This window comes from Numenius arquata, chromosome 2 (assembly GCF_964106895.1).
Source record: "Numenius arquata chromosome 2, bNumArq3.hap1.1, whole genome shotgun sequence".
NCBI classification, from domain to species: domain Eukaryota; kingdom Metazoa; phylum Chordata; class Aves; order Charadriiformes; family Scolopacidae; genus Numenius; species Numenius arquata.
In genome coordinates this window covers 113288932-113361020 of record NC_133577.1, presented here as the reverse complement: position 1 = coordinate 113361020, position 72089 = coordinate 113288932, and positions in this window count along the sequence as shown.

The window sequence follows — 72089 nt, the reverse complement described above, 5'->3', positions numbered from 1 at the left end:
GATATGATGTACATGGAAATACCTACACACTCTCCCATGTTTCTATTACTTCCCCAGTATTCTTTTTAGGAATCAGTGGCAAAATAATACAGCCAGCATTTCAGAATCAGGTAAACCTGCCGAGAACAAGTTGGGAGACAGGTGTGTTAACAATCATTGATCTTCTTGGGAAAGAACTGGAATGATTCAGTACATCCTCTGCTACAAACCATCCCTTGCTGAGCAGAAAAGGAGGGCTTGCTGTGGAGAAATAGGATTTAGATTGTAGGCTTAGACACACTAAGAAAGAAATCTTAGAGGCAGACAAAACTGAGAGCAGATTTTAACCAAAATTTGTTGATTTTTTGTGGATTTTTTGCTGGTCATATTTGAGCCCAGGAAGAGAATAAGCATAGATTCTGCCTACCTCAGGAACTGTGTTTTCAAAGTGTGTTAGGAAACTCATCTTTCATGACAGATATTTTATGGGAGTATTATATATTCTTATATATTTGTTTATCAGTGTGAAATAAGGGTGGATTTTGATGAGAGAAAAGCAAGCAGCAGACTTCCTGCGCTAAGTTAAGATCTTCTGTGCTTTCCTTTGAATAACACCGACAAGTTGAGACATCACTAAAACATATACTCTTCTATACTGTGACAAAGTCAATCCTGGCCAAGAGGGCAGTCCCATGTCTTGTAACCAAAAGATGATAGTGTGGTTGCTGGAATGATGATAGCCTATTATCATGCTTTTTTTCTCCACTGTATAAAGTTGTGAAGCTAAAATACACACCTGCACCACCTTCCTGCCTAAATCAGGATCCACTAAGATATTGCTTAAACCATTCTCAAAAGTCTTGAATGACGGAGCCTCTACAGTCTCCTTAAGCAACCTAATGTTTCAGTGAAAAATATTATCTAATCTCTCTCCTGAATCTTCCTCACTGCCGGCAGCTCGCATGAGGGCTGCTGGTGAGATGGGGACGGGCCCAGCAGTAATGGCGCCCGATTTAAATGGGGTGTAACCACCACCACCAGTCGCTTGCCGAGGGACAGCTGTGGTGCAGGTACGTCCACAAAGGAGCGGGAGTTCAGGGCAAAAAGGGAGCTTTTTATGAGCTTTCTGGAGCTGAAGAAAGGCTGGGAGAGCACAGGCAGCCCACGAGTGCCAGTAGCTCGCACGAGGGTTGCTGATGAGATGGGAGCGGGGCCAGCAGTAACAGCACCCCTCCCACTCCCACAAAAGGTGCCCCCAGGGAGGGCAGTGACCAGGGCGGGCAAACACAGTGCAGCACAGCATTTTGCATGGAAGGGCTGTACCAGCTTGACCAGGGAGCCATGGTAACCACCCAGCAGAAAGCCTTGGCCTCCCCAACCTCCGCACCCAGCAGGACTGAGGCATCTTCCCAGACAGAGCTCTCATCTGGGCTCGTCTCACGAGCTGCCACTCAGGTGTCAGGCTGCAGCGTTATGCCCTACCCTTATGCTAGTATCAGATGGCGGCAGTGAGCACGTCTGTGGAAGGTGCGCACAGATACAGGAGCTCCTCTGCCTAGTGATGGAGCTCTGGGAGGAGTAAGTAGATTGAGAATCATCAAGAAGTGCGAGAGGGAGATAGACTGCTGAAGTCACAGCCTACCTCCCCTGAACCAGGCCCAACAGGCAGAAAGTCTGCATGATACAGAGGATTCCCTGCCCTCTCTCTGCTTACCTGAACAAGGTTGTTTAGAAGGTAGGGGCCTATGGGAATGTGTTGCTGGCTGGTGAAGCAGGCCTGTCTCCCCAGTAACTCCCCCACCTTCCCAGGTACCCTTAAAAAATTGGTATGAGGCTCTGCAAGGGAACTCAATCATGACGAGGAAGATGATTTAATGTCCACAGAGGTGTTGCCAAAGTTATGTCAAACTACACCCCACATCAAAAGGTTCTCAGTTAAGAAAAAAAGATGAGTCATTGTCGTAGGTGACTCTATCCTGAAGGGAGCGGAAAGCCCAATATGCAGACCAGATCCACTTCTCACAGAAGTCTGCTGCCTCCCCTGGGCCCCAGTTAAAGATGTAAAAAAAAAACTTTCCTCCCTGGTAAGCCCTTCAGATTACTACCCACTACTAATTTTTCAGACAGGCAGAGACGAAGTGTTAACAAGAAACCCAAGGGCAATCAAGAGAGACTTCTGGGCCTTGGGATGACTGGTTAAGGGGTCAAGAGTGCAAGTAACGTTCTCTGTCATTCCAGTCACAGGGAAGGATGAAAGAAGCAACAAGAAGAGCCAGCAGATCAATACCTGGCACTGAGCCTGGTGTCAGCTGCAGGACTGTTTTTTTTGATCAAGGGATGGTTTACATGACACCAGATCTGCTAGAGACAAATGGGGTACACCTGTCACAAAGGGGGAAAAGGATCTTTGCACAGGAGTTGGTAGAGCTCATCAAAAGGGCTTTAAACTAGATTTGAAGAGAGAAGAGGACCTAACCAGCAGCAGAGACGTGAGGGTCACTGATGGGTTAGAAACTATGGCTGCGCCTGGGAATGGTCACGTAGAAGTTAAGGCTTCTTCCAGCAAAAAGGCGGCAGGACCAGTAGCCCAGCTGAAGTGCTTCTACACTAATGCATGCAGCAACAAGACAACAATGCAGGGCAACAAATAGGAGGAGCTGGAAGCCATTGTGCAGCAGGAAAGCTATGATGAAGTTGCTGTCATGAAAATGTGGTGGGATGACTTACATGACTGGAGTACTGCATTAGATGGCTACAAACTCTTCAGAAGGAATAGGCAAGGAAGAAGAGGAGGTGGGGTGGCTCTGTGTGTTAGGGAGTGTTATGAAGGTCAAGAACTTAATGATGGGGACAATAAGGTTGAGTCCTTATGGGTAAGAATCAGGGGGAGGGCCAACAAGGCTGATATCATGGTGGGAGCCTGTTATAGACCACCCAACCAGGATGTAGAGGTAGAGGAAATATTCTACAAGCAGCTTGGAGAAATCTCTAGATCACTAGCCTTTGTCCTTGTGGGAGACTTCAAGCTACCAGATATCAGCTGGGAACGTAATATAGCTGAGAAGGAACAGTTCCTGGACTGTGTTGGGGATAACTTCCTAACACAGCTGGTGAGGGAGCCAAATAGGGAAGAAGCCCTGCTGGACCTGCTGTTTGTAAACAGAGAAGGGCTTATGGGGATGTGACGGTTGGAGGCCATCTTGGGCGTAGTGATCATGAAATGATAGAGTATTCGATTCTTAGAGAAGCAAGGACAGGAGTCAGCAGAATTGTCACCATGGACTTGGCTGAAAGGCTGAGGCACTTGGGTCTTTTTAGTCCGGAGAAGAGAAGGCTGAGTGGGATCTGATCGATGCCTAGAAATACTTAAAAGGAGGGTGTCAAGAGGAAGGGGCCAGTCTTTTTTCAGTGGTGCCCAGTGACAGGACAAGAGGAAGTGGGCCCAAACTTGAACATAAGAAGTTCCATTTAAACATGAGGAGGAACTTCTTTACTTTGAGGGTGGCAGAGCACTGCAACAGGCTTCCCAGAGAGGTGGTGGAGTCTCTGTCTCCAGAGACATTCAAAACCCACCTGGACAAGTTCCTGTGCAACCTGCTCTAAGTGGACCTGCTTTGACAGGGGGGTTCGACTAGATGATCTCCAGAGGTCCCTTCCAACACCATATCATTCTGTGATTCTGTGACTTCTGTAGGGCAGACTTCGGTCTTTTCGGGAGCCTAGTTGACAGAGTTCCTTGGGAGGCAGTCCTGAAGGGCAAAAGAATCCAGGAAGTCTGGATGTTTTTCAAGAAGGAAGCCTTCAATGCACAGGAGCAGGCTGTCCCCATATACTGAAAAACAAGCTGTCAGGGAAAAAGAGCGGCCTGGCTGAACAGAGATATATGGTTACAACTCAGGGGAAAGAAGGAGAGTTTATAGCTTTTGGAAGAAGGGGCAGCCACTTGGGAAGGCTAAAAAGATGTTGTGAGGCTATGTAGGGAGAAAATTAGAAGGACTAAAGCCCAACTGGAACTTTACTTGGCTTTGGATGTTAAGAACAATAAAAAGAATTTCTATAAATATATTAGTAACAAAAGGAGGATAAGGAGAATCTCCATCCTTTATCAGATGAAGGCGGTAACATAGTAACAAGGGATGAGAAAGCTGAGGTACTTAATGCGTTCTTTGCCTCAGTCTTTAGTAGTAGAGTAGGTTGTTCCCTGAGTACCCAGACCCCTGAGCTAGCAGTTAGGGGCAGGGAGCAGAATGAAGCCCCCGTAATCCAAAGGGAGATGGTGAGGGACCTGCTCCAACACCTGGATACAAGTCTATGGGGCCAGATGGGATCCACCCAAGGATACTGAGGGAGCTGGTGGAAGTGCTCACTGAGCCACTATCCATCATTTACCAGCAGTCCTGGCAAACTGGGGAGGTCCCAGCTGACTGGCGTCTAGCAAATGTGATGCCCATCCACAATAAGGGCCAGCAGGATGATCTGGGGAACTACAGGCCTGTCAGTCTGACCTCAGTTCCTGGGAAGGTCATGGAACAGATCATCCTGAGTTCCATTATGCAGCGCATGAAGGACACCCAGGCGATCAGGCCCAGCCAGCATGGGTTCATGAAAGGCAGGTCCTGCTTGACAAACCTGATCTTTTATGACAAAGTGACCCACTTGGTGGATGAGGGAAAGGCTGTGGATGTTGTTTACCTGGACATCAGTAAGGCCTTTGATATGGTTTCCCACAGCATTCTATTGGAGAAACTGTCTGTCCATGGCTTGGACAGGAGTCCCCTTTGCTGGAAGGCCGGGCCCAGAGAGTGATGGTGAATGGAGTTCAATCCAGTTGGTGACCAGTCACGAATGGCATCCCCCAGGGCCTGGTTTTGGGGCCAGTTATCCTTACTATCTTTATCAATGATCTGGACGAGGGGATTGAGTGCACCCTCAGTAAGTTCACAGACGACACCAAGTTAGGTGGGAGTGTCGGCCTGCTTCAGGGTAGAAAGGCTTTGCAGAGGGATCTGGACAGGCAGGATCGATGGGCAGAGGCCAATGGGATGAGGTTCAATAAGGCCAAGTCCCGAGTCCTGCACTTGGGTCACAACAACCCCATGCAGCACTACAGGCTTGGGGAAGAGTGTCTATAAAGCTGCCTGGTGGAAAAGGACCTGGGGGCGTTGATCAGCAGCCGGCTGAATATGAGCCAGCAGTGTGCCCAGGTGGCCAAGACCACCAACAGCACCATACAGATAGGCCTGTATCAGGAACAGCGTGGTGAGTAGGACTCGGGAGGTGATCGTCCCCTGTACGCGGAACTGGTGAGGCCCCACCTTGAGTACTGTGTCCAGTTTTCATAGAATCATAGAATCATCCAGGTTGGAAGAGACCCTTGGGATAATCGAGTCCAACCATCTACCCTACACTACAAAGTTCTTCCCTATATCATATCCCCCAACACCACATCGAAACGTCTCTTAAACACATCCAGGGATGGTGACTCAACCACCTCCCTGGGCAGCCTATTCCAATGCCCGACCACTCTTTCTGTGAAAAATTCTTTCCTAATGTTCAGTCTAAACCTACCCTGCTGGAGCTTGAAGCCATTCCCTCTTGTTCTGTCATTAATTACCTGTGCAAAGAGACCAGCACCAACCTCTCTACAATGTCCTTTCAAGTAGTTGTAGAGAGTGATGAGGTCTCCCCTCAGCCTCCTCTTCCTCATACTAAACAGTCCCAGCTCCTTCAACCGCTCTTCATATGATTTGTTTTCCAGGCCCTTCACCAGCTTCGTTGCCCTCCTCACTTTTGAACCCCTCACTACAAAAAAAGACATTGAGGTGCTGGAGCATGCCCAGAGAAGGGCAGCAAAGCTGGTGAGGGGTCTGGAGAACAAGTCTTATGACAAGTGGATGAGGGAGCTGGGATTGTTTAGACTAGAGAAAAGGAGGCTGAGGGGAGACTTTATGGCTCTCTACAATTACCTGAAAGGAGGTTGTAGAGAGGTGGGGGTTGGTCTCTTCTCCCAAGTCACAGGTGATAGGACAAGAGGAAATGTCCTCAAGTTGTGCCAGGGGAGGTTTAGACTGGATATTAAGAAAATTTTTTACGCTGAAAGGGTTATTAAGCATTGGAACAGGCTGCCCAGGGAAGTGGTTGAGTCACCAGCTGTGGTGGTATTTAAAAGATGGGTAGACATAGTGCCTAGCGATATGGTTTAGTGATGGGTTTTGTCAGTATTAGGTTGATGGCTGGATTAAGTGATCTGAAAGGTCCCTTCCAACCTAGGAAATTCTATGATTCTATAATTTCAGGCCTTTATTTCTTGCCTTGTTCTCCAATATACCCTACTACGTTTTCTCTTCACAGTGGCCTTTTACACAGCTTGAGTTCTATCATGGAGCCTCTGAATTCTCTCTTCCTTAGACTAAACAAAACCCTGTTTTTTTGGTTTGGTTTGGTGGTGATTTTTTTTTATTTGCTTGGTCAGGTTTTTTGTTTGATTGGTTGCTTGGTTTGGTTTGGTTTTGTTGGGTTTTTGTGGTTTGGTTTTGGTGTTTTGTTGGGGGTTTTTTGGCTTTTTTTTTTTTTTTTTTAAGCCAATTGTGTTCTCTACTTCACTTACATTAGCAGTGCTTTCTATTGAGACTTACCCAGTTGGTCCTGACTGAATACACTACTCCAGTAGAGGTCTTGTTTGAAGTATCTTTATCAAAGATGTACCTCATGTTCTGTGTCTCCTATATGCTTATTTATATACCCATAATGATGTTTTCTTTTTTCACAAGATTGTTGATTCAGCTTGTGGTCCGCTACATACCTGACTGTTTTCTGCAAAATTATTTTGTAGGCAATTCTTCCGAATCATGTATCTGTATAGTCAATTATTGCTGCCTACTTTTTTCAGTTTCTACATGTTAGTGCTAAGTATCTTTTTCTTCTGCTCCAATAAGAGTATCTTTGTATCAAAATTCTAAGATTGTTGCCAATTTTTTGATGAATACCAACTACATTAGCTCGGAAGTAAATGTAATGAACATAATGTCTAGATTATACTTGTTATCATCCAGACCATTAACAAAAATTATAATTCCTATGGGTTCCGAATGAATCCCCATGGGATTGAGCAATGGATATAAGTAAAGCTTTTGTTCAAAATGCATTCAGAATTGTCTTACAGACAAGGCTATGTGATACAAACTTGTGCCGATAGGTCTGATGTAAAGATTGGAGATATCTTTTCCAGTAGGATTTTACTGAATTGTATATATATTTATTTTTTAATAGAGTCGCTTAACTGATGTTAGCTTAATCTGTGAATTACTTTATCATTTAATGCATGTATCTTCTGTCTGAGGAAGTATGGAAGGATGCATTGGTAAATGCATGGCATAAATATAAAAAATGAAACTCATGAACAATGTGTAAAAATGGGGAAAAAACCCCCAAACCCACCAGTAAGACATGGACTTCAGTTTCATATATAGAAAGGCTGAAAATTATGTGTAGTATAACTGACATCTTCCTGTTTCATTTTTCTCTGTTCAGTTTCAAACATATTAAAACTATTTACAAAATTATTTTAATTTAATGTTATGAGTAATTTCCTGCTATATACCAGGGTCTTCTCTGATTCCTTTTTTTTTTTAAAGGCTGTACTGTAGCGCCTTTAAAACTGACTGGCACCATGGTCACAGTTAGGAAGACTATCTTTTGTCACAGAACAGAATAATCTCAGTGGACGTATCTAGATCTTAGATTCACAAAGGGGTAATTCACCCACTTTGTTTATTAAAATAGGCTGGGTGAAGTGCATGTGGTAAGGAGCAATCTGCCCAAAATACCGGTAATACTTATATCTACTTTTCAATAAACAATGTTGGGCAGGAATTGTCTGTAAGGTTAGCAGAATATGTGGAAGATAGTATCTTTACATTGCAGCACTTCACTCTGGCATTTTCCAGTAGTGTAGACACTATTAGTTACATTATTAAATTCACAAAGTCATGGAATTATTTTGGTTGGAAAGGGTCTCTTGAGATCAACTAGACCAACCCTTCTACTCAAGCAGGGTCAGCTAGAGCAGACTGGCTGATGGGAGTTTCTACAGCCTCTCTAGACAACCAGCACTAAGGTTTGAACACCCTCACAGTAAAAAAGTGGTTTATTTTGTTCGGATGGAAATTCACACTTTTCTGATTGTGTCCATTGCCTCTTGTCCTGTCACTGGGCATTACTGAGAAGAGCCTGCCTCATCTTCATTCTCTCCCATTAAGTATTTATACACATTGATAAGATACTCTTGACCTGTCTCTTCTTCAGTCTGAACAGGTCCCTCTGGATGACAGCACAACCTTCTAGCCTATCAGCCTCTCCTTCCAGCTTTTTACCATCTATCAACTTGCAGAGGGTGCCCTCTGCCCCATGATCCAGGTCATTAATGAAGATGTTAAGGAGTATTGGTCTGGTATTCATCCTTAGAGCACACATTAGTGGCTTGCCTCCAACTGGACTTAGAGGCACTGATCACAACCCTCTGGGGACCATCCATTCATCCAGTTTTCAATACATCTACCTCAATGTCCACTTATCTAACCCATAAATAGCTACTAAACGAAACTTCAGAAATTGTACGTGACAAGGACCAATCAACATACCACCATATACACACAGACAAAACAGATAATCAGCTATATTGTGTTAGTATTGGAGGGACTAGGACAACTGGAAATGCAAGAGTTAGCAGCAGAAATTAACTTTTTAAAAATCTGATTCAAGAAGTGTTTCCATGAACAACTGACAAATACTGAAATATACCACCTTTATTAGGGAACGTTTTTCCATTTTAAAGGAGGAGCAGAAGCAAAATAGTAATAATAAAAAGTCCTATTATTCAATAGATCAATAAAGGACAGGAAAGAGAATTGCATTTCCCATCTTGCAGTCCTATACTCTATTCCCAAGGTCACTGAATCACAGAATGATATGGTGTTGGAAGGGACCTCTGGAGATCATCTAGTCAAACCCCCCTGTCAAAGCAGGTCCACTTAGAGCAGGTTGCACAGGAACTTGTCCAGGTAGGTTTTGAATGTCTCCGGAGATGGAGACTCCACCACCTCTCTGGGCAGCCTCTAAGGTCAAACAGTTGTTTTTGAGAATGTGGGTCATGTTTAATGTCCCCTTGTAACTCCAGCAAATTATTACAGTAAAGTTGATATGTTGTTCTGATACTCCAAAAAAAAAAAAAAAAAAAAAAAAAGGCATTACAACATTACAACCAATGATTACACCTGCTTATATTTTTGTGATTTTATTAGCCCTATTTCACAAATTCAGAAATTGACACTCAGGTGCATAAGTTTTTGACTGAATTCAACTTGCAAATCACTCACAGGCTTCAAAATTTCATTCTTATCTCTTCTCAGTCTTCTGTTCAAATCATGAACCCTAACAATAAACTGCTTATCTCCACTTAGTTCTAGAAATAAATTTACTAATACTTTGATTTATATTATTTTAAATGGGAGATTTAATGGTGATACTTCTGATTACAACATCCTGTCTTTAAGAGTTAAACAAGGCTTTCCTTTAAAACATATTTCACAAGTTGAAAAGTGATTTGGATTTATCAAGTCAAATTCTGCTTTCTCTGATATTTGGGCAAAGCAGAGTAACTGCATTCATATTGATTTTATTCAGATTTCTGTAGATAACATAAAAGAATCAAGCTCATTATATCTCATTTTATAGGAGATTTTGGTATCTCTATGTTCATAATGTACATTTGGGTAGACATTTAATTCTGCTCAGAGTGGGAGTAAAATATTTACCGTAATGATAATAGAAAGTTTGTAGGACATTTTACTATGAGATGATGATCACTCTATGACCTTAAATCAAAACTAGGACTAATTTTATTAGGCAAGAATCTACTTTTACTCATCTTTAATAAATAAATAAGTAAATAGAAATCACTACATGTTGACAATTGCAGTGCTTAATTTCTTTTTCAGTGTGGAGTGACAAGCCTCATTTTTATCATGGAATCAAAGGTGACTTGTTTCTTGTATTCTTTTGACAGGAAAAGAATTGTTTGGATTATGAATATCAGCTGGATGCTGACAAGTGAAAGAAAGTGCCAGCTTTCAGTAACTGACTAAACCAAAACCAGAATTGACCTTGCAAGGTGAAGGTACAAAAATAGAAACTTCAATATATCCTTTTACTTGACTGTTAAAAACACATTGTCTTCTTCCCAACAGACACCTGTATGTAATCTGACTAAATAAAGACTATAAAAGTATTTAAGAACATAGACACATCTTAGGAACCTGTTTATGTGTTAACATTACCAAATGCTGATCTAAACACTTTTCTTTAGAAATTTTAAAAAAGTATTTTAATGTGGGTAGAAATGAAGCCATTCTAAGGCTGCTAAACCCTACAAAAATAATTATGATAACTGCTCCTCACTAGACAGAATAAGTTATGCAAGATTTAGTGAATATTTGTTGTGAAGCATGACATGGTTAGATTTCTATATGGCAGCAATTCTTAACAGAGAATTTGAGATATAAAGGATTACAAAATCTAGTTCAGTCAAAGAAATAGATGGATTATCACTTATCTACGTGATGGACTTTCAAGTTGAAGAAATGATCCTGGTGAAAGGCAATTGATAAATAAATGTAGTCAGGAGCAGCAACATTTTTTATTTTTCTAGTCACAGACCTAGTAAAAAGGATGGTCCTTTTTCAGATGTTAGGTTTCATAGAGAAATAAGCCAAAACACTGGTCTCACAGCTGTCAGACTTTTCCCTGACTACCAATAGGCCTGGATTCTTCATTGTTGTCCATCTCAATGAAAAGACAAGTAAGATGTTTTCACAGCAAAATAAATACTTAACCTGATAGGTGATTAAATTGTCTTGACTACATCCATGGACAAGTTACAGTCGGCAACTCAGTAACTAAATAAAATGCTAAGCCATAGACCCCTTGAGACTTTTTCTAATTGTTGCAATATGTACATGAGGGAGAGAACATGTTATTTTGTGTACCTAGTTTTAAACCTGGGAATGAAGCTATAAATTACCAGTGTTGTCTGATTTTACTTTGGCATAACCACAAGTAATATGCCATATGATCCTTAATGAAATAAGGTGATGTAAATGGATTTACAGTCAATAGACAGCATTTAACTTTCCTTTTCAAAACATGATACGTGGTTTTTTTGAGTATGTTCCATTCTTGTACTTCTTTTTTCAACACTGAAATACCACTTTTCATTAATTTATTAATATTTTCAGGTTTCTACCTGAGCAAGCTTTGGATGAATCTCATGTAAGTTCATTTACCTTTGATATTGTGGTTTGATACTTTAGAATTGTTTTTAGAATACAAATTGAAGAAAATGTTATTTGGAAAAACTCAGAAAGTTTAAGAGAACTCCAAGATGCAGCTGTCTGTTAGGTTCATACAGACTTAGCTTTTTTGTCTAAGACCAAGGTTCCTGGTATATTGCCAGCTTCCCGCCCTTTCCTCTTCCTTTCTGCATCTTTGTCTCCCACAAAAGCTGGCTGGTCATGCTACTTCCCATGACCACCAACCCCTTCTCGCTCTGCCAAAGCTGTCTTGCCAAGGTAATGCTGGATACAATGGCCTTTATCTTCATTAGATACAATTTGTCCAAGGAATTTCCTTCTCTGAGGGCAGCTGGGATAATGACCATGAGATTGATGTCTACAAAAGAGATCTTGATTCTTAGTGGGCTAAGGCATGCTAATACTGCTTTATCGATGTAAGACTGGATTTATAAGACTGGATTTTATCCAGACAGTCCAAAGCATGAGGAGGGACAGCCAATTTCTCTGCAGGAATCTCTACACGGTCACAGAATGCAGAAGTGAAAACACCACCATTATCGCTGAGCCCTATGGCACTCTTCAGTCACCATGGACAGACAAAACCCATGAATACAAGGATAACAAAGCATCCTCAAATACATTTCCATGCAATAGTTGAAGCTAGTGGAAAAAGATAAAAAAAGAAAAAAAAAAAGAGGAAAAAGTTTTGTACCTCTTCTTGATTTAAATCACTGCGGGAAGGTTTTGCCTTCCTGTAGGTAGAAAACATATTTGTTACTTTTACATTGCTTTCTGAGGCTCTGTTGGGTTGATTTCAACTCAAAGTAAAATATTTTATCAAGTAATTTGGTGGGAAAACAATATACCATTTTAGAATATTTACTAAAATTTAATTGTACATTCAAAATTATATTACTATCATTTGTAGGCTATTCTATTTTTTGGAGATGTGTGAAACAACAATATTTAGCATATGGGAATATGCTGGAAGCACAGAAAGCTTACTAAAGGGGAAGGAAGGAGCAAAGGGATACAAAACAGCAATTGACCCAGTTAGTACGTTAGATCAGGTCCAATGCTACTAACTACATCTTGTAACAGTTTCATCTGTGCACTCTTTAGTACAATTGAGACAGAAATAAAGCAAGGGAGAGAAATTATTTTCTCAAGTATAATCTTTATTTATAGGAGGTTGTGATAAGAGTCAGTTCTGTAAGAAACAAAGAATCATCTCCAAATATATATGTATTTCACATCTTAGTAAGAAAAAGCAACACATTCCTTAAAACATGATGTGAAAGGAGCTAATTGACATGTTTCTTGCAAATTGTGTTCCCATAAAATTTGATGGAGTTACACTGAATTTTTCTTGCTGTACAAAACAGGCTTTATTTTCCTTCTCTTCATAGCGTTTATGTACTCTAGAAGGCAGAGGACTGGATCTTAAGCTTGTAGAAATTGTGCCAGAAAATGTCTATGTTACCCTGGGACATTGCTTACAGCCCTAGGAGTATGGCACCATATACACCAGATTACAAACACCAACGTATCTCTCATTTTCTACAGAAATCTTTCACACAGATGATTTCTTTGTTATAATTATTCTCTAGGCAGTATGAAAGCAAGCAATTTCTGACTTTTGTTATTTATATTGTATGGGGTGTCCATATCCTGGTCTTGGTAGATGGAGTGCTAAAGGGGTGGCCTCTGTAAGAGACAGACAGGGGCTGCTCTGTTCTGGACAAATAAAGTTCCAAAGGACCCACTGCAAGACAGAGCAAGTCCATCAGCCAAGCTAGTGATGTCTCTGTAATAACATATTTAAGAAAGGTCAAAATACTGCACAATCAGTGATGAATGAGGAAAATATATGTGAGAGAGATACGCCCACAAACAGGAAGGTCAGAGAAGAAGGAGGGTGAGGATGTGCTCCAGGTGCCAGAGCAAAGATTCCCCTGCAGTCTGTGGAGGCCACCACATTGGAGCTGAGAGCTACACTGTAGACTGTGGAAGACCCCATAATGAAGCAGGTGGATGTGCCTTGAACTAACCGCAGCTCACGGAAGACCCATGTTGGAGCACAGGAAAAATGCGAGAAGGAAGGAGCAGCAGAGAGGAATGGTTACAGACTAACCGCATCCTCTATTCCCCATACCCTTTGTGGCACTTGATGACGGAGGTAGAAGAGTCAGAAAAGAAGGAGGGAAGCTGACCCTGGGAAAAATGGGGATAGGGAGGTGTTTTAGTTTTGTCTTTGTTTCTCGCTATCCTAATCTATTTTAACTGGCAATAAATTGAATAAATTTTCCCCAAATTCAGTCTGTTTTGCCAATGACAGTAAGTGGTGATTTCCCTGTCTTTATCGTGACCCATCTCATTATTTCCTTCCGTCCTGTTGAGGAGTAGGAGTGAGACAGCAGCTGGGTGGCTACTCAACAGCCAACCAAGGCCAACCTGACACACCTAGAGAAGATTCTATTGTATTTTAATAGGTCCTTGTTACTTCTTTCCTTCTAAGACTTTCATCCAAATTTGTTCCTTCTAGTGGTTTCCAGTATTCTGCTGAAACCCTGTGCAAAATTTCATCAGTGTTCACCTTATTAGCTACCAATTTGAAAGATTACTTATGTCTCCCAACACCACTTACATAGGCTTTTGAACGCTACTCATAAACCTGTTTAAAGAAGCTAAGTTATAAACCAATTTTTGAAAGGTGAGACACATGAGAATGATAATTTACTGACATAAGAATTGAGAAAATTATTTTATTTTTAAACTGTTTAAAACATTTTGATGTTTCACAGATCAACTTTAAGTGATAATAATGATAGCAAAAGTGTAACATTTATTTACAGTGGAGGTATCGCTTTCTAATAATTTGATAGTCAATCCCTAAATCAGCACTGCATGATAATTTTGAATTGCTCTTGCTTACAGTGAAATCATGATGCTTTAGTGAGTTATAAAAACAGAAAAGTTGTTTAAATAGGCTTGATCTTTTTACAACAAAAATTTCCAAAAGAGGTACTTACACTATGTGAATCTGTAACCACATCTGCACCTAATGGCAAGCACTTGAGGTTGTGCATGGAAAAGAAACACAAAGCACTGATCTCTAATTCTCTGGCATGCAATCTTAATGGCAAAGAATCAGCTTAGATTCTTTATAAAAGCACTCTTTTATATGGCAAGTCTCACATTTTTATTATTATTAGTAATAATACTGACAAAACAAGACCTACTCTTGATTGCAAGCTCTTGTGAAAAATTATATTACTACAGTACCTCCTTCTGGAAAACCCTATTTGATGGAGAAAATTAATTCCTGAATTATATTGTGTGCTGCCACAGTAAAAAGAGGAAGCCCTTTAGTAGTAAGATGAAAATGCTTAGCAAGTATTCCTAGAGACAGAAGAGCTCTGCAACTGGAAAAAAGCTAAATGCTTGTCTAAAAGAAAGTATTTTCTAGGGATCAAAACAATTCTATTAGGAAGGAATTTTCATAGTTTTTCCTGTGTCCATTTCTTACTGTCTGTTTCTCATCAATCTAAAATCAGGTCACCTACTCCTCTCCTGAAGTCTGGTTATATATGAAGAAACTACAGTGACTTCCTTCGTGTGGTCAGTTATTAAAAGATCAGTTAATTAACTGATACAAATTAAACCGGAAAGACATGCAATGTAGAAACAGTGGCATTGGACTTAATGAACGATTGTAACTTCATAGTTATTTATAAAATTATTAGAACAGACATTTTTTCTCAATTGCTAATATTGTTTTGAGTCTTCAGAACTCCAGCCCTACTATAAATTAAAGTTTCTACACAGATATGAATATAGATCTCAGATTTATCCTTAGACTGAATCTCAATGTTCAACCAGAAGTGGATTACTTTTATAAGCTTCCAGATCTGGTGAAATGCTGTTCTCAAACCATCTGCTCAATTTAAATTTAATATACTAATACTTAAATTACTCAAAACCGATTAAGTTGTAACAGGAAGAATTCAGGATCATGCAGACACAGAACTTACTCCAGTGTTCATCAGATCATGAGCTTCACTCATGAAGAGTAAGAGCTTCACTCTTACTCCAGAGTTCATTGGATCATCAGATCATCCATCAATTTAATGCAAAATGTGGGTAGTACGTGAACCAGTAGTTATTGGAAATCATCCTATGTTGTCTGACAAAATCAGATGTGGATGATACTGGCAAATATGACAATCCAAGACATCTTATTGAATTGAACTCAGGCTAATGTGATAATTTTAAATCACAAAGTGAACAATTTTAGCCTACAATAAATGGCTTTACAGTAAGGTGGGTGTGAGATAAAAATGAATTCTATCTCTGATTTTTCCCAAATATTTGTTGAATAGGTATGGGAATATTAAAAAAAGTAAAAGATAACATTTTCCCCATGTATACACCACTTGAATGACCATAGGCTCGTTCTCTGCTTCAACAGTTGCAGTGCAATTAATGTTGAATTTGAAAAATTATTTATTAAAGAATTTAATCAAGTATTTGATTAAAATGATGCATATGTCATTGATTAACCAAAATCAGAATGAAAATAAAGTGCATGATTAATGGTGAAGCTGAGAGCTAGTTAATTAATTCAGTTCTCTGGATCATTTATATTCTTTCAAGTAGACTATTCTAAAAAGATATGAAAAGAAACAAATAGCATTCCATCACACTTGGCCACTCTTAAAGTTGAAACAAAAATAGGTATCAGAAAATGTAGGAAAGTTTGTTAGTCATTTTTTTTTGTTCACTTTCTCCAGTGCCATATGTGAAGATAGGGTGGTGAGACTCTGGAACATGTTGCCCAGAGAGGTGGTGGAGGCCCCCTCCCTGGACACATTCAAGGTCAGGCTTGATGAGGCTCTGAGCAACCTGATCTAGTTAAAGATGTCCCTGTGTACTGCAGGGGGGTTGGAATAGGTGATCTTTAAAGGTCCCTTCCAACCTAACACATTCTATGGTTATATAATTCAAAGATGAATAATGAGAAAACAATGCTGCAAGGAAGCAAAATTGAAAGGCTTCAAATTATTGTGTTAATGCAGGTTTTTATATATTTTCCCATGATGATAAAAATATTATAAATAAAAAGATGATTTGTTTTGTAGTACAAAACACAAAGTGCAAAGTCAAGAAAGATATACAGTGCTAGATTTTTGAAGGCTTGGTATATGTGATGGATCAAGAAAGCTGCAGAAAAAAAGAATTGTTGTTGTTCAAATGGTTGAACAGCTTTCAGGGGTGTCATGATGTACAGTTTAAACGAGGGATGACAGTAAGCGCATTGAAAACATGGGCATGAGTTGAAAGAAGAACCTCAAACCCATGAAAATTCACTGATGAACAGTTAATGATCATTGAAAAAACACAACCTTGTGAGCAGGGAAAAGTCTGCTTTTCCTTTAAGAAAAGAAGTGAAGAGACACACCACCACCCCCCAACAGAAAACCAACAAAAACTCAACAAAACAAACAGCTGAGCAACAGGATAAGGCAGCTGCCTGGGGAAGTAACATCTCTGAGGCATGCAGCCTGGGGATGGGTGCCAGGGACTGGGAATTGCCTAGAAACTCAGTCATCTTATAAAAGGATTAGATATGAAAATTAGAGAGGGTAGAATAAAGATGTCTGTTTCTGTACTGCTGCTCCATACTGACAAATTTTCAATTCTGGTGACAGAGATCATCAAGGACTACATCCATCAGGCTAACTGTGCAGCAGCAGCTCCATGGTATTGCATACTCACAGCCAATGCTTGATGTGATACTTAAGGACTAACTGCTTTGAATAGGCACTGATAATGGTGTGTAAGAGCTAATATGTGGTGCTGACACATAATAGTGGGTAAAAACTATGTATAATCCCCAAATGTATTGTAAATGAATGTCAGTCTAGCAAGTTTGCTTTTTTTTTTTAAGTTTTAAACTGGCTTGATTTATCAGTCTTCTAAACACTCCCATTAGAGTGAGCTCTAATTCCATGACTATATATGTTTTATATACTTAAATGTTTCTCTGTGCGTGTGTATGTATATATGTATGTCTGTGTACAGTCACAACATATCTGCTGTGAAAACAGAATGACAGACATCATCAGATGGTGAGTCAGAACTTAGATTGGCCAAAATACCCTTGGGGGCGTTATGTCGTATTGCTAAATAAAATCAAGCGGAGACCACTGTCTGACCCTGAGGCCAGCTGGCACAGCCTCACTAAATTCACACTGTACAGTATTTGGCACAAGGCTTCTTCAGGACCCATATGGTGTCTCTACAGCCAAACAAATAATTCTAATTCTGTATGTGTGTGTGTGTGAAGGAGGAGGTTCAGTTCAAAGTAAGTCAAGGAACTGAAGAGATGTGTTACAGTCCATTACAAGAATGTTTTCACAGTAATAAACTGATAGCTTGTGTGGCCAGCCCTAGTGTGGGGGCTGAAATCATGTAATGGGTATTTGAAGATACAAGGCCAACTGGGCTAATGTTGGAGGACCTTGTAGGGCAGAGAAAGACAGATGGTGCATTATTCTCCCTACCGTCTATGGCAAATGATCCCTAGCATATGTTAACACCTAAATCATGCCCAGGCAATGTCTTGGAAAGCGCTAATTGGAATGGCTCAAATATGCCAGGGAGCATGCAAACAGTTAAGCAGTATCGATGATCAACAGTCCAATGCTGACTGTGCCTCCTGCTGCTGTTTTATTTAACAGTACAGATGTAAGCTATCTGTATCCATTGGCAGTAGAGGGAGGTTTCAGTGAATAGGTAAGATTTCTAAAGAATGTCTTTATTTTTAATTATACATTTCAGACCCTAATGAAATTAAAGATGTAAGAGTTGAGAAATTAGGTAGACCGAATCCAGAAAAAGTAATCTCATGTGTTGATTTCTTTGGCACTTGTCTTTTGGTTGTTTGGTTGCTGGTTTGGTTTTTTTCATTTTCTTGATATGTTGAGTCATATGTTGCTCATGGTATACCAGATAGCCTGGTAGCATAAGTAGCAAAAGGAAAAGGAAGATTATTTCGATATTGCAAAATACTTAGTTGCATCCTGGCTTTGAATTTCTACCTTTTTTTTTTTTTTTTTTAATTTCTGTGCTGCATGTATGAGCTGTCTAAATCTCATTAAGATATCGCTATATATAATTTATGATTATTTCATTTTACAGGAAGTCTAACAGCATTCATTTGTGTGTCAAAGACTGTTAAGAGTTTTGCTATCAGCGCAGCAGTTCGTAAGTCTTACAGTCTGAAGTTTATCTAAGCTAACATCAGGAGAAATTGCATCAGGTAGGAATTGTATAAATGTTTAATAAAAAGTAAAGAGAAAATCGCATCAGCAACAGCTCTTGCCTTATAATCGTCAGGTAAGTGCCTAAGGTGAGGTGAATCAAGTGCTCTGTGCCTGGAACTAATGATAAATGTCATTGGGATCCTATACGTGGACTAAACGCTATATGCCACTGCGTCAGACCAGTGGCTTGATCCAGGTACATAGGCTTGAACCAGATACTCTGCTGGACAAATATGATGAATAAGATGAAGGAGTTTCTTTCGAACTGCACCATAGCTGTGTAAATACAGGGGGTTTTGCTGGTATTAATCAAAAGGCAACTACAGACTTCAAGCTCACGACTCGGGACTCACCTGGGCTGGAGCTGGGCTGACCTGGTTTCAGCGCCTGCCTTGGGACCAAGTGCTTCTTGCCTCCCCTGCCGGAGCCTGAGCTCATGGAGGCATGAGCCTCCATGGGAAGGGTCTGGCAAACCCAGGGATCTGCTGCCCAACAAACAAGAGCCCCTGGTGGGGCTGAGCCTGGGGAGGCTGTAAGGTCACGCTCACATTCAGCTGAGAGCAGCCAGAAGGCAGCAGCCCAGGGCAAGGAAACATAAAAATAAGCCCAAGTAGATCTCTGTACTGAGGAGATGACCCTCTCCATGAACATCATCCCCCTCCCAGTGAAGGCCTTGGGATACTAAGAGCTCGCTGTGTTACCCCTTACTTCTCTGCTGGACAATGTCTCCATCAACATTAGAGGGACATTGCGAGGGTGAGAACAGCATCAAAGGGGTAGACACTAGTAAGTTTTTTGTATAACAATTTAAAGGGTGTTAATACATTATACTGATAAAGTATTTTTTTTTTAATAGGGAAGATGTTTTCTTTTCTTGTTACAGCTGAGGACATCACTCTACAAAAGGTCTTTCAGTATCCATGTGTTTTTTTTTTTCTGGCTTGTAGTCACCTTCCTTTTTATTTACACCTGGTTTCAGTTGCCATCACATTGCCTATTCAAATACCTTTACTGATCGCTATAAGACTGCGCATAATCCATGATTTCACATAATGTCATGTAATGTCATTTTTTAAAGTTTAGAACACAGGGATCAATTTAATTAGTTTTGGAAAACCATACCTACCAAGTATCCCATGCTATATTAAGAGTTTTTTTATTTTTTTGCACCATTTAAACAAATTAGTTAAATATATGTGTTTGTAGGCGGGAACTGCTGACACTTTTTCTTTGTCCTAGCAGAGATTTAATATAGATAGGACACATCATTTACAAAATACTGATATATTTCCAATTAAAGTAAGTTGATGCTACCTTCCAAGAGGATTCAGCACAAAACAGCAACTAATCTTTGTCTATAAAATAGGTTAATAAACCTAGTCTTACTTTTAAGTCAAAGGTATATGGCCTTGATCGTTTTAGAGCAGAGGTTAATAAACATATGATTAGTGTGACTTCCTGAAATGTTTAATGCTTTGGAAAGTCTGGCACCCTGAGTTATCAAGTCTATTTGCTTTTAAGGGCTTTGAAGGAACAACAAGAACCCCTTAGGATTTTAGACCATGCTGAATCCCTCGATAACTATTTGCACAAAAAAAGAGTTAGGATTTGCAAGCAGATTTTTCATAAAGTGCTCTTGGGGCTTGCTAACTCTAATCAAACAGGTTTCATTTCTAGAGGGTACTTGATGTAATATTCTTTATAATGAAAATACATTTGGGTCCACGTACAAACTTGGTTCTTGACCTTCAGAACCCAAAAAGACATTACGATAGTGTTAATAAGGCTAATTAGTTAAGGCATTGGTTAAGATTTAAAAGGGTATTTCCAGAAAGAAATAACTGGATATGTCATTCTGTATTACTTCTGGGTTTTAGGTGGTTGTGTTTTTTTTCAGGCCTCCTCCTTTCAAAATTTGCTGTCTTGGAAACAAAATATTTTTGATTAATAAACCTAGTGGTTTTGGTTTTTCGATTTGAAAGAATCATAGAAATGTCTAGGTTGGAAGGGACCTTTCAGATCATCTAGTCCAACCATCAACCTAACTCTGATAAAAAACATCACTAAAACATGTCACTAAGCACTATGTCAACCTGTATTTTAAATACCTCCAGGGATGATGCCTCAACCACTTCCCTGGGCAGCCCATTCGAATGCTTAATAACCCTTTCAGTGCAAAAATTTTTTCCTAATATTCAATCTGAACCTCCCCTGGCACAACTTGAGGACATTTCCTCTTATCCTATCCCCTGTGACTTGGGAGAAAAGACAAACACCCACCTCTCTACAACCTCCTTTCAGGTAATTGTAGAGAGCCATAAAGTCTCCCCTCAGCCTCCTTTTCTCTAGTCTAAACAATCCCAGCTCCCTCATCCGCTTGTCATAAGACTTATTGTCCAGACCCCTCACCAGCTTTGCTGCCCTTCTCTGGGCACGCTCCAGCACCTCAATGTCTTTTTTTGTAGTGAGGGATTCAAAACTGGACACAGTACTCAAGGTGGGGCCTCACCAGTTCCGCGTACAGGGGACGATCACCTCCCGAGTCCTACTCACCACGCCGTTCCTGATGCAGGCCTATCTGTATGGTGCTGTTGGTGGTCTTGGCCACCTGGGCACACTGCTGGCTCATATTCAGCCGGCTGCTGATCAACGCCCCCAGGTCCTTTTCCACCAGGCAGCTTTATAGACACTCTTCCCCAAGCCTGTAGTGCTGCATGGACTTGGCCTTATTGAACCTCATCCCATTGGCCTCTGCCCATCGATCCTGCCTGTCCAGATCCCTCTGCAGAGCCTTTCTACTCTCAAGCAGGCCGACACTCCCACCTAACTTGGTGTCGTCTGTGAACTTACTGAGGGTGCACTCAATCCCCTCGTCCAGATCATTGATAAAGATATTAAAGAGAACCAGCCCCAATACCGAGCCCTGGGGGACACCGCCCATGAAGATTAGGTATAAATAGAAAATTGAGATGTCTCTTTTAACACAATCTCCTAGTCTTTATCATGTTATTACAGAAGTCAGAATGCTGTTGTCACTTAATTTATTGACTCATTTACTCACTGGTATTTGGCCAAGAGCAGATTTTAACCTATTGTAAACACCCACTGCTACAATATGTAGTACATTCCTTAAAACCTTTTACTTTTCTCTACTTTTAGTTTCCTGTTGGCTAAGTCTTTTTGTACTACATACCTTCTGGATGAAACAACCTCTCACCAGTCATAGACTCAGATGATTCAAATGGTCCAGGCTGTAATTATGGATTCTGGAATATCTATTTTTTTCTCTGACTGTTTCATGAATTAAAATGCACAATATGAACAGAAATTCAGGGTTGCTTGTAAATATAAAAACCTGAAGACACATCCATAATAGGCTTCAAACATGGAGAAAGCATCAGTATTGTTATTTGTGTTCTATGTGATAACTGGCAAATCCATAACTGTAGAATTAAAAATAAATACATAAACAGACCAGGCACTCTGAATATTGCAGCTTCAGAGATATAGTAAGTAGGAAAGGAAAAAAAACCAAACATATCAGTCTTTGCAGATGCTTACTTTTTATGTACTCTTTCAGTGGAAAAAAAAATACACATTTACCACCAGCTGAAGTACTCCTGCCACTCTTTAGTTTTTTCATAGTTTCACTGTATGTGTTTGGATAGTTTTCAAAAGACTAAAAGGAGGTACATACATAAAGGAGGTTGTATATATAGCTATGCTCTCATGGAGGTGAGCTTGCTGAGAATAAACAGCCTCTGAAGAGAAATTATCTAGATATAGTTCAGAATACACTCTACCCCAACAAATATGCCTGTCCTAGGGGAGGAAAAATAACCCACTCAAAAGCCCACAATAACAACCTCCTCCCAGAAAACTACCTTAGAGGTTTGAAATTTTGTGTTCTGGATTTAATAACAAAGTGCAGACATAACCTCAGTGGCAAAGAAAGTGATTTTTGATGTTTAATTATGGGATTGCCCCTGAGTGGAATTCAGAGCCATGTTGTTAGTTAGTTACTCTTCGTACACAGTTAATTGCCTTAAAGTTGGACAGAACTTCCCAAGGGAACAGGATTTTCCTTAGAGTAACCAAGACATGTTGACAATATAACTTAAAAAATCCCACTTAGCTACCATAGCTGGGGGGCAGAAGGATGCTGCTATTCACTCATGATCCTTTCTAAAACGTTTGTATCCAGACTTATTCCTTTTAAGTACCAAGAAGGCGCTGTTCTTTTCTTAATGTAGTGAAGCTAGCACTGGAACAAGCTGACAAGGGTGGTTGTGCAGTCTCCATCCTTGGATGTTTTCAAGACCTAACTGGTAAAAGCTCCAAGCAAACCGATCTGACCTGGAGCTGATGGAGTTTTGAGCAGTGGTTGAACTGGAAACTACTTGAAGATCTTATGAATTATTGTAAGATCCTATGATCGGGTCTAGATATCTATGTTTGAGCTGGCCATCTACATAATGTTTACACTAATGGAGTAAGATAGTTACTTTTAGCACTTAACACACATCATCCTATTGTCTAAAATAAGTTCAGATATGTGTTCTTAGTGATTAAGGCCATTAGAAGAGGATGCCTAGAATTCCAGGGTCTACTTTCAGGTCTTTGAAGCATTTTATGTTAAAGTTATTTAGTAAAATACATCAACAATCTTAGAATAGGAATAAGAAGCACAATTTGAGAAACCTTGGGATCTTGAGTGTATGGAGTTGAAACACAGAGCAGAATTAGGCTGTAGTTGAACAGAGTTCCTCAAGATAATGATTAGATTAGGCATGCTGTATTAAAGTCAATCATTTGCATCTGGATTTATAAGGCAAATGTTAAAGGCTCTGTAAAAATTACAGATTTCAAATATTAAGTGGACACTCATTAAATATATAGAAATGATACTACTATAATAATAGCTGGACTATAGAAGCAGAATACTCTGTTGTGATAGTAACATTACCCTTTTGTATGGAATCCTCAATCCTCAAAATTTTTGCATGAAGTTCAATTAATTTGAAGTGCATTTTCGATCTACATTTTTTGAAAGTATGTCAAACTGGGGAAGAAGGAAACTAACTGCAAAATATCTAATCTTGCATATGATTTGTTTGACCAGTGTTGATTCTACAATGTCTGCTGTCTTTTAGCCGTAAGTATTCCTTTCAAAATTTTTCCCACTTCCCTGCCCCCTTATAAAAAAATATGAGGAAACAAGATGTAAATAGAGATTGTTATGCTAAAACTCAAAACTTATCCTTCAAGAACACAGGCTGACTCACACATTGTAGGACACATATTCTCTGCAATGCTTATGCCAGTTCATGAATAGAGGAGTAATAGTCTGGTTTAATTTATATAATCAGATAATGAGCATATTCCAAACAAGCAATGCAACTCAGTTAAAGGAAGTATGAGTGATCATCATGCAAATCAAACTGGCCTTCACACTTCCATGTCTCTAGGTTGCCTCTCTGGGGCTTACAATTATGAATGTGTTAAAATAATTCTGCTGGAAAGCTTGTTTGTGTTTAGATCAGCTCGCTAGAAAAAGGGTAAACAATGTTTTACATAGCATACGAGTATTCATGAAGGTCCTTCGGCAGATGTAAGAATTATGCTGTTGATCCTGCAAAGCCTTATGCATAATTTATACATGAGTTTCAGTGAGAGTATACATATCTGTATGATTATGCATGTGTAAGTCTTTTCAGGATTGGAAAGATACAGGTCAGATCCAAGTCCTCAAGGGCACGTTAGAGGGGAGAACTGGAAACTCCACTAGTTTTATAAATAAAAGTACAGATCCAAGAAATGAACAAAACTACATAACCTTTCAGGGTATGAACTGGCACAAGGATTTGCAGAAAGATTTTAGGAGACACTGACGGCTATAGTGTAAGAGGAGCGTCATTTTAGCTATGGAAATCCAAAAAAGGTACTCGTAATATAAAGAAATGGGAATTTCAAGAGTTATACTTCATTCCATTAAGGAACTAAAGGCAGAACGGATACATGGACTGAATGATGGGGGAGAATTATATGAAATGTGTCATAGAAAGAACAGATATACTTATGAATGACAAATGGAGGTGAGTTATGAATTGAATGCTATAAAATATAAAGAAGACTATGATATCTTCAGATAAGTACTGATGGTTTATAGAGATAATACAGTTTAGGTTATGACTGATTTTAGGAGCACAGACATTTATTGGAATAGACATAGTATAAAATGAAAACATGAAAGATAGATGTATTAAAATTGGGAGTTTTAGAAGGGAGAGGAAAGGATGAAGCAATGTGCCCTGGAAACCAGAAAAAGTAACCCAAGTAAAGTTTGCCATTTTCATAGTAAATGCAGTATATAAAACAAAAATAGTTGAAATGCTAAATTGTACTGTGGTCACTGGATGTATGTTTGTCCAAATATTTTTCAGTCAGGCATGAGTAAGCACCAGAATGAATGTTTAATTTCAAGCAAGCAATATCTGAAAGGATGATTTACAAATAAATGTAACGGTATTTAGGAAAGAATCAATTAACAAGAAATGTTTAGTGTTTTAAAAAGTTTACAGTAAACGGTTATGCTGAACAACCTAATGTCATATAATTATCAAGTTAACAGAAATAAACATTCTCTAAAATTACTAGATAAATCTTCCTTTAAGAGCTATCAAACGAGAAGGAAACTTATGCATTGCAGACCTTGAGAAGAATGCTAAAAAAGACAAAAAGGATATTAAAAATGCAGAGAGAGATGAAATAGAAATCTGAGAAGAATGATGAAAAACAGTAAAACAGATAAAGGGGATATTAGAAACGAAAGAGAAAATTGAAATAGATATGTGTATTAAGAGATGCTAACCACATTTCTAAAAAGATTTTGAACACTGCAAAATAAGAGATCAGTGAAGGATGAAGTTGAAAATTTCAAGATGGAATAAGATACAGAGCAAAAGAGAATAGGAAAAGAGATAAACCATTAAATTGACTTTTCTTCCATGGACTGCACAGTATTTATGAGAGAATAAGAAATCATGTCGTATGATATTAGCTGGGTGTCCAGAATCTTGAAGGCTTTCAAAGAGGGTGAAGAAGTATCATGTTTGGGCAACATGCAACAAATCTTGAGGGGCAAAAAAACCCCGCTTATCTGACACTTACAAAAATGACACAAGACTTAAATATATACCTACATATATATATATAATGTAGTTGTCGTTGAAAAGTAGAATTTTTAAGATGATACTTGACCTCAGAGAACATGAACTTGGGCTGACATTTGTACAGTACTTTGGTGGAGCAACAGAATTTTTGTTAATAAAACCATATATTGCTCTAAAATCATGAAACCTTTGTGCTACAGTCTACTTAAAAATACTCATGGAAATACATCAAATACTCATGGAAAACTGGATTATGAACAGTTGTAAGTATAAAGTACTGCCTCAGGAACACAAATTGGTATCTTTCAGAAAAAGAAACAAGCAACAGACCATCATATATTGGTGACCAATTCTAAAATTTAAGATAAAGTAGTTACTTTTCTCTCAATTTAAATAAAAAAAAAAAACAAAAACAAAACCAAAAACATTAAGGGAAGGGGAAACCATTAAGAAAAAAGAAAGAAAATTATAATATTTTAATATGGCCCAGATCCTGAAAAGTATTCATTTTAATTCTAAGTTCCTCTTAAAATTCTTCTTGGAATCAGGCAGTTTATAACGTTATGGGAATTCAGTCAAAGTTTTCTATGTAATATAATTTAAGATATGGACCATAAGCATCCATGTAAAATTCCAGGAAGAGCTTTGAACTCCTCATTCTCAGGAGAGACTTTCTGTACAGTACACAAGGGAAGTCAAGAGTTGCAGAATACATTCTCCTTGCCTTGTACATTGAGTAAGGATTCATCTAAAGCCACGTGAAACAAAAAGCTGCCTAAACTGGCTAATGGGGGAAGAAACAAAGAAACAAACAACACATACAATAGATGCATCATAAATCCTGTTTCCCTATTTCATGAAGATTCTCAACCTGAAGGCTTTTGACAAAAGTTATGTGTCCATACATATTTTTTTTCACCCCAGAAAACTAAAGTCAGTGCTTTCTTTCAGAAAACAGATGCTAAAAGAGATTCCGCCCACCCTACCCCCATATCTTTTATTTAGTGATTTGATAGGTGATGTTAGTTCACACTTCCCTTTTACCTTCCAACAGAATGTCTTAATAACCGGAATATACTCTCTAAATTGGATTATTTTTGGTGTTTTCTGCTGAAGATGGTGTGCTAACAATAAAATAAAAAGGCTTATAATTCTTTAGCTTCATAAACCTGCATTTTCCATTTACCTGAGAGAAGGCAGTTAGATGCAAGTTCTGATCCCATGTCTTGGTACTATATATTATTTTTTGAAATAAAAATCTCCACCCAACATAAAACCATACACACCTATAGTCTTTAAAGCAGGGACTAGAAATTTTGTTGCCCAGCCTGCCACATATACTCAAACCATAAATCTTAGAGTTTCATATAGGTTCTTTCTGACTCACAGATTTTAAACTTCATCTCGCTTCAACAGGAAGTGTTTAAAGTCTCATCTCCTTTGAGACGTTAATGTATAATAGTTAGAATGTTCTTTTTAGAAGGTTTGGAGAAGTCTTTTCTCAGAGAAGGAAGTGAACACCTGTGTTGAATGCATTAACTTAGAGTGCTCTCATTATGTCTTCCTGTAACTGGCAGAAGTAGTAGCTGGTGTAGTTTGTCTGGGACCTGATCTGTTAGGCTGAAAAAAAATTTGACTCTGTTTATCTATTTTAAGAAATCAGAATCAGCTAAATTTTAGGCAGAAACAGCCACTTATTTGCTAAAAAGTAGTATGAACATAAAAAAAATGAGTTGTCATGTACCTAGGAAATTTTAGCATTGAAAATTGAACTACACACAAAACTTTAGACTTTCCATGGTAAGATAGTAAGAAAGAAAAGACATCTGAGCATAACCTGTAAAAGCTAAACTTCGGCAACTTCACTTTCTCTGAACTTAGCTTTTAGCATAAAGTCATATTTGGCAATGGGGAAGAATGACAACAGGTTTTTTTGTAATAGCTGCAGTATTTCATTCAGCTAGAATCTACCCTGTTTCTGCAGACAGTTATGTAGTTCTTTCTGGGCATGCCTGAACGCTTAACAACAAATTTTGTGTTGCCATCTTGTTTGTTTGTACTTACAATATATTCCTTGATTTACATGAATTTCCGATATATGTATCTTGAAATCTGTCTCAGAAAGTGCATTTACCATGTAAAGCAAAATGTGAAGCATTTTAGTGTCAAATGCAATCACATGGATAAACTATCAGATTAAATAACTCACTAAAGTACATTGCAAAATGTGAAGTACCTTTATTTACCTAAATATCACTCTTTAAATTAAAATCTCTTCTTGAAAATCCATGTATTGGGAATATATTTCCATACCATTAGCTATAGCCCCAAATCACACATAACCACCACCCCCCCAAATTTAATTTATAATATTAATAACAAAAGCATAATACAGACTTTGAATACCTAGATGGTATAGAGTTTGCCTTTCCTTTCTTCCTGAACTTTATAACATTCACACTGTTTGCAGAAAACATGGTATTTAATTTTTTTTTGTTGTTGCTGTTTTTCTCTCACATATATAAGATTGCCTAAATGCCATTGCTTCTTTTCCATGTCTTAGCAGACAGCCATCCATCTGGAATTTGATGTTATGAAAGTAAAATAAGCTTATTCAGAATTTCTTCTCATCTCTTGCAGTGAATATTTTTTACGCACGCAGAAGACACACAAAAAATTAGAATCACCTGCAGCTCTCTCTAACATAACACTGGCTGCCTGTACCAGTCTGATATGCACTCTCAGCTGTATGCAAAAACACTCTCCAAAGAGAGAGAGATACATACATACATACATATACACACACATATATATTAACTAGTTACTTAGAAATACACAGTAAAGATCAGTAAAGATAACTAGTATTTAAAGAACTAGTAGGTTAAAGATTAGTATGCTTACTACCTTCTGTAAGATGCCTGAAGAGACCTTGCTTGCTGGCCAGGCATCAGTCAGGAGGGGAAGGGTAAGCCTCAGCTGCCCTCAAGAAAGATACTGAGTATTGATTAGTTGCCGTCTTTAATTTTTTTTCTTCTTTTTCCTTTCTTTTTTTCTTCTTTTTCCTTTCTTTTCTTTTCTTCTTTTCTTTTCTTTTCTTTTCTTTTCTTTTCTTTTCTTTTCTTTTCTTTTCTTTTCTTTTCTTTTCTTTTCTTTTCTTTTCTTTTCTTTTCTTTTCTTTTTTTCTTTTCTTTTCATGATTTTATGGTCTTCTGTATTGGTATTTCTCCTTTTTAAACCTTGAGATACTACTGATCAGTGCCTCCACAGTCACAGTTTTGTGTTTAACCTTATCGTTCTTTTCTTGCATCACTTAAAACTTCCTCACAGGTTATGTAGCTGGGTCATATCAGAACTTGGCCCCTGGACCATGTACAACTGAACTAGGAGTGGGATGGGGCAGGCAAGTGGGAAGAGGAGTGAAATCAGTGTTATAGAGTCCCAAACAAACAGAGTTTTTGACCTGAAGTTGGGATCATGTCTGATATTCAGTGGAATTAGAGGATAGACATTTTAGAGCAAAACTGGTGTGCAACACACAAGGTCTAACTCCAGGCAAAAGAGGCACTTGTTCAAATCGTCGGGTGGACAGCACCTAGAAGATGCATATCATGTAATTCATGAAGGACTGAGAGTGTGTTATGAGTGACAGGGCAGAAGGCATAAGAGTATGGTCATGCATCAACAGTTGTTGGCCTGGGAGTGTCATCCTCAGCCAGCATCTGATGGGAGCTGCCTCTCTCCCGTAAAGAGGGGGATTCAACATTACCAGGAAAATCAGCAAGGGGTTATTACCTCCACTACTGAACTCCTGTACCTCTGGTTAACCTGAGAAAGGCTCACAAACATGTGAAACATGACTTTATCAGTAGTTATGTCTTCACTTTGACCAGACAGACAGCTTGGATCCTGAGAACATTAATAAAAATCCTTATTCCACTCCTCTTTGCATTATCTTCCATTCTGAACTATCTTCCATCCTTTGACTAGTAAATATTTTACAAAATATTTGTTTGAAATGAATTCTTTATTTTTTTGATCAAATTTGTTTTGAGAAGCTGTTTAGTTTCTTTTCCAAAGAAAAATATTTTTTTCTACTTTTATTATACTAGTATTATTATAATTTTTGAAGTATACTGTGTCCTGTTTTGACTTGCTTTCATGTGTTAGTCACTTGTTTCTAAAATGCAGCACAACTTTCTTTCCAAGTTTGGAATGGTCGCCACACAAACTGAACTCTCTGAAATAACAATGTCATTAACCATTTAATTTTTTTTTTTTGGAAGAGCTCCCTTGATTCTCTGGGTCCATTTATTCCATTAATAATTTCTGAGTTACTCTTCTGTCCTGTCCCCCAGCCCTCAAAAAGGAATATGTAAGTCATATTGTTTTAAGGTGTTCACAGTAGATTCTCACATTTTTCCTCAGCAAGACCTTTTTTCCATATCATATACAACATTTAACTAATTCATTTATTAAGGTAGCGACTCCAGTGTTGGAACATGATTTACGTCATTGAAGTTGTGTGATAAATCTGACACCACTGTTTCCCAAATGCTTTTCAGAATATCCTTTTAAATAGATGAATTTTAAGAAATATCTTGATCATTGAAGTTCTTGGCAAAGCTCCCATAGGCCTTAGGGTTACTACTCAATAGCTTTAAAGTAGTAGGATAAGGGAATAGACTCATACTCTCCTTGAACACTCCTTACCACTCCTTACCATATTTCCCCAATGGAAAAGCTGCCTGCAGACTGAACGTATCCACCAGTCTGGTAGATGTGGTCGATTTTTCTTAAAAAAATCTTCCTGTCTTTATGCCAGATTTAAGCCATGATAGGAAGAGTGTAGATCACTAAATGTAATTTTATCATTACTTGTGAAAGACCTCAGATCTTAACCTGGCCTTGACCATGGCCTGAGGACTCATCTGGGCTCACCTTGGCTACAGCTATAAACTCAATTTAGCACTTGCTATTGCCTCACCTGCCCAAGCTACACAATGTTGTATACAGGAATGATCTGGCATACTGAGGGAGTCACTGTGTAAAAAAAAACCCCAAAACACAACATTTTTTGGATTGACCCTGGGAAAGGACTATAACGAAAGAAATAATAATTGAAGTATAGATATTTAGGTATAAGTAGAATAATTGGAATACTTCGCTCTTCTGTGTTTACATAAAAGGCTTGTTTCCTAAAGAAACAATCATCATCGTGCAGTTCAAAAGGTTATAATTTGCTTTCAAATGAGAAAGACTTTGCTTCATAAAATAACTACAAATTTAATTTTCATATTACAATTCCCAATTTGGAAGAGCTCAATATTTTTATTTCTAGATCAATTTGACACTTCTAAATTTAATATATTTTGTTTAAATTGTTAATTTTAATATTCATTAAGAAAGTTAAAATACATTCTTGCTACAAGGCAGATAAATAAGCACGCTAGATTATGCAAAATTGTTATTGTGGTGATTTTCATGCTCGTAGTATAGTTCTTTCAGTGGTTTAAAGCTACTCTCTATTTAATGTAGAAAAAATAATATATGCCTTTATTCTATAAGATTAAATTATCTGAAATATGATAACTCCTTAAATTGATAGCAAATGGGGTTCATAATAATAGGCAGAGTTTGGGCTCTGTTGTAATAAAATAACTTTAAAAGTTTAGAAACAGTGTAGAAACTCCACAACAATTGATGAGTTAATAAAAATACTAGATCTAAGAAGTAGTCTGACAAAGACTTACTCATTATAACTAAAATTGGAGAAAAGCACTCAAGGTGTACAAGGCAGGAGATATTTGTAAGTTTTCTTGCTGAAACTTGACAATGCTGAAAGCAGTGGAATCTTTTCACCTGACACGTAGAATCATACAATAGTTTGGGTTGGAAGGGACCTTTAAAGGTCATCTAGTCCAACCTCCCCTGCAATGAGCAGGGACATCTTCAACTAGATCAGGATTCCACTAGGTCCAGGCTTTCATCACCATGACTTTCCTCTGAAGACATTTTATTTATTAAAGTTTTGATAATTGTTCCCTTTTTAGAAGGATGAGGGGTTGAATTGCAGCCTATAGAAATTAGCTGAACAAATCACAACCACTACAAATACGTACATCTCTTCATATGTCTTTCCTTATCACTAATCTTAATACATCTTTTATTTCATAATGAAATTAGTTATGACTGAAAAATGAATTTGTTAGGCCATAGGTGCTTCCTTCACTCTGTATGCCCCCTTTTGATCCCCCTCTCTAGGTTTACTCGACCATTTCCAGTTTCTTAATTGTGGGAGTTTGGATCCTTTCACAGTCATATCACAAAGCAGAGTCAGCAAAACTGAATTGTAACAAATCACATCCTTTTAAGTCTTAATGCACAGCTTCTTTTTTGTATCAATCTGTTGCAACACACTCCCCTGATATGTTTTATACCACTTGTTTGCCTTGTCCATTGTTTTATTTAAGTCTGTAAAGCTGTTTGTAGGAAAGAGTCCTCATTGGTTGTAAATCCAGTTCAATTCCAAAGGAGTTACCTCAAATTACGTCTCCATTATAGCTCATGATGTTCCTTTTAATATCTACTTTGCCTTGTTTATGGCAGGAGAATAAGCTATGATTTACATTGACTATTAAATTTTAGCCCGAAATGACTAGCTTTCTATTTGTCAAGGCTTTTATATACCCTGGTTGCAATTCTAAGAGGATCCAGGTACAGCAAGATGCAGGTGAAGTGTCTTACAAGTCAGAGATTTCTTTCTTTCTTCAGGCGTCTAAATTTCACAACATGGGCCTTTAATGTTAGCAGATTCAATTATTCTCCTTTGACTACTATCTTATACTTGTTTTACTGTACACCTTGTGTTCCTATAGAATACCCTGATAGGGGTCATGACTGTACCATTATTCTTCTCTGTCATTTTCATCATCCAGAACATTTACTTATGGGATTTATCAGTTATGCTTATGGCATTAATGATGAAAGCATGTTATATTTTTCTGGTTTTAATGATGATAGCTTGCTGCTATATTAAACTACTACTTTTACCAAAGGTTCATATTTATGTATCTTTTCTTGCGAATAGTCTAAAGAAAAATTTTCTGCATGAAAACGGCGTAACAATTTTTTTAGGTACATACAAATATTTCAAGTGAATATGACCATCAGTGTATTGTAAAACATAGTTATTATTTTTACAGTACATAAAGACTTTTGCATGACAACAAGAAAGGGTCACATTCTTGCCTTATATAATCACACAGAACTATACAAAATGTTAACACTAGATGTTAAATTTTAGTTCTTTAGCTCAAAAAAAAAAAAAAATCTGAAAAATTGTGAAGCATCTGGAATGTGTTTAATTTTCCACCATCTATTTTCTTAACACTGTGTAGCTCACTGGAGAGACTTTTGTTATTGCTGCAAATTAAAGCAACAGTTCTAAATTGCATATGGCTGCATTGCACCCTGATAAGTTTTTCTTCAGACAGGCATCTTAAGAGTGTAGGAGCAACACAGCTTTACTTATGATTGATAAACACTGCACATGTATCTGTAAGAGCTCATTGTAACTTACAAAGCATTAAAAGATGTTTAGGCATGCTGTCTGTGGAACAAGACCAGTATTCCCCTGCTTAGTCACTAGTAAAACCATAAAGATTATAAATCTTTGAAAAAGTGTTCTAACCCTACCGGTTGTGGATGACACGCATATTTTTATAGGATCTTGTTTGACAGATGCCCCTCAGATATGAAATCCCTTGGGACCTTGGAACTTTTGGGTGGTGGAAAGAACATCCTACTACTATAGACGTCCTTTCTGTATTGCATGTTAAGGCTATTTCAGGAGTCCAACAAAGGTCATGGTTTTCATCTACCATTGGTTTTTGACTGATACACTTTACATGCATTTTTTGTCATGAGTTAAGAGACCAAAATTCTGCTGAAGCCTGCCACATCATCACACACAGGAAAGAGACTACTGTAAAAGTAGAAAAACAGAAAATAATAATTCAAATAAAGACAGCTAGTGAAGTGTCCATCTGGAGTTGTGCCTTTGGTCAATCATAACCATAGTCACAATCTTTTTTAGAAAGATCAGTTAAATCATTAGTAGAAAATTGATTTTTTAGTTGTTCATAAGTAACAATTAAATAAATATGTAGATGTTGTTAGTCACTTCTTTTTGTTTAATTTCTTAAATATATTCTTGAGCTGATCAAAAATCATTGTATATTTTGTGTACCTATTCCTCAGGAATATTTTAATTTCACAAAGCTATATTATTTTTACAGGTATTTTGATCTGGATTGAAAGCAAAGCTTATATTTTTAAAATAATGTATGTTGGGCAATCTTTCATTTAAGGAAGAAAAAAGAAAAGAAATTTGTTAAAATGTTCTGAGTGATATTGAATGATGACTACTGAAATTGCTTATAGCTTTTCAGTTTCTCTGTTTTGTGAAAATGACCATATAGAGAACTCTCTACCTTTGTGATTCAGTAGGAGAGACTTTCATACTTGCGCTACTTCTTCAGAAATTTCAAGTACAGTGATTGTTTATGAAAAGCATACTGTGGAAATTGATTATCCCCTCCAAATATTTCAAAGGAAGTATCTGTACTTTGCATACATGTTTGTTGTAAGTCCTCACTGGAAACCAGTTGAAGTTAGTCATATCACTGTTGTCATCTGCAGATACAATTATATATCTATATTTAATGCCTCAGTGGATAGCTCCACATTACAGTTTAATTTTCCACAGAAGTCTAAATTTGTTCTTGGACTGTGTATTTTTCTATCATATTAGATAATCGGTCTGAACAGAAATCCAATTTTAACTCAATCAGCAATACTTTGAAGAAGGTTATGTAAAATAACTTGCACAGCTTTTAGTATGTCACAAAGTATGTGACCAGCCTGTTCATTTGTTCATTGGTGGAAACATATTCTGGCATGACACTTCAACTCATACTGATGGTCTCCACCTGAAGTCCTTTGTTACTTTTTTGGGAAATGATTCTTTTACTGTTTAAACTGGAAATTTCCAGTTCTAACTCTGAGCCCCAAGACATAAGTAACATTCATAGTGCCATGAAATATATATGCCATTTACTTTGCTAGATTGCTGAAGAAAATCATATGAATTACAGTTCAGAATTACTTATTTGTCTATTTCCTTCTGCTTATATGGGATTGTTCTCTAGGTTACAACTCTGTGTACTTATTTTTGTTGGTTTTAAATTAATGGAAATTATTGGACTTCACCAGCTCTTCACATGCACAGTCTGATTTATATGGTTATACCAACTCTATCGCCATGATATTCATCTTTCATTTTGTTTTAATAGTTATTTCTTATTATTAATCCTAATGACTTTGAGTGCTAAATAATATCTCCTTTTTCCTTGCTTATAAACAGTAGAAAATAGTCACATTGCACTGACACATAAAATGTTTATTCTGAAGTGGGCCTGTGGTTCAGCTACCTTCCTATCCAGTCTTTATTGATATTCAGTACTAGAAGCTGTAGAAGGTGGAAAAGAATGATTGCCTTGTAACATAAGGCAATGTGATTACACTGATGGATAGGATAGGATAGGATAGGATAGGATAGGATAGGATAGGATAGGATAGGATAGGATAGGATAGGATAGGATCGGATCCCCAGTGTGGGGATTTAGAAGTGAGCTGCTATATTTTTACTCAAGTTCAGGTGACCCACATATCTAGATATAAATGAAATACTATCGTGGATCCTGAATTGTATAGACTTACAGCAGATTCCTTTTCTATTGTCTGACAAAGCAATTTAGTAATAGGATTGTTGCAGTTCCTCCTCTAACCTGTCCCAGTCTCATGGTCTTTCTGTGAAGACAAGCTCTGTAGTTTCCAAAGCCAGCTTCCTCAGCTAGCCTTTGGTACACTTTGCAAGGTTACACTTTGGTACCTAAGTTTGAGTACTGTGTGCGTGCTGGCCCTATATAGAATTATTGTGAATGCAGTTTTCAGATTTTATTTCTTTTTACTAGCCTTTTATGAGACCAGCAAAGTTTGCTATACTTCTCAAAAGGAAAATCACAACTTTGTAGCAATAAAATATTTTGCTCTTGTCACAGAGTCTTTTTCTTTTAAATGTTTCCCCTGTAGGAAGTCCTCCTTTTAATCATCCTCTCACAGCAAAGCACAAGTTCTAGGTATCCTTACCTGATCCAAAGTCATATGCCTACAGCAGGATGAAAGCAGGCTATAGGGTAAAGCGGTGAGACGTCATTATAAATGAGGCTGATGAAAGCATGGATAGTTAACTGTGTTACTTTTTTCTCTTCAGCAGGAATGTGGAGAGTACCACCACCTCTGTGTTGCTATAGACATTGAATGTGACCTACATAGTTCTCTCAACAAGTCATGGATGAAAACTGGAAGAAAGAAGTAGGAATGAATATAGAGCAAGGGAGAGCAAGAAATATTTTTTGTATGTCTCTGTGGATATATGAATGTGGTAATGTAGTGGGCTGACCCTGGCTAGCAACCAAGCATCCACACAGTTGCTCACTGACTCTCCTGCCACAGTGAGGTTGAGGAGAGAATCAGAAGAGCAAAAGTGTGAAAACTTGTGGGTTGAAATAAGGACAGTTTAATAAATGAAGCAAAGCTGTGTGTGCAAGCAAAGCTACGTAAGGAGGTTATTGATTATTTCCCATCTGTAGGCAGATGTTTAGCTGCTTCCTACTTATTAGGAAAAATTTTTACACTGAAGGGGTTTTTAAGCATTGGAATGGGCTGCCCAGGGAGATGGTTGAGGCACCAGCCCTGGAGGTATTCAGGAGATGTGTTGATATAGTGCTTAGAGACATGGTTTAGCAATGTAGGGGTTTTTTTGTGGTTTTGCTTTTTTTTTTTTTTTTTTTTTATCAGAGTTAGGTTGATGGTTGGACTAGATGATCTTAAAGTTCCCTTCCAACCTAGACAATTCTATGATTCTATGATTCCTGGAAAGCAGGTCCTCAGCACAGGTAACTTGCAAACACTGGAACCACCAATGTTCCCCTTCCAGCTCCTTTCCTCATGCCTTTATTGCTGAGCCTGATAAAATATGTTATGGAATATCCCTTTATTTGATTCAGGTCAGCTGTCCCAACTGTACCACTCCCTTTTATTGCTCCCCTCCAGCCTACTTTTGAGGGGACGGGGGTAGAGGCAGAGTGAGAAAAAGGAAAAGCCTTCACACTGTGCAAGCACTGTTCAGCAATGGCCAAAAATCTGGTGTGTTACCAACATTGTTTTAGCCACAAATGCAAAGCAGAGCACCATACAGGTTAACTTCATCCCAGCCAGATTCCGTACAGGTACAGACTCAAGTGTGTCTGTTCTGGCAAAGCTGTCTTGTGCAGTGTAAAGGCTAGGAAAGATCTTGTGTGTATACACTGGGCAATGCTTTTTCTGATAAGGAAGAAGGCTATTGGTACTCCACGTAAAGAACATTTTCCACTCACTGCCACATGACAGGCAGCCAAGAGGCTGAGAGGGAATGAACAATTTTTATATCTGAAAATGTTTTCAGTGAGAGGTATAGAAAAGTGTGGCGTGGGATAGTAAGTATAGCCAGGCTTCTGCTGTTGTCGTAACAACAGAATGAAAGTCTGGTCTTCACAGAAGGCTGAATGCAGCAAGGAAAATGAGAAAATTGCTTGAAGAAGGAAAGGAAAGAGAGGAAGGGGAAAAAGAGGAGCTGGATATCTCGGGGTCAAACAGGAAGGTTCATAACCATTGTACTTGGTAGAATTTTTACTTATATAAAGACAAATTATGTTATAATTTTCTCATCCTGGAGATTGATGTTGCATTCAGGGGTTTCCTGCAAACAGTTTGAAATGACTTTCTGTATATCCTTGCTCAGATTTTGGTATGTGCATACTGATTCTGATTATATTCTCATTTTTGACATCTACTTGAGATCACAGACATCTCCTTTAGATAATGAACCTCTTAATGGCATATGTGAAGGTCATTGAGACAAAGCTGAGGGCAGTTCATTTACTACCTTGAACACCAAGACAGAACTGTGTGCAACATGGTGGTGGACGTAATTGTCATTGCTGAGAATGCAGTTTGGTGTTTTCATGTCATAGAAGTTGAATTTGTAGACTGAAATAAGATGTCTGTTTGTACCAGGAGCTGTCAAATGTTCAGGCATGTAGAACAATTTCAATGTAGGTGATTCTGGCATGTCTGAATCTTCTGAACATAAGGTCACAGAATACCTTTCTAGGTCTACTGGCCTTCTCTGGGGCAGGAATATGCCTGCCATTAGTGGTCTGCTGGGATCCACTGGAGACGTACTGGTTTGGGTATGACCCCAGTGATCGTCATAGCAAAGTTGGACATGCTGCTTTACCAGAATTCTGCAATGAGTACAGGTATGTCACAGGTGGTAGTTTCTGATAGGTAGACAAGATGATGCAATATGGCCTTGCAAGAAGACAGCTGTGAGGTCAGACTGACAAGTAGCTGATGCACAGATAGTTGTGTGTCAGATCTCTAGAAGGCAAAACAGAAAATTTCCCATGACCTGAGATGATCAAGACAGGAACTCAGAAATGACATGCCCGAAACTAATAATCTATTCCTTTCAGAGGGCTATGAAGGCTTTTTCTTAGCTAGAAAAGAGTGATCCATGCTAGCTGATATCTAAAGTGAGATGGGGTCCTGATAAAAGCACCTGTGTCATACTGCCTTTATCTTGCCTGAGGCTAGTGGCTTCTGTTACTCAGATGTGTTCTTGAAAAAACTTGTGCAGTGCTGTGACTAATCCACCCTTATGATCAATTATCCAGCCCCTCACTGCTGCTGGAGACAGCTTTCCTACTGCTTAAGAGCTCTCAGGAGCTTGCAGCCTATGACAGCGTACTACAGCACATAGAAGCAGTGAAATCATTGCTGAGGGGCAATGGGACGACTGGTCCCTTAGGTGGATTAAGAAGTGATTACAGATACTGGTGAGAGCAGGGCAGAAATCCTTCCATAGCTTTATTGGGTTTTGATGCATTTATGGTTCCTGTGAGATAGGTGAGGCCTGGGAAGGACTTGAAAACACTGTAAAAGTGTAGTCTTCTGGGATAGATAGCATAGGGTATGTTGTATGGCTGAGATTGAGGATCTTTGGAACACCTCTGAAGATAACATTTGGAATGCTAAGGATACTAGGTATGAAATACTTATATCAGCTTTACACATCAAAATTCCTTTTTATGTGATCCTTAGTTTTTATATTATGTACTTTTTGTGGGCTGCTTCGAGAAAAAGCCAGTGGTCTGTAAAGCAGTAGAATCATCTCAGAATAGTGTGTCTGATTATGCAGGTCTCTGCAGGAACTGTTTTGCCACCTTAATGCATTCAAACTTATGTCTAGTTTGCCAGGAGTTATCCTAATCTTTTTCAATTGTTGCTTTGTAAGCATGTTCTGTGAATACTTTCCTCCAGGATACATTAGACTAAAACATTTTATGTGCTGTAGAAAGTTTTTACTCTTGTTTCTGTTCCCGTATTATTTCACCATATTTCAATTGTTAGTTCTACCTACTAATATATTAAGGAGCAGATTACTTTTATTCCAAAATCAGGAAGAAATGAACTTAGTAAAAGCAGACACAGCAACAATCAGTGCCTTTTGACTGTAACTGAACTGTTCTCCCGATTCAAAACACTATCCTTTAATACTTTACCTTGGTGTTTTTTGGATTTTGTAGGGAGCTATGCAGATGCTAAGTGGTAACTTAAGCTATGCCTGTCTTACAAGAAGATATGTACAAATAGTCTCGTTGCCCAAGATTATAAAAGCTAATTGTGTGAGAAGCGGTTAGGCTGAAAACAGGAGTTCAGGCTGAAAACAGGAATTTGTTTTTGTAATCTCTGTGTAGGAGTTCTATAGTGACACAATATCTACTGCATTTGCTGTACTCACTGACTTTGTAATCAAATCCTAAAAGTGTTCAACACTATTCCTTGTTCAGGATGAACTGAAGCATATGTCTACTTCTTTGTAAATCTTTTGACAGAAAAGTAATTTCAGAGATGTCACTCATAGAATTTAACATACCATGTTTCCTTCATTATCATTCCAAGAACAAATTAAGATCAGTGTTAGAGCAGTTAGTATCAATTGCTCTATGCTCGTGCATGTGAATAACGTTTATATTTAACTTCATATGCTCAGTTAAAACAGACTTATATTGCCCATCAGAGGAAACTTTTAATCCATTGGATTTCTGTAATGTAATGATTTAGGTCTGTGAGATTCTTAGAGATCTCTAGTGGTACATGTAAGTTTTCCTCCTTCTTTTATTCTTCTTAGAGAGAGGAATGTTATAAAGATTTTCAAGAAAAAAAATATGTGTCTGATTTTGTTTATACCAAAAAAAATTTAGAAAGTAATTCTAGTTACTAAATTACATAATATAGTGTCATAGTTACATGAATTATAAATTCCTGAATTATAGGTGACATTTTATAGAAAGCAAAATTTGAAATGTTCATTATGAACTCCTTCTTTACCTCTTTATGACATGAATCTTGCTATTAATAGTCTTCTGCTGACATATAATAGTCTTGTAATGTGAAAAGCTGGTAAAAGTTAAGCTAAAAAAAAAAATAAAAAGATGCACCCAGTATCAGTCCTGTAGAACCCCTATCTATAGGATGTTGTGCATGTGGACTCCCAAGGGAATTGAAGAGCTAATGCAGGGATTACTTCTGCTGCAAACAGGTGTAGTTTAGAAGAGATTTAGGTGGTAATGTGTAATTCCTCTGTTCTTTCTCTTCCACAGACACCAATTAATGGACACCGTTGGAAAGACAATGCTAGGCTAGATGGACTTTTGGTCTTATCTAATATGTCTATTCTTATGATGCCTTTGTTCTTTATAACTTCAAGATAGGATTGGAAAGAAATGGAGATAAACTTCCCTGAAATGTACATTAAGATGTGAAAATTAAGAAACTGGGCTAAAAGAGATTTACAACAAATTGTCTTTTAAAAAAGAGGTGTTATGAAAAAATAGAAAAAATTGAGAAAGAATGTTTAAATTATTATTTCAGTTGAAACATTTTGCTTAAGTTTACTTAATGGGCACAAGCACTCTGTGATGCTAGCTTTAGTTATTGATATTGTCTGCATCTTGGCCGTGAGCTCTGTCCAGGAAAGACACATGCTGTTATATATATCAGAGTCTTGGTACCTCCAGCCAGACCCAAGAGAAGATTTATTGGAACATGTGTCATCATAATCCTTTCCCATCATACACTGTTAATCTCTGTAGGTTTTGCCATTTTCTGTTTAAAACCTGTTAAGAGAATTTTAGCAGTTTTGCCTTGGATTCATGCCCATATAGATGTCCAAATGAACCTGGGTGCTTTCTTATGTTATTTGGCATAATTTTATGTATGATGCCACTCCATTAAAGTCTTATGGACAGAACTTTTGCATTTTTGATGGGAAAAACTTCAGGAATCTTGGATCACCTTTTGTCAGAAACCCCCCAAAAAAAGGCTTTTGAAGCACCAGTGTTCACTCTGCTTTTGCTGATTTTGCTGACTCTAAACCAAGATGAGGACAAGGGCCATAAAACAACAGGATTACTGGGAATGTACAGGAAGAAGTAGCTCCCTTAAATGTGTAAAAGAAGAATTCAGTATCTCCTGAAATCTTAGACCAAGGCAATGGTATCTGATACACTGCATCTCCTTGTCCATCCTCTCCAATATTGAAGGAAACAGATATCTCAGCACTTCCCAGTACAGCACTGACACCTCAGTTTAGTGATGAGGTATACCTTTTGAAGTTCTTAGAGGAATAAAGGAATAAAATGCCAGCATTTATGGAAAGAATTCTCTGGCATGAGGGAAGATGGAATGATGAAGGAGAAATGGAAAGGGCAAAGCGGAAGAAAATAGCTGCAACAATATAGTGAGTTCTCCATTTTTTGTAGGCAAAGCTTGGGGAAAAAACCTAGGGACTAAGGACCCTGACTGGACTCTCCATGTCATGTTAAAATGCTCTGCATCTCACAAATAAGAAGTAGACATGGACTCTGACCCTAAAGTAGTTGAGTACCATAATCCCATAATGTTTACAGTATGAACATCTTGGGGAAATGAGTGGATTGTCTCTGCTTATTGATCTAGCATCTCACTAGACCCAATTTTTATGTGACAGCATTTCTTCATTTAATACTTAATAATTACATATTATAGTCTGATATAATCTATTATATACATTATAGTCTGATATAATCTATTATATACATTATAGTCTGATATAATCTATTGAGCTATAAGCAAACTAATTTATTAATTCTAAATTTAATTATATAAGTATTTGGCTCATCAAGGTGTTTTCTTGGGGCAATATAACTCTAGCTTAGGTAGTATGGCTTTATATCAGTAAGGGGTAGTTGAGAGTTGGAAAGATTAGGGGGACTATAGGGAAACAATTGGCAAGGGACCAATCTCTAAGCCTTTGTGAGAGAAGGCAAGGTAAATTGCCTGGGACCTTTACAGGTCTAATTCTGCATGGTTATTAAATTTAAATGCATAGTGAGTTTCCAAAGTGGACATGACAGGAAAGGTGAGGTGAGCTGAGATACAAGATTTAATAAAATAAATCACATCTGAATGTCTAAATTATGGAGATCAGTTCAGACTTTTGCCTTTTTTCAATAAAGGTATTTTAAAAAAGGAGGTTCAGTTTTCTTCCAAAAGTTATCTTTTAAAGGCTAATTGATTCCTAGAACAAAGTAAAGACCCCTGGATGAGAAGCATTTTAAGATATGAAGAATTAGTATGACTGCTATCGTAATTATTTTCTTTAGACTTTTGCACACAAACTTTTTTTTGCCTAACTGCACAGGAGATGTAGAAGTCTTTTCTGGGAACACATGCTGGGCTGACAAACATAGAAGCTTGAGCTCAGTACACCTTTCGTGTTGTGTAGACATGCAAATCTATGTGACCAAGTTGTAGTGTTGTAAATTTTCATTAGGCATCCCACAGACAATTTTAAGTGCTTTCATCCCGGTTTTGGCAAGGGAGTTCTCTGTTCTTATAGCAGTTGCACAGCTGAAATAATATAACAGAGCATTGCGAAAGCAAATGTTCACAATGGATTTTCTCCTACTGTTCGGAAACAAAAGTGAGGGCCAGTGTGAGCAGTAGGAGGTCAACCTATCTTTACTTGATTTAATTCTGTCTGAGTTGTCTCCTGTAAAACCTAATGAAAACTCAATATTGTCAGCATGGTGTAGCAAACTATTCAACAACTTGAACTTAGAAAGAAAGTTCTAAATGATTGATTCTTTCTTCTACCTGCTCTGCATAAAGCTGTTAGCCAAATGTATTCAAATTATTTAGAAGCCAAACACGAAAGATTCCCCCATGCAGATTCCTACACTTGTTCCCATATGACTCCTACACTTAGAAAGCAGAAAGAGAAAGCAACTGAAATTGCAGACAGAACGAAAAATGCATCTTGGCAAAAACTCCCAAAATTACAGCTACATGAGTTTATTATTTTAATATTATTTTTAAAAACAACCATCTGTTTTGCCATTTTAAAGTTGTAGCTTGAACTGCCTTTTCTGTCAAGTCAGAGATTGAATCTCAGCTTTCAAATCATATGAGAGATTTATGCTGTATCTCTTTGTTAAGGTTTCTTTCACAGTTCATGAAATGTCATCACCTCTGGAGACTTCTTAACCTAAACAAGGATAGGCACCTGCACTGAATCACTGACTAATTGGGCATGTCCTTCCTTTCCTTCTTCTTCAGCTGATAATTGCTTTTCAGTGTACGCTGATTCATTGCATTAGTCAATATATTAATTTGCTTGAATTCAAAAAATAAATATTTTACAGTAAACAAAGGATATTATTTAACTTAACACCACCAGGGATCCATATTTTCCTTGAACCAGTAACATGATATTTGCAAATTTTTACTGACAACTTTGCTAAAAAGAGAGTTTTTTCAGCTTGTATTCTTCTAAACACTTAGTTCGTCTGACAGAAAAAATAATGCCACTTTCTCTTTCTTGCAACTTTCAGAGAAAATGGCATACTTTTCTTTCTTTTTAAAATGGTGTTAACTTTATGTTACATTTTTTCCTATCACTAGAACACATTAGGATAAAAGTAAAAACAGGATTGCTTGATCATCCCTGGAAAGAAGGTTAAACAAACTGCCAAGGAATTTTGTGAAGGAGAAAAATCAGTGGATATTGTTGCTGAAACTACTTATGGCTATAGTAGATTGACAAAACACTATGTTAGCTTGTATGTGTCTGTCTGTCAGTATGGCATATAATGGCATATAATGGTATACACAACATATAATTAAATGATGAATTCAAATGTGATTCTGAAGAATAATCTTTTACATTAGAAAATGGAGCAAAATGGATTTTTATATAGGTCATACTGTTTCGTATTTTCTTCCATATAGGTCCAAATATACAGCTGTCAGTTGGTGGTAGTTCACATAATACACCCACAGCATTGCTTCATGGTCATATTTGTACCCTTGAGTGAATAAACAATGAATATCTTTGACAGATTTTACAAAGTGACCGTAAGATAGAACTTATGTTTCTTACAGACCTTGTAAGTTAGTTTCTTTCTTAACTGGGCTATTTGTCAATGACCTTAACCCTCTTCTATCTTGCCTGTCAGAACTATAAAGAACATCCCTTACTTGGAACTGTTGTTTGCCTTGGGCTTGACTGTAGCTTTGCCCTGGACATGGGGCAGCAGATTGCTGTGTACTGCAAGATGCAAATTGTCACCGTCTGCTTCCATTTGTTCTGAAGGGAAGTTACTCCGTGACAAGCCTACTACCTCAGCCTTTGCAAGATTATGCTCCTACAACAGCCTGCACACACTGGCATGAACTTTTGTACAAAGAGCATAAGCAGTGCCCTGAGGTTTCTGTTATTCTTGTCTAGAGAACTGAAACACGACTAATATGAGGTGCAAAGCACATGCTCTTTACTCTCTTGCCCGGCTGTTGAAACTGTACCACAATTTTCCTTTCCAGAGGCCTAGAATCAGAGAAGGAAGATAGGATCAGATCCATGCAAGTATGTAAATAGGTTGATATTTGCCATTCCAACTTTTTAGTAATTTCATCTCCATAGTATTTTCTCATAAATAGAATTCATAAATCCAATTTGGCAATGTGAGAGAGGAATTTATAACACCCAGAACACTCAACAAGGTTAGACTAAACTAAATCATAGCCGTTTATGAATAGCTTATTGTAATAAGACTTTCACTTTCCTGAAGTGTTCACATCGGGAAATAACTCTTTTTCTTTTGCAATTTTGTATCAAGACATTCCTTTAATGGCTTAAATCATCATGCAATCAAAAATGGAAGATAGCTGTACCTTTAAAAATAACAGAAAAAAAGTATTAGCTTTCTTCTCACCTGACTTTGGTGCTTTTCTGTCAACTTTAGTCATTTGGCTGTGTTAGTTATCCAAAATCAGGCTCATCTTTTTCTTCTAAAAAATAGCTAGAGGAGTCCGGCAGGCATTCACCTTTTATATGTATTTGATTCAATTGCTTAGTTGTTACAGTGTTTGTCAAGGAGGTAAAAAACCTCTGCATGAAGGAAACTGACCCACATCTCTCTGGCTCCTCAGCAGAGCACCTGGTGGCAAGCTATAGAGGAAAGGTGACCACCCTTCTGTTCACCATATATAGCAGAAAGCAAATTTCAAGGGGCAGAGAGTGAGTGAATAAGCAAAAGCAAGCATGACTCTGTGGCCCAGAAATAAGGTCACTTCTTGGAAAAGGAAGTTTTGGTTCTGATATGTGGTCATATCATTATTTATTCCTTTTATCCAATAGTTTTTTAATGCAAAATGCAGAAGCAACCTCTGACTTTTGTGCTGCAATGGCTACTCTCTCGTCTGTACGAAAGCTACTCTAAAGCTAGCTTCTGTCTGTTTACATAAGTTGCAGTCATACAAATAACTGCAGCGTAGATTTATCTTTAAGTTGCCTGTATCTCCTCAGGCATTGTCTAGAGAACCTGGATGCATAACTCCAGGCTCTGGGAATTCCCTAAGCAACAATGCTCAGGTGTTGCAGTGTACAGTGATGCGATAGCCAAGTCTTGCAGCTCCAGCTCTGTATGACTAAGCATAACTGATGTAAACGTTTAACAAAGTAGCTCTTAGCAAACCTGCATAGCCTATCTGTCCCCTGCTTGTCCATTGTAGCACTGAGACAAAGATCAGAGCCACATTTCTATGGAAAGCACTGATGTACCTGTTTACAAAAATATATATATCTATGAACATGTAACACATCAGCTGTAGAAAGCTCAAAGATTTTTTAACTGGAGCTGGTGACAGTTTCAGCTCTTAGATTACAGCATATTTCTCTGTATAAGGCACAAAAGCTACTTCAGCATATTTCCTTACACCTAGTCTCAGTGTTGTCTTTTCTGACTCCGCATAACCAGCTATATACACACTCTTTGCTGCTGGAGGCACTGCAGACTCTTGGGAAATAAGAGGTGAAATCAAGGATTTCCTCTTCCTAGGAAGATGGTAATCAATTTTAATTGCAAAAAAAGATAAAATAACTGGTGCAGGGAGTTGCTAAATACTAAAAGGTCTTTTACAGGGCTGGATTCTTGAAGAAGTTTTACAAAAGTCTTGTACAGAAGCAGAAGGGACTCTTACCTTCATCTGAACTTCGGCATATTATATGGTTAACATCTGCACAAAAACAGAGAGAGAGAAAACATTAGTATTCAATATAATTGACTTAAATCTGCACACAGAAGATACTTTAGCAAAAAAGTTAACATTATGGAATCAAACACTTTGAAGCTAGAAGTAAAATAAAAAAGACTGCCTGGGCAACTGTAATGTAGCTATGTCAATTTATGCTTTATATGTTACCTAATACGTCTCAACAGATGATGGTACACCACTGTTTTGAAAGAGCTCTTGCTTCACTCAGTACTTGCAGTTAATGTCTGCACGATTCAGAAAATGATCTGTTTCTTGAAGTACATTTATGTCTTTCTCAAAATACCTGTTGGTATTAAATGTCCTGCCTCTGTGTCTATATAGGAGATGTTGAGATGCTGCAGTTCTAAAGGAATGGAGTGTACCTGATTCAGATGAAAGTGAATACAGCTTAGCTCTCATTACCCTGAAACTTCCTAAATTCACATGTACATGCTGATATTTTTCAGAAAGTCTTACGATGTAGTCAACATGAAGGAGAACGCCAGGACTATATTACATGCAAAGAAACCAATAGACAATGTTATAAAATTACTTCATATTACATGTCTCAGTTCACAAAGCTGGGCACATCTTAAAGTTGTAAGTTAATATAGAACATTTTTAAATATTAAATTAGGAACATTCCGTGTAAGAACTGCAATACCAATTACAAATTCTATAACAAATTTTGCCATTCATAACTTCATTCACATTAAAAATTGACTTCAACAGAGGCATATTAAGCTACGCTGTCTTAAGATGAACTTTAACAAAACCCTACATCACTTGTATATTTCTTTCTTAATATATCACAGTACTATAAATCTTGCATGACAGACTTAGAATTTGGTTTGCAAATTGAGCCAGAGGCCTATATTCTAAATTTTGTGTCGATGATGTGAATACTTCTTAGACCACGAGAGGTTCTCATCAGCTTGGTTTCAAAGTACTCAGCTTGCATGGTATCTCTGGGTAATTAACTTTTCGCTGTGGATACAGGTATCTTGGGTCTTGGTGACACGCTTGTATTCCTCTGGTGCCTTTTGTACTTCACAGTTTTTAATCCCAGACTTTGAGGCATTTTCGTAAGAGCAGATCATCTCTAGTTCCCCTGCAAGTTCCCCTGTTGCAGAACTAACATGACAGCGTTATATTTCTTGTGGGTGTCTGTAACATTTCATTGTCCTGCCTTTCAGCCATTCACCATACTTCAACTTGCCATAATAAGACCTCTGGGCCATCTTTTATCAAAATATATAGCAGATGCCCAAAGCTGTGTTAGCTGACCTACAGGAGCATTATATGGAGTGGAATAGTGCTTTGAGGTCTCAGTGTCTAGGATCTGACCCTGTCATTTTATGCCAGGAGGTGTATGAAAAAAAATGCATTTGGAATTGAGATGCTTAACATAGCGAGAAACAGTTCAAGTTTCTCAGCTGTACAAAAAAAAAAAAAAAAAAAAAAAGGAAGAAAAAGAAGGAAGTCACTACTGTATAATTCACATTTAGTTTGAATTTTGTTTTGAATTGTATCCTCTTTTGGATAAGATATTTTAATCTCCTCAAAAGCTTCATTAGTGTTTACTCTGTGTGACTTTCTCATCCATCACAGTTTTGAGACAGAGGTGGCCATAGTAACAGAATTTATCTGCAGAGACCAGTGTTTTACTGACAATATTTGATACTGGTCTTGACAGGTTTTCTTTCAGATCATGGCTGGAGCAGAACTTCTTTTTCTTTGTGTTGGTACTCACACTCAAATTCTTAGCAATGTAATCAAAATAGTAATATGTTGTTTTCAGGTTTTTTGCAAGCAATACGCTTTTTGTTGGAAAGTGGTTGCTGGAAGTAACAGATCACATGCAGCACATCATACATGACTTTCAGCTTTTGGTTAGGTATAAGGTCTCTGAAAACTGAGAGTCTTCTCATATGATGACTTCTGTCTTTAAGTGCAGAAAGCAGCACTGTTCTCAGCACATGGCATTTGTAAAGGAGTACCAGTCAAGCATTTTTGCCCACATTATGATAAAGTAGGATTGCTCTTCAAAATTCAAGTCCTCAGCAATTGTGCATTATCATTCCCCAGTATGATAATTATTTCATTTCCTGAAACTGACTTGTTGAAGAGAGACGTCAAATAACCTAATCAGTATAGATCATACTGGTTATAGTAAAACCTGAAAGGAATACTAACATCTTAGCCATTATTCCTTGGATTTTATATCCAACTTGCATTCCAATGACTTGCATATGGAAAAATTTTTACTGCTTATCTTCTAACCTGCCTATTCAGTGGGAAACACGTCTGAACTCGGGGGGTTTTTTTATGTAAAATTTCACAAGCTAAGTAGATTTCTCTGTGTTTACTTAAGCCAAATTTGTAGTGATCAAGCTTATAGTACAGGAGTGCCATGTACCTTTCAAATTTCATATTAATAAGTGATTGCACATCTTTGTAGAATTAATTCAGTTCAAGCTTAAGAAACCTGAATTATCATGTCTTCATGTTACAGGTGGCTACAAGCATGTTTCCGGGCATGTAGTTAATACAGTGAGCAGAGCATATCAAATACTCAGCTGCCACTAAAGTAGACTTCCAGAAGACCATTCATTGGGTAAACATAGTTACCTAATATAGTCACAATGTCAGAACATACCTTGCTTGGCTCATCAGTGTTGCTCAAGATGAGAGTGAGTCTCTCTTTTGTCCCATATCATTCATGCCACATAGATATCTCAGGTACTCTTGGGCCTTTCAGCAGCACTAGTTGTTGTCAAGTAACAGAACTTTCAGACTCCTATGGTTAGCATGAGTCTATTAACCAGCTTTTGTACAGAAACCTGCAAGTAGACACTGAAGTTTAGTGATCTTAACCTCAAGTTGAATCCATCCTTGGAGCTCAAATTGGGACCAGGGGGAAACTTGCACCCTCTGCAGTGTTATCTGTGGACTATGTAGAACACACACAACTCAAATTATCTTCAGTGGAGACCTTCAAACACCTTAACCAACCATGACATTTTCCAAGATGTTGTCCATCTTTTGTTTTTATAGGAGCTTCACAACTAAGTGACAGTGTTAGAGTGCATAGGCTTGGTTTAAATGGGCTCTTCATGTTCTCCTGTTCAGTGACAGGTGAAAATTAGGTAAACTATAAATTATACCTTATAATACACTGATAAGGCAGAAAAAATGAAATTAAAATTTAAAGTATGTCCCTAGACCTGTTGAAGGTATACTGAGACCTGTACCTTTATTTCACAGTTTCCATAGTTCAGATCATTATGACTATGTAGGTATCTCTGCTTGCTTTAGGTGAGAGAATTTGTACTCCAGATAAAACTATGCTAAAGGTTCATTTCCCAGTGACAACATTAATGTCACAGGCTATCATTCCCAGATACTTGCTGTACAAAAGGAGGGGGACACAAGGAATGAATGCCCTTTAGATGCAGAGTGAAAAAAACAATCTAATTATGCTGCTCATAGTCTGCTGAGAAAATGGAATAGACACATCAGCATAATTTAAACTACCTTCTATTTATCAGCACTTCCAGCCATCATTTTGTTGGACTTGCCCCATTAATACAGATAACATTTTTATGTAGCTCAAAGTTCTCCTCTTGTTGACTCATGCTTTTTCTTTGAAGCAAAAATGAAATTAAGGGTTTATCAATATGGAATGGGACTCCACTTCCAATACCTTGTGCTCTTTGTGAGATTTCAAGTTTGCTGCAGGGAGATCTGAGGAGATTGAATACTTAATAATCCCAGCTGTATTTTCTACTCTACCCCTAGTACTAGTTTTAGTGATATACTCTCCTACTACTTTGTTGCCTCAAACTTTACAAAATGATAAAAATATATTATGAGTTTTCAGGCCAATCAAAACACCATAGCTGCCTCCTCAGGATGAAAGTATATAAATCACCTCATTTCTTGTCATTTGTTGATCCTTCGAGGTCTCTCTCTGTTTTCTTACACACATTTTCCATACTTTTCCAGGTCTGATTAAATTCAGATCTTGGGGCGGATACCAGGAATATATCTGTACCCCAAGTGCAGAGATGTGGGAATGAAGGGGAAAATATACCAAAATACATATTGACATTGCATGTCTGCAGAGGATCTAGGAAAAAAACATCCATTTTGGAGTGCAACTTTACCACTTTTAATAACTAAAAAAGATAGGAAGAGTGAGACATATAGCTTTGTCCTTTTTGTAGTGGTTAACTGATGTGTCTGAGAGTAGAAAATTTACTGGTCTGTCTCCACTGAAGTTTCTACATCTAGAGAGCTCATGTGTATGATATTTAAAAATTTAAAAACTGCAATCTACTTACGATGTTTATATTGAAGGTTTTCTTCTGCCTTTTTGTTACCTCAGTGTTGTATTTTTCATATTTTACATATTATTCTTGATACTATAATAAAATATCCTAAAAGTTTTTTCCAACATAAATGATTCTATGATTACTGTTTATTTGTTTTATTCCTTGTTTCTGTGCATTATGTGGGAAGAGATTCTATGATCTTGGACACCTCTTACTGAAATACTTTTTTATGGGTCTCTAATTGGATGAATATGTGCTTTGGTGAAAGTCATATGTATCCAGATATCCCTTTGTAAAAAGATCCCTTTACAAAAAGATCCCTTTGCATCCATATCCTTTTGTAAAAAAAAAAAAATAAATAAATAAACCAAACAAAACCAAAACCAACACAACACACAAAACTGAAATCAAGAACTTCCCTTGATAAATGCTCCTGCTTAATGCACATACTGTAGGAATTATGACATATCTGCTGACATTTTCTGTGAACTAAAATCTTTCAAATAGAATAATCTGCTGACTTTATTAGGGTAAGAACAGCACTGTTGGATTGGTACAGCCTTTCTGGGATAATACCAGAAAGGGGAAAACAAAACTTACGCATTCGTGAGAAATTATTCTTGCAGTAACTGAATATGACTTTTCTTTCTACTTTATCTCAGTGAAGAATCATTTCTTCTGTCATTTCATAACACATGGAGCTGTTAAGGAAAAAAATCAAACCAAACCAAACCCTGTCTTTCTGAAATGGATTCCTGGGCATTTATTACCACAGATCCCCATATTTACTTCCTGTGGTTCAACCAACCACCTTAGTTATATAGATATTATCAGGTCTCCTTCTGTCATATATAAATTATTACATATACCCATCAAATTACTCCTTCTTCTTTATTATTTCAGTAGCTTGCTGTCATTCTTGGCTGACCCATTAAGGAAGCAAAATGTAGCAAAAAACCATTGGGCACTACACAAGCAATGGCATCCAATCCACTGTTGTCCTTTAACATGTCAATACACAATGCCTCAGTCTTGAAATACTGGCTGGGAATACAAAATCCTTCCAAAGACAAGTAGAACTGTCCTTTATTTTGTTGAAACAGCAGAATGAATCCACTAATTCTCTGATCCTCTGTTTCTGAGCTAGTCAACTTATTCTCCTTAGTTAATAAACTGAAATAAGCACTTCATGTGATGCATTTCAGCTGCCTACCTTACAGTTAAATATTCTATGCCTTATAAGTGCCTATTACTTTCTGATGAACTAGAAGTTTATAAATAAATAAATGTATATATAAAATACATATTTTATATATATATATAAATACATATAAAATATATACATTCCTGGAAGCTGAAGATATTATATAAGCAAAGATTGAGGCTGTTTGCTTTAGGTGAAACAAGACTGGATATGCTGGAAAAAAATGAAACATGCTGAAAGCCACAGGGAAAGTGAATTGCATTCTCATTTTACCTCTGACAGTACAAAATCCAAGGACATTCAGTGAAATTAAAAGCAACCTATTTACAACTTTTCTAAAAGTTCTTCTCTCAGAATAGTCTGAGGAGTATTCGGCATGAATTCAGAGCAATATTTAAAGACTATTTGTTGTACATGAGATATGTAGGAGTTACAAAATGAAATAAAATTATTAGTAGCTTGGAGAATCAAGGATATGGAAGTAGTATCCTCCAATGAGTGATAGGATAAACATGAAGTGATTTAACCACAAAAGTGGACTGCTCCAATTCTGTCTGTAGGATATCGCTCCCTTCTGACATGCCCACCTCACCACCCAGTTTGGTGTCATCAGCAAATTTGGTGAAGGTGCTTTCAATCCCATTATCCAGATCATTTATGAAGATGTCATAACTGGGCTTCCCGTATGTATCAATGCTAGGCCCCACACTCTTCAACATTTTCATAAACGATCACCACCCTGAGTGTGGACTGTTGGCCAATTTCCTACCCATCTTGCAGACCACTCATCCAATCTGTATCTTGTCAGTGTATCCAGGAGAAGGCTCTGGGAAACAAGCACTTTGATGAAGTCTAGGTAAACAACTTCCACTGCTCTCCATATGTTGAAGGAAGATGTTATTTTGTCATAGAAGGTGATTAAATTAGTCAGGCATGATTTGCCTTTGGTAAATTCATGTTGACTTTTCCCAGTCACCTGTTTCATTTCAGTTTTGGTAGTTTCTAGTATGACTTGTCCTGTCTGCTGGATCTGGGGTCTAGCTACAGCTGGACAGCAGCTGCTTAATTACTCTGCACATTCTCAGGGAGGACTAGAGGTCTGGGCTTCACCTGTGACCGAATATGGCACTTAAAAAAAAAATAAAATTAAACTGGTCACTGGATTTAAATTTGATATAATTGCTTTGTGGTTGTTAACACTTTTCCATATGATTGTATGCAAATCCCTTCTGTATGAGATTTTTCACTGACAGAAAGAGTATAAGTTTCCAATAGCATCCATAAAAGAGACAACATCTTTAATTATCTATTTGATCTTAACTTTGTAATGATCAAATATAGGTTGCCTTGCATCAAAGCACTCCACAACAGATTGAATAGATTACAAATGAGACACTGGATTTTATTGTGATCATTTTTTCATTAACAAAGGGCAAAGACATTTAAATTTATTTTATGCATATTTAAATACATAAATGTTTATGTTTCTTGGAAAGCTGCATGTCTTAGATCATCATTACTATTATTTCCATTTATGAGATAACTCTTAAATTCCCATCAAGACAGAATGTTGTGGCTGTTGTTCAGTGCACCAAGATCCACAGAGATTCTCTGTTATGCATCTGGTCTTTTGACAGCTCAGTGGAATAATTGTTTACAATGTCATTGCTGTTGCTGCTGCTATAATCAGCTTCTACTGTCTTTTTTCTCTCTTATTCTGCTGTCTTTAAGTGCTACCAAGGAGAACCATGCATCAGCTTTGCTAACTTGGCCCTCCTCAACAAAATAAACTTTTCCTTAAACATATTGGATAGCATGCAAATATGCTGGCTAAAGACAGGAACTTCAAAATTCATCATCCTTGTCACTGGTAACAGGACTAACATTGTCAAAGTATAATGATAGATGCTCGCATAAAATACAGTGGGTTTTTCACATCATGCATTTTTTAATCACTGGTGCCAATCGGAGTGGGACTGCTACTGTGAGAGGAACGATTGCTAGAACAAGAGCATGCCTAAACTTTTTTTGTCACTTCAGCAAAGTAAATATACAGCAATTGATTCATGTTTGATCTTTTGCAAAGGTTAGCTTGGACTCCTAAATAGTAAGCTATATGCAACAAAAAGACATTTACATTTCTTTTTCTTTTGGGGGCAAATTGAGCATACACTGCAGGAAATATTTGGTATTTGACCATTAAGATGACTGAAGAAGATCTGAATGATCTATATCTAGATCAGTATAGAAAGTCATGTAAACAACCTAGAGAGAAAAATTACAAAAAAAAAAAAGAAAAAAAATCTAAATAAAGGAATCCAGTACCCCATTTTTTTGCCCTTTACGTAGGGATGCTATCTGACTGAGGTTGAGTGAGAAAGTTCCCAAGGTATAATTAATAGCTTGGTCTTTGTGGCTGATTCTTGGGAGTTTTTGTTGTAAATAGGTTGGTCATTATTCTTGTTAAAAGACAAGGATTGTCTTGAGTCTGATTCTAGGAGGAAAAAAAGCAACAAACTCTGGACTGATCCACATATACAATGATCCTGATAATAGCATTACACATATAAACCTGTCTATTAAAGAAAATAATAAAAAAAAGACTATGCTGTTGCTTTTCGTTTTTAAACACACCTGCATGGCATGATTGTTGCACCTACATGTGCTGAGTTTGCATCAGCCACTGTCTGATTTTTAGCTTGTGGTCATAGCTGTTTATTAGTTATGGTAATCTAATCAAGAATTGAATCTTTCTTTTAACTGCTTAACTTGTAAATACTTGATAAACGATGAGATTTTAAGTACTTTAACAGAGTGTAACCTCTCCTGGCAACTTTTGTGAGTATTTTAGTCATGTTTCAACCTCTTTTCTGCATAAATAGTATTCATCTCTCCTTCATTGTTAAATGAAAGATCTATACAACTCATGAGAAGAAAGTAATGAAATCAGATCTGGTAAGCTTCACATCTGGTATGCTTACCAGGATGTGGGTGTAGACATGTTCAACTCTCCAAAAAGTTGGGAAAAAACAGAGTGCAAGGAAGTAGATTTTTTTCAGTTTTATAAAACAAGGTAAGTGCTGTATTTTAAAAGCCTGGAATTCTGATGCTTCTCTTGTTTAGTTTTTCTGAGTCTAAATACTTAAGCTGGGCCTTTTCCACCTTTTTTTTTTTTTTTTTTTTTTTCTTCCTATTTGAGAGATTCCAAACATCCTCTGGAAAGAACTGTAGTCACTGGACAGAGATTTGTTACAAGATACATATATCCTTTCTATCTGTGGCTTAGAAGAAGTGGTATGTAGAGGTGCTTATCTCTTTTTATGGAAGGAGACTAGGTATTAGACTTAATTCAAGCATCTGTCTATTGACTCCAAGATAAATGGCACGAATAACATAATGAAATGGCGATAAGTGAAAATTCTTCCATCAAGATTAGCTTTCTGTTAGTAGTACTACCATTTTGTACAATCCTCTGTATAAAATACCCTGTCAGTATTGCCCTAAACATTTTTTCACTGAAACCAAAGACAGAACTATGTAATACAAGATGAATACTTTCTTATTTCCACCTTAAAAATGCAACAGTTATGACTATGAAAGTAATTTTTTGTTTGGATAGGGACATACTGCACTTACATGGTTATAGCCCTCAGTGGATAAGGAAAACTGTAATATGTTTAAGATTTTCAAAATGATCTGGATGATGGAGTATCACTGGATGTATTCCCAAATTCCGAGTGTCAGAACACATGGTAAAAAATGAGGTGATATCATTACATTTTTTCCTCTGCTTCTTCCCTGCCTTTTTCCACCCACACTTCCTGTGTTCCTCTCTCGTATTTTTCAAATAGAACAAAGAATTTTAAAAAATGGAAAGAAAGTAAAGTACAATGCACAAGATTAACACGGGCAGAAGAATAGGCATGCATGACTGGCTGTTGGCAATGTCTCTAAAATACAGCCCACATTTCTTCAGCATACTTATTTTAGTGTGATAAATTACATTCTCTTTTCCTTTATGATGCTTTTTTCTTTCAGATGTGCTAACATGTAAGTATTCCAAAAAATTTTAATTACATTTTGGCAGCTCATCGAATATAAACATTACATCCTCAATGGGCTTTTGGACTCCGCCCATATGACAAGAGTGGCAGTGTAGAAAGATTCTCAGTCCCCTGATGTTTACAGGATTTAATAGCCTTATTTCGAAAAACCATTTTTGCAGGTCATTCTTACAGAATCATAGAATCTTCATGGTTGGAAGGGACCTTTGAGATCACTGAGTTCAACCATACACACAAAAAAAACCCAAACCCAATCTCGGGCACTTACAGCCTGCAATAAAATATGAAAACCTTTAGCTTGCCTCTTAGCATTTTTAAAGTTAGATATATGACTGAAGATACAGCTTGAAGAGAAGGTTCCCCAATAATCTTCCATATACATCTTCTGATATAGATTGTTTTAATAAAATTTTGAGGGTAGGAAGGTCTTACAGTTAAATTATACACAATTTCTTCCTTACAGAAACCTAGAATTTTATTTAGATTTTTTTGCTCCATCCTGAAAACTGAGTTGCACTGAAGGGAGAATTTTTTGAATCTGGATTAATTTCGCTAAAGGAATGGCACTTGGGTTCAGGTCCAAATTAAATTAAATCTCAGAAGTTGTTAATGTGAACATTTGTCTCCAAGTAATAGAAATCTCTTGTGTGTGACTTCACCTGACTGTAGATCAAACCTGAAAAATAGACACTGTAAGTTTTGGGTTCAACTAAAAACTATGTCAGAATATCAGAAAGCATATTTGAATTCAAACTCCTCATTTTTAGTCATTAATGATCAAGATCAAGTTTTACTTAAAGAAAAGTAAAGATTTTTTCATATCGGTTTTTGAAAATCTATACATTGATGATAATTGCTGGAATAGAAGAATTGAATTTTTTTTCCAGTATGCATTAATAATTATTTAATTGAGTTATCAGAGGCAATAGTCCAATCATTACTGCTGCTTCAGAAGTGTGAAGATATAAATATAAACTACAGAATGTATTAACTTCAGATATAAGCAGAGATGTAACTCCATTTATAAGCTGTAGTGTTACTTTTTTACTCCAGCTGACATATTTTTGCAATTATATATTCTTGCTGCATATTGTCATAGCTTCGAATGACTATGCTCATTCGGTGTTTTTTTTACTTAAAAATTGCAATTTCAGATTTCTAAAAAAAAGTTGTAGCAGCAAAAATCCCCAATGTCAGTCTATAGTTTCTCTGATTTTTTTTTTTTTTTGTTATTATATTTGTCCTGAGTACCCATGGGATGATTATCCTACCTCTAACTTGCTAGCTCCTTTAATACAGTTATAGGCACACAGAGAGATACGAATACCAGGAAAAAGGACTGCCTTAAAACCTTGTGAGGGACGTTAACTTCAGTCAAGCCTAGGAGACACAGTCAAGAAGTCTATTTATAAAAATTCCTAAATATTAGCCCATAGGCAGAACTGCTTTGAAAATCATGACAGCTAAATTCGTCAGATGTGTTAACACACAAGCTGCTCTCTGGTACTGCCTTGGTGAGTGTGTAGATTGAAAATGAACTGAATGTGGCTTTTTTCCTCCTTTAATCCCACTCCTCAATGAAATGTTAATATAGCTGTTACATCTTTTCTCACAACAGTAAGAACCTCCCCATCCCATACCTAGCAAAGAGGTTCTAATCACTGTATTGTCTGGGATTCTTTAAAAGCAAAAAGCCTCAAAATATTGGATGACAATTACAGTGTTTACTATCCAATGGTTGTGTTTCGCAAAAGATGTTTGTGCTAGCAGGCAAAACCTCAAATTCATGCACACAAGTAGATTTTCTTAATTATATCTTTTACTGGATAATAGCTTTAATGAAAATCAAAACACTAGTGTTAGCTTGGAAGGATGTTTTTCATGTGCTTCATGCATCTGAGGTGGCTGCTAAAGCTATAATTTCTTCTTGTTCACTAGCCTACTGTGATACTGACAAGTGAATGACTCAAGCAACAATACCAAGAACAAATAAAAACAACATTCAAGACCTAAGGATCACAAATACCCCTCATTTTTGCTCCCAAGAACCATTCCGAACAGAGGAAGATGAACCTGAGTGCTTCTTGCCCACTACACATGCAAATAATCAGTGATCAATTAATGAATGGTGCTATTTTCCACAGCTGTGAGACTGTGATTACAAAAGGGATCGAAACATAGAATTGACTCAGGAGACATCACCTTGCTAACTTGACAGGGTCACAAGAACACCAAGGAAGTCATTTATTATTGTTATTCATTAAAGAAAGGTTATAGTCATCTTTCTAATTACTTTTCCTACTTAGGACTGCTAACTTTTTCACAGATTGCTTGTCACTTTTACTGACCTCTGTATAAAATCGATACATATTTACATTTTTTTGTACTCATTATGGTGAAACATGACATGGCCTGAGAATAAAACATGCCTTTCTTTGTAACAGAAGACAAACACTGAAAACACTGATGACAAAGTTTAATAGTTTCATTGCTCCTTTCATATATTTTAGCAAAACTCTTATATTGTGACTATGCTTACAATGAAGTTGCTGTAAGATCCTTCACAAAAATGAAGCCAATATAACGTTGAAGTCATTCCAAGAACTAAGATATTGTGTCCATTGTTTTCTTTCTTAAAATGAATGATCATCACTAAAGTATTATTTGAAAGTGAACACCTCTTTTTGTTGAACTATCCAACTATCAAAAACTTTTTTTTTTAAATGAAAAAAGTTGACACCATAAAATTTGGAGCTAAATCTGGATTTAGATCATGATGCCTCAAATATTAGGTATGTTTAGATGAAAGATTACTATTAGCAGAATAAGTTTATTCACAGAATTAAGATTGAAGTCTAGTTTCTTATTTGATTACTAACTTTTGTCCCAACCCAATCTCTTCTCATAAGGCACACAGACACACCCCTGTTCCCAGCTCTATCATCCTAAAAGCCTCAAAGACAACTGTCAGCTCTGTCAGGAGCTGAGACGCTTAGGGATCTTATTCTAAAAAACAATACTGGCTGTGGTACCCTTTAATAACAACAGAAACATTTAACATTTCAGGTAAAAACATCACTCTGAGTTGTGATCAATATACACCAAGGAGACAGAATGTTAAGTCCTAAATAGTTCAAGGTGATTATTGACTATTTTTTTAAGGGGATGATATTTAACCAATGATTTGAAACAATACAGCTGGAGAAAGTCTCTTTATTGTGTCTTTACCTTGAATGTCTGTTTTAAATACATATTTTTTTGTGAGCATTTAAAATAGGGTAATTATTCAAACAATTCACATGACTAAGAAAATGTAAAGAGAGGAAAAAAATCACAGCGGTTTGGAAAGGCAACATCTTTGTTTTGAGACCAAGACTGACAAATGAAAATGGTTGTTTTATGATATGTTTCTGCATGACTGCGTGGATTTGAAAATAGAAACCCCTAGACCAGTGTTTGTACACATTGTAAACAGGTATTTGATTTAGTAGTAAAGAATGCTATTACATCCTGGACTGTACTAGCAGAGGCATGGCTGGTAAATTGAGGAAACTAGTTGCCTCCTTTCACTCAGTGTTATTAGTGCTATGTATCTAGACTACTGCATCCAGTTTTGATCTTCCAATACATGACAGACATGGAAAAACTGGATCAAGTGCAGTGCAGGACCACTACACTGGTGTGGGCCTGGTGCAGTTTCCCTGTGAGGGGATGCTGAAGGAGGTGGTCTTGTTCATCCTGGAGCAAGGACAGCTTTAGGGGCACCAAAGAGCAGCTCCCCTACACCCATAGGTAGGCAATGGAGAAGGTGGAGCCAAGCCCTGCACAGTGGCACAAAATGGGAAAATAGAAACGAAGGGCATAACTTGAATCAAGAGAGGTTCTCACTGAATATAGGGATAAATCTTTTCCCTATGAGGACACTTAGGCCATGACACAGGCTGCCCAGAGCAATTGTGCAGTCTCTCTCCATGCTTGGGGGTGGATAAGGCCTTGATCAACTGTGTCTGACCACATACCTGAGCATGCTTTGAGCAGGAGTTTGGACTGGGGATCTCTTAAGATCCCTTCCAACCTGAATTATTTTTTTATCCTCTGTTATAATATAGAAATGGCAGATATTCAAAGTAGTCCTAAAAAACATGATGAATAGCCATTCTAAATTTAATTACAGAAAAAAGTCAGATTGATTGTTGATTTTCTTTTTTTAATAAATCTTTTCCTACAACAAAAGATATTCGGCATAAAAAAATAAAAGCCTGCATTGCTGATTCTGCCTATAAATTAAGTATATTCAGAAAATGCATGTTAAGATTTATGTTGTTATCAACTTCTATAAGAAATTATTTGTATTATATTTGTAGTTTCAAAAGAGTTGCCATTTCATTCTCTTACTGACCAAAGTTTATTAATTTGACAAATCAGTAAACACAGCAATTACCAAGGGATCTGATTCTGCTCTCATTTATGCTGCTGATGAATATGTAGTAAGTCGACTGAATGTAATACTCGAAATATGTTATTTGAGAATCTTGGAAGTTAATAGACTTTATATAGTGACCACCTGAGATAGAGCAGAATGTGATCATACTGTAGTACTGACTATGACAAAAAGAATTTGCACTACGTAAACAGAACTTTGTCTTCTCATTGATTGTAAATCATTATGAAAAGCTGATGAGTGAAGTGCAGATCTTTCTCAGGTACTTTTTACCATGACAAGAAGAAGAACAGCAAAGGCAGCTCATAAAATTTTTTTGGCAGTGTGTTAAAATTGTCACAGCTCTAATGATTTGTATTCATGGTATAGCCTCAAACTACCAGTAGCTATAATTCATCATATTTCTAATTTTACAGAGGCACAGATGGCTGTCCACTCTAGTGGTCCCAATATTAGTGAGTTAAACATGGAATAGCATGATTGATTAAAAATTGTAATCAGACACTACTGCTTGTAATTGTGATTAATATGAGTTTACTATTTCTGACAATAATTACTTTTCTTCTCTCTTTTTAACAGAGGGAATAGAAAGTAAGTGGATTACAGGTTTAAAAGAATCAAGACTTTAGGGCCAAATGAACAATTAATTGTAATTGTAAAAAGAGAAAACTGCTGTTAGTACTTCACTTTTAGGATGATTTAGGGATTCCTATTCTTTTGATAACTGGGTGGCTTTTTTTTTCAAGGTTAGCAATTTTTCCCTGTGGGAAAGTGACAGCTAATAATTTACGTGTATATTATCCTTTGTACTGTTTTAAAATTATTTTGCATGCTTACACTTCAATAGGGCTTAGTAACAGGGTTTTTTTAGGAACTTTGTGCATGCCTTTGAAGATAAACCAAATTTATTTTACCTGAGGCAGTGAAAAATTAATGGACTGATTTCCATTAGTGTTTTAGCATTCACCAGAAGTGCAGTTAATGGGTTCATTTGGCTTTGGATCAGGTCTGTGTTTCTTACTTACAGTATCCTCATGGTCAAACAGAAACCAAGCATGTATTGTGATAGAATCCATGATTTCTGCATGACTCTCTCTTCTTTGGAAAAGGTTGTGACATTTAACACTTGACACTATGTCTTCTGTTTCTTAATTTGGTAAAGTATTGGGTTTATGTGACAAGGTTTTGGTAGCAGGGGAGCTTTAGGGATGGCTTCTGTAAGAAGACACCAGAAGCTGACCCATGTCAGACAGAGATAGTTTCAGCCAGCTCCAAAGCCAGTTATACAAAGCTGAGCCCATCAGTGACAGCGGTGATGCCTCTGTGATAATTAAGAAAGAGTATCCCTCTCAGCAGCTGTGAGAGAAAGGAGTGAAAAAAAGTGAGAGAAACAACTCTGCAGATACCCATGTCAGCGAGTAAGGAAGGAGAGGAGGTGCTCCAGGCACTGGAACAGAGATTCCCCTGCAGCCCATGGTGAAGAAAATGATGAAGGTAGGTTGTCCCCCTGCAGCACATGGAGGACCACACTGGAGCACATATCCACACTACAGCCCGTGGAGAATAAGCCCTGAAACAGATGGATATGCCCTGAAGGAAGCTGTAGCCCATGGAGTTCCCATTCAAGCGGAGACTCCTGGCAGGAACTGCAGCCCATGGAGAGGAGCCCACACAGGAACAGGTTTTCTGTCACAAACTGTGACCCTGCAGGGGACCCACGCTGGAGCAGTCTGTTCCTGAAGGACTGTATTGTGTGGAAAAGATGCATGCTGGAGCAGTTCTTCAAGAACTGCAGCCTGTGGGAAGGACCCATGACAAAGAAGTTTGTGAAGGACTGTATCCTGCGGGAGACACCCCATGCTGGAGCAGGGGAAAAGCATGCGGAGGAATGAGCAGCAGGTTTTTTGTTTCCTGACATATTATGGTATGATACATGTTAATGAGATTCTTCATTTTTATATCCTCAGTGAAACATTTTCATCCCCTATCTTTCCTTCTGACAAAAGATCTGGTGTTCCAACAAGCTGTGGGATACAGGTGGTGAAAACATGAGGAGGAATCTAAACATAACACTTGGGCAGACAGTGCACAGAGAAGAGCTGCTGATTCACAGCATCTCTTGTGCTGCCTTTGGCAGCCAGATCTCATGAAGCCCAAGGCAGAACTTAGAACTGCTTCCCTTGAGTAGAATCCTTGTAGCTGGCCTCTATGGTCTTGTTACTGCTGATTCTCCAAAGGTGAAACAGGCAAGTACAGTTCTTTCCTTGGCTTCAGGCGAATTCAGATTTTCTCTTTCTTTACTCATAGGGATAAATCCTTATGATTTTACTCTTCCCACGTCCCCCTCTTATTTCAATCTACATGTCTCCAAGACTTCTATTGTTTCCTTTTTATATCACTGTACTGCTGCCCATATGATGCTTTTGTTTCTTTTTATCTGGATGTCTTTAACTAAGTATTCAAAACAAAAATAACAATTTATTTTAAGGAAGAACTTGTTAAGTAGAACTTGTTAAAATTGATGGAGGTTTTCTTGTCTTACATTACAGAAAAAACAACAAAATTTTCCTCTATTTTCTGTTTAACAAGATCTTCTGAATATTATCTTAACTATGGTTTTAATTTCAAATGGACAATGCTTTATAAGACACAATGATTCTATTAAAGACTTCTGTGGCTATGTGCAACTTCTCTCAAAAGTTGATCAATCCAGTATAATTACACCTAGTATGTGCTGTATCACATGATGTTGAAGGCTGCTATCATGAGAGATGGCTAATTGCCTATTTGATTAATAGCTCTCCACCAGACTCCATCTGTAGGGAGATTGAGCCCACTGTTCTCAAAGCTGGCTGAGGCATACCTCACCACAGCCTATCTGCACAGCTACATGGATCTGAAAAAACATTACACAATGAAAAAAGTTGTGGTTAAGCAAAAGGTTTCAAGTAGAGGCAGCCTCTGTCAGAGGGTCACAGTTCTTTGTCACTGACTTGAAAGTCTTTTTGCAATGGGACAGTGCCTAGTTTCTCCTTTAAAGAAAGCATTTCTATTTTCCTACCTTGCAAAGAGAAAGGAAAGAAAATATCCATAATAGGCAAAAATCCTCTCCAAAAATACAGTGCTAGAATAGATGATAATAGTAAGTATGATGTACAGCTAGACTAGCCAAAATGAATGCGGGAAGGGCAATAGTATGGAGCCAGATGTAACCCCAGAAGCTGAGCAATAATGACATTGACAGCAGCCCTGCCCTCCTTTTTATGCTACCCAGAGACAAGTGTAGCTGAGCAGGTAGTCGTCTAGTTGTCTGTGCATTGCAGCATCCAGGTTTTAGTAAGTATTTTAACAAGCTGGCATAGGATGCTATTTAAAACTAAAACTAGGATGTAACATTCTGTTACTGCAGCCACTAAGCTAAAGGGGGAGAATATAGCGAACTAGATCTATAACTGATGCTTTCTATGTATATACCTTCCTATCATGACCTTTTTGGTTTTTTTGTTTTGTTTTGTTTTGTTTTGTTTTTTGCAATGCATGTGTTAACTTGGGAAAAATTACAATGAAGTAAAAAGGAAAAAAAAAAACAAACTATAAAACACTATTGTCAGAAAAGTAAGCTGCAAGGAATAAAACACATACATAAGATTATAAAGATGATGGATACATTATCTAGATTATTTTATTTTTTGTACCAGACCAGTGCTAACTGGGTAAATACTAAAAAGGCACTGATTACTGAATTTATATTACTTATTTTAGAAAGTGAACTGAAGTGTACTAAAAACTGTTATAAATTGCTGCACAGAGGAAGCATCAGCAGCACCCAGTGATGTGCACCTACAAAGCAATCTTTATATGCTTGAATCCTAGCAACTATCTCCATATATTTATTAGCTGTCCTTTTGAATTCTACAGCTCTCTAAAAAACGCCCTGTATTTCATACAGATTATTTACTGTTGGCCAGTTTTCTGAAGACCTTCAAAGAGACAAGAGTACTGAGAAAGTATTTCGAGAGGCACAGTGGAACGATCTTACCAAACAAGTCTGTCTCGATTTTATATCAAGTCCGTAGAGAGACAGTAGCAAAGGCTGATCCAAGCGTATTCAGCTGGGTCTTTATGTTAAAATTTCATCTTTTCCTTATGCCTGTTAAAAGTCTACCCCATCCATTCATGTCACAGCAATACTGGTGGTTCTCACCTAATAGAGAACTGTTCCTGATACAGTGCTGTGTACTTTAAACATACCTAGGAAACATACTCCTTACCAAATACATAAGCTGTTTTTCTGGTGTACATGGGAATTCCAGCAGCAGTAACACAGGAAAAAAGTAGCACATCCAACTGGACAGGCAATAGTTCTCCATCTGGTGCCTACTACTCTATAAATTCAACTGTAGATAAAATTTGGTATATCTTGTATCTTTGATGTTAATTACTGTTAGAGTAAAGTGAAAACTTTATCATTCAGAACAACCTCATTCTCGGGTTTGTCATTGTTTAACCCCAGCTGGCAACTAAGGACCACACAGTTGCTTGCTCACTCCCCCCAGAAGAATAAAACTGAGAAAGCTCATGGGTTGAGATAAAGACAGTTTAAAAGTTAAAGCAAATACTGCGCACGCAAGCAAGGCAAAACATGGAATTTGTTCACCACTTCCCACTGGCAGGCAGGTGTTCAGCCATCTCCAGGAAGGCAGGGCTCCATCACACATAACGATTATAATCGTGGGAAGATAAATGCCATAACTGCAAAGGTCTCCTCCCTTCCTTCTTTTTCCTCCAGCTTTATAGGCTGAACATGACGTTGTATGGTATAGAATATCCTTTTGGTCTGTTAGGGTCAGCTATCCCAGCTGTATCCCCTCACAACTTCTTGTGTACCCCCAGCCTACTCGCTGGTGGGGTAGTGTGAGAAGCAGAACAGGCCTGGACGCTGTGAAAGCACTTGCTTAGCAATAATGAAAACATCTCTGTTTTCAGCACAAATCCAAAATATAACACCAGAGTAGCTACTATGAAGGAAATTAACTGTCCCAGACAAAACCAGCACAAATTTTCACCTAATCCCAGTGGTTATTGTGTTCCTTCTATTTAACAAGATCATTGCAATTTTAAAGAAATGTCCATTTCTAATCCTTTAATCCCTATTCCCACCAGAAGAATATTTTTTCTAATAGTTCAATCTTATAGTTTTACGTAATCTGTAATTTAATCTTTTTTTGAAATGTATTTTTATATAAATATATAGACATATACATGCATATATACGCAACTTTGCTAACCAAGGCAAATTAACTTGGGAAATTTTCCACATATGCATGATTTACAGTATCTGTGATCTATTTTATGTTAAAAACACTGCCACATCTTTCCTCCTTTTTTCAATAATACAGCTTAATTCACTGTGAACATAACTATTTTTAGCATTGTTTTCTTGTCTATCATATGTGGACCATGGGTGGATGTAAAGGGAAAAGGAGATACCCCAGTTGTTTCATTTTCTTTCAGTTAAGCAACTTAAGGCTTCAGTATTTTTACTTTCTCTTTTGTGAGAAATGAGATGCATTTTCAGCACAAGCAAAAAAAAAAAAAAGGCTTACAATACCCCAAAAAAATGTAAAAAGAAACAAAATTGATATTTTCTTAATGGTTTTCAGGCTATATATTAAGAAAAAAAAAAAAAAGAACAATTTTTCTGACAGAATTATTTACTTTTCAAAGAGCACTTTGTATTCAGTTAAAAATCTATAGTTTTGTGCCTCATGTATTTTCATATTGAGAAGGTAAATAATTTACTGGCAAATGTGGTTTCAGTCTGTAAGCCTTTCTAATTTTCAAAGCAGAATTAGGTTTCTGTTAGAAAAAGGAGGTATGGATTACTTAAATGTAGAAGAAATTCTTACGGGTTTTTTTTGGTTAGGATTACATATTTAGTATGATGCTTTAAATATTATATACATAAAAAATAACCTTTTGGGGTTTTTTGGCATACGTATAACAACAGCAGATGTCACTTAGCGACATTGGCATGAAATCCACGCCAAAGCAGAATTTACTCCTCTGCTGAAAATGGAATTAACTTCTGCTGTTTTAAGAACAAAGCAAATTTACCAGGTATACTTTCACTAGTCTAATATTATAACAATCAGCAGCAATGGGGAATGTATGATAACTCATGTACTAGCCAGTTAAACTTACCACAGACATTGAAAAATATTTCAACGTTAAGGATTAAACAAAGGAACACATTTGATAAGGACCCATATCTTCAGGGCAAAGTCAGAAAAAAGATTCAAATGTCAGAAAATGTCAAGGAACACAGACATGCAAAAGAAAAAAAAAGGGGGGAATTACAACATGAATAATAGCAGAGCAAGATACTCTATCACTTCCTTGGTTAAAAGGTGGTGACAGATTTGTGAATCTGTTGTTATGATTAACTGAAATATAACCTTGGATCCACTGCAATCTTGTGTTTCCCAGTGTTGTATACATACAACAGTGCACAGTGTCGGTGCAGGCAAATCACAATGTTTGTCAGTACACGTAAGCCGCCAGAAAATGATCACGATCTTATAGACAAAATGGAACAGTATCTTAAAGGCCTTGCAGAGTAATGTCTCCAAAAGAATCAAATTTGTCAAGGGTTTTCTGACACAACTCTCTGCTGACAGCTGTGTAGTTTATAATACTTTTCCCCCAAAACTTCTGCAGTATCATTCAGAACAAGTCCACTGCCTAAGTACTTCTCAGTCACTGGGAGTACATGTACTGTTAACATGCCAACATATTTAAATGCCTAGATTACAGATGGCAGTATTGGAAAGACTGAGCTACGTGAATGACCTTTTCTCCACATCATTGGATTAGGATGTTGTTCTGTTTAAGGGCATTTTGGTGCTGCTCATTAATGCCAATGTCACTTTGTTTAAAAGGTGAACATGCCAGTGTGCATTTGGTGAGATGAAAAAAATCATATGTCTCAGCATCATGCCAACAAAAGCAAGAACCTTCAGTTGCATCACTTCAATTTACATTCACTTCAAAACACAGACTAATTGCTCTCTAAAATTTCTATGTGGACCAAAAAAAAATTTTTAGAAACTAAGTGGTTTAGTTAGAACCACGTTATATTTCTGTTAAAAGACTTCTTTTGATCTATTTAAACAAACTAATTTCAAAGGTATGGAACCATAATTTAAATGAAATGCAAAATTTTAGAATTATTTTTACCTTTCTCTACCTTCTTGCTTGACTTACCTTTGTCATTTTACTATTTAGAAAAAGGGATTAATGAGAAAAAATGGTGAAATGAGAATCAGGAAAAACCAAAATACTACAAAAAAATGCCTGAGGGGCTGAAGAGCTACACAATGGTGAGAAAAGTTTCATCACTTGTCAATAAATAGATCTGTTCACTGGAAATGCTAGCTGACTTCAGTTTCATAGACCTCTTGAAAAACGTAAGAAATATACACACACACACAAAAAAAATATATTAAAAAAATCTTATTTAATATTAATTCTGTGTGGTTGGCATTACATAATATAATTCTCCTGAGGCCAGAGGAGGCCTAACCTTTAAGCTCGTGTTTTTTTAAAACAAAAGTCAGACAAAAATAAAACTTATAGCTTAACCATTTCAGCTGACAAGCTAATCTCAGATGCTTCACTTTACCAGTGCTTTGCAGATCAGAAAGTTAATATGAATTTAAAGCAAAACACCAAGGAATAAGAATTTATTATATGTGTGGCCTAATATTAGTGATTAGTAGTTTGAATGAGAAATGGATGTGTGTCTATTTATCTATGTACTAATTCACTCACTTGAGGACCTTTCTCCACTTTTCTGTAACTCAGTATGTCTAAGTTTAAGCCAGAGTTGAAATCTGTTTGACAAACTAAACATCTAATAATCTTACCTGATACCATTATATACCCAATATGACACAAGCTGAGCTTTATCACATGATTTACCTCAGTCATAATTACGATCATTGTCACAATACATTCTGTAATTTTATTTTTTTTTTTACCTTCTGGCAAAGCAATTTGCTGTATGCACTGATGCTGATGAATTCCTATTTGAATATCTAGCTCTCGAAAGTATTGCTTAAAAACTCACCTGTGTTTCTATAAAAAACAATTTAGAAGCTTTAATGTTTTTATTCTATGAAAGGTCAAAGACATTGATGCATTTTGTGGGAAGTGCTGACCTAGAGAATGCATAAAAGCTATGATAGTAAAAGCATTGTTTTTCGAGTGAGGTGATTTTCAGGTTTCTGGGCCCTTGGAATAACTAGTCATTATAGCGCTACTTTTCCTTTCTCTGCTTTTATGTCAAGTACAGTATTAACTCATTCTTGTATTTAACTCCTGGCTAACATTTTTCATCAATTTCTCAAGGATTATCTGACAATGCAGCTTGAGATCCAAATTTTTAATTTCTTTGGTTCTGACCTAACTATGTTTCATGAGAGTAATTTTACTTACAGAAATTTGAGATGAAAATAATACATACTTTTAGTACTGAGAACTCTGCCAAAATATTACAATATAATTGGTTCTCTAATTACTTTGTTTTCCTTGAGTCTATGGAAATATCATTTTATGGGATTCACAATTTTTTTTTTCTATCCTGAACTCTTTCTCAACTTAGTCAAAGTGCACTGTTTCTGAAAACCAGGAAGTGCTTCCAAATGTTAATGAAAGAATCCTCAACGTAAAAACTTCTCAAGAAATCAGAAATAAAATATGAAAAAAACCACATGAAAATGAATGTATTTCACCAGTTCTTGCAAAACTGGATAGAACTGTGTGAAAATGTAGTGTAACAAGAAACAAAATATTTTTCCTGTCTTTCTCTCTACGTAACTGCCAATCACAATTATAGCTCAGTTAATGTGACTTTCACCATTACAAGTTGTACTGTGTCTGGCTGGGATGGAGGTGGCTATCTTCATAGCAGCCCATCTGGTGCTGTATTTTGGATTTGTGGCTAAAACAGTGTTGATAGCACAACAGTATTTTGAATGTTATGGAATAGCGCTTGCGCAGCATCAAGGCTTTCTTTTTCTCTCCCACCATAGTCCCACAAAATTAATCTAGGGGTGGGCAAGAGATTCAGAGGGGCACAGTCAGGAGAGCTGCCGCAAATTGGCCAAAGACATCATAGAATAGTTTGGGTTGGAAGGGACCTTTAAAGGTCATTTAGTCCCAACCCCTGCAATGGGCAGTGACATCTTCAAATAGATAAATTGAAGCAACTGTCGCTCAGAGCCCTGTCAAATCTGACCTTCAACATCTCCAGGGTTGTGGCATCAACCTATCTGGGAAACCTGTTCTAGTGTTTCACCATCCTCATTGTAAACAATTTCTTCCTTAGATCTAGGCTAAATCTACCCTCTTTTCATTTAAAGCCATTACCCGTCGTTCTAATGCAACAGGCCCTCCTAAAATGTTTGTCCCTATCTTTCTTATAGGCCCGCTTTAAGTACTGAAAGGCCACAATAAGGTCTCTTCAGAGCCTTCTCTTCTCCAGACTGAAAAACCCCAACTCTCTGAGCGTGTCCTCATAGGAGAGGTGTTCCATCCCTCTGATCGCTTTTGTGGCCCTCCTCTGGATCCATTCCAACAGGTCCATGTCTTTCCTGTGCTGAGAGCCTCAGAGCTGGACACAGTACTCCAGGTGGTAACATTCCTGCAATGAAAATATTCCAAGGTAGCATTTCTGGGAATCAAATCATGGTGTAACTGTCCACAAAAATTTCACAGGCTACTATTCACAACTGATATTTTCCCCTCACACCTAATTTGGAACTAAAGCCGTATTTTGAGACTTCATTTTTGGTAGTAGGAAAGAAGAATGTGTTTCCAGGTAATGTTGTTATATTGGTGGGTACTTAAGATAAAAAAAAATAAAGTAAAACTACTGATGAAAGGTGCTTTTCTTAAAGAAAAAGTTTATGATCGTCTGTCAAAGAACATTAAAAATTAACTGTAGTATGATGTATAGTAATGATATTTTTCTTTTAGAAGATATTTTTTAGTCATCCACTGATAGGTCTTTCACTGAAACTGTTGAGATTTAAGCATATATCTGAAGTGATAACTAAAGTACTCCTGGTTTACATTTTTGTTTCATTTAGATTTCTTATTTCAAAGATTACATCACTATGTCTTACCATATCTTGCATTGGACTGCATTAAAATAAGCCATCAAGGCAACAGGTCTTACAGTGAGTGTTGTGTAAAGGCCATGTCTTACCATGAAATCATAGAAATGCTAGTCAATGCTACAGTTACTGAGTCAATACTGGCTCATGAGGCCAGGGTAACTGGAAACCTGAAATGCCTTAAAAAAACCCAATCTAATACACTTGACTGGCCTCTAAGTTCATTCTTGCTTGTCAATACAAATTCCTTCTTTTCTGGAACATAATAACAAAGAGAGTATTAGAGGAGTTGTTGCTTGCATTCCTTCAGTTAAGAGTCTGGCAGTATTTTCTTGAAATACAGCACCCCTGGCTTTGTAGGTTTATAACTGAGCTGTAGAGATCTGTATTATGCTAGAGCTTTTATGAGCTATTTTCCGTAGGGGGGGAATAATGTACATATGCAGCCAGCACATGAAAAAAAAAAGTGAATGAAAACTCAACTTTGGAGTCCAGTGCAGTAAAATCAGCAAATTCTAAAGTACATCAACATCAGAATAAAAGGAGCTAAATTGGTTTGACCCCCCTAGTATGTTCCACATACAACAGCTACAGTCCAAACTCAGTAACATCATGGGTGAAATGGTTAATTAGTAAGACCTAGCAAGAAAATAAACAGTCTGCACCATTCCCTGGTGATTTCTGCAAGTCAAAGAGCTGATTCACACTGCTTTTTGCATAACCTCCAAAATATAGGGATTACCAAAATGTGCTATATAACTATTTCTGTGCAATAATTGAACGCACATCTGTCTTTGAAAGTTAGTCATCTAATGTTTCCTCTCCCTTAGAGAGGCCACTATCATTTTGGAAAGTTCACTTTTCAGTTAGACACAGAAATTATAAAAATAGTATCCTTATTTCTAACACTGAGTGAATGTTTATGTTTGTGAACCTTAAATTTGAGGAAAAAATTGGCAGACTTCACACAAGAAAGTAATGTCTGAATAACTAGCAAAACATGAAGCATTTCAGTCTGACCTTGCTTTTTCCTTTACAATATCCCTTAAAAAGTTAACACATGTAGCTATCATTTCAGCAGCTTTTTTTATTGCTTTATATTAGTTATAAATCCTGCAAAGCTGTAAGTATAAATATTTAGCAAAAATTTGATTAAACTTTTGGTGTTTATCTACAGTCTGACTTTCCAAAGGGGGTTTAATCCCTCTACTTTCACATTTCAAAATGACAGGA